Genomic DNA, 69854 nt, shown 5'->3' with positions numbered 1-69854 from the left:
GAGGAGATGACATTTGGGTGGATCCCCGTTCGGTTTGATTTAAGGGCTTTTGGCTCCTTTCTCTGACTTCACAGTGTGCAGCTGTCATCCTAGCCGTGAGGATTTTCTGTCTGATCCTGAGCAGATTATTCCAGAAGGTAGAAATCATTCTGAACGGAGAGGGAAGGGAGGGCAATGAGGGTTTCTTGTTTTCCAGGGCCAGCTGGATCCTCCAAACTCTGTCTGTCTCCCCACCATGGCTCCAGCCCCCCAGGCTCTTCTACAAGCACCGTTCTCTACAGCTCAGAGCAAAGTTTAGGCTTTGAGGCACCTGCCCATGAACCTCTTCATCCCTCAGCTCAGAGGTCTCTGGATCTCAGCACTTTAGGGCCGAGGAAATGGGGAAATGAGAAGGAATGGGTTTTATAAATGATTGGGCAGATGTAGAGGATTGACAGCAGGCTCTTGTGATAGAGTCTGACTCCATTTTTTTGTGACTTCTACAATATTATTATTATTATTATTATTATTATTATTATTTTGCCATAGCCTGATATCCATAGGGTTTTTTTTCTCCTTTTTATTTATATTCAAGTTAGTTAACATACTGTGCAGTCTTGCCCTCAGGAATAGAACCCAGTGATTCATCTCGTCCCCAAAAGTGCCCTCCTTAAAGCTCCTCGTGCATGTAGCCCATCCCCCCGCCCACTCCCGCCTCCAGCAACCCTGATGTTTGGCTGCTGGTGGCCGTTAAGCCTCACCCCGCCCTCGCCCTTCTGCCCCCTTCCGGGCGAGTTGATGAAAAAGCCCATTGGTTTGCCTGGGAACCCTCACCCAGCTCACCCACCAACCACCGTCAAAACCCCAAGCCCAGCCTTCAGTCTTGCTTTCTCAAGCCACTTCTGGACCATCCTGGGAGCCTGCCCCGCTCGCCCCAGAAAGTCTCATTGTGTGAGTGGTAACCTTTCTATGCCCCCTGTGTGTACGTGTCGTGTCATCATTCAACGTCCATACCAAATTTTAGTTGGGGGAGGTCGAATTAAAGTAGGGGCCGAACCGTGTGTCCCCCACCCCGTCACATGTTGAAGGCCCACCTCCCCCTCCAGTGCCCAGAATGTAACTTTTTGAGACAGGGTCTTAAAAGAGCTAATTAAGTTAATATGAGGTCATTAGGGCGGGCCCTAATCCAATGCGAGTGGTGTCCCTATAAGAAGAGGAGATCAGAACACAGACGCGCTCAGGGGGAGAACGCCGTGTGAACATACAGCAAGAAGACGGCCATCTACAAGCCAAGGGGAGGGATCTTGAGTAACCATGTTCCTCACGGCCCTCAGAAAGAACCGACACCGTTGACCCCGGGGCTTGGACTTTCAGCCCACAGAGCAGTGAGACAATGAATACCTGTTGTTTAAGCCCCCAGATCTGTGGTGCTATGTGACGGCAGCCGAAGCTGGCTAGGACAGAGTCTATCCCTCCTCTGGTTCTCAACAACCCCCTTCTCTAGGGTTTTCCCCCAACACACGGGAAGGTCCTCGGTGCCTCTGCCTCTCAGGCTGAGACCGATGACGCAACTGGGCGAAAGGCAACAAGTCCCTCCTGTGGTCTGGTTGTTCCACATGATGTTGGAGTCCATGAGGTTCTCTGACAGCCTTGCAATCCTTTGTTTATGAAACCCGAAGTGTCCTAAGTCCCTTGGCAACCAACAGGGGTGTAACTAGCACAGTTATCAACACACTTGACAAATAAAGAGATGATATTCTCTTAAGTTGGGCTAACATTCTCTGTCAATTTTGTCCTTAGCGTAAGTGTGTTCGATAAGCCCATCCTTTATTGCTTAGCCATCATCTGGCTCGTGCGCCGTGTGAATAATCACACTCGTCAAGGTAGTAGCCTAGGGTGGGGCGCTACCCCATGTGCCTGGGGCATAACAATCTGGGTTCTTCAAGCAGGGCCTGCGACGGGACCAGTCCCTGTGGTGAATTCAATATGGCGTCAAAGTCTTTCCTGGTCCTCCCATCCGGAAGTGGAGGCTGCCTCTCCTGAGTCAGGGATTCCCTTGTGACTTATCTTAACATGGAGGCAAAAGTGGTGTTTTGTAAACTCCCGAGGGCCAGCCTTGACACTGGCAGCTTCTGCTTTCACATGCTAGAACGTTCCTTCTTGGAAACCAGCTACCATGTGAGACTCCCTGCGACCACCATGTTGTCAGGAAGCCCAAACCAACCAGTGGAGACAGAGGTCCTAGGACGGAGGCTCCAGACATGCAGATGACCCTTCCGGCCCAGCCCAGACAGGGTCTGAGGGCATCCGAGTGAATGACCCCGGCCAGCACCACATAGAGCAGAAGACCCGCGCTGGCTGACCGCTGCCTGAACTCCCAGCCCACTGAACCCGGCGCAGATCAAGTGATCGTCGTTTTCAGCCACTGAGGTTTGGGGTCGTTGGTGACGTGGACAGTGGATGTTCCAAACAGTCCCAGACTTAAGAGTTTTCTTTTATTATTTATTATTTATTAAGTGTATGTATTTATTTTGAGAGAGAGACAGAGCCAGCAGGGGAGCAGCAGAGAGGGAGAGGGAGAGAGAGAATCCCACACAGGCTCCACACTGTCAGCCCGACAGAGCCCGACGCGGAGCTCGAACTCAAGAACCGTGAGATCATGACCCGAGCCGAAGCCAAGAGTCAGATGCCTAACCGACCGAGCCACCCAGGCGCCCTATGAGCTGTAGGATTTTTAGCCGCAACCCGGTCTCTACGCACTAGGTGCCAGTAGCTCGTCAGGTGTGACCACCCAAAATGTCTCCAGACATGGCCACATGTCCCCAGGGAGGCAGAATTGTCCCCGTTTGGGACATGCTGGCGTAGAGGAGCCTGCAGTTTTTCCCCTCAGGACCCTTCTCGCCTTGGTTTCTGGCCTAACTTGTGCATCTTCTACGAAGCACACACGCAAGTCTCAACCTTCTCTCTTGTCCAGCCGTTTCCCCAGGCGGAGCCTCTGGGCACCCATCTTCCAGATGTGTTTGCATCGCTGATGGGAGGGTTGCCAGCAGATGGCACAGAAACGCATCCGAGCCCTTCAAGGACCTGGAGTCGTTCCGTGTGTCCTGCCTAAACTCTGAGAACCAGATAATGTTGGGGCCGAGAGGCGCTTCAGTGCCCTGGTTCTTGATCTGGGGTGAGCGCGCCCCCTAGGGGACATCGGGCAGTGTCTTTGAGACGCACGGGGTGGTCACAGATGGGGGGATTGGGCGCCACGGGCTTGTAGTGGGTAGAGACCGGAGAGAGACCTTGCCGTGCACAGGAAAGAGCCCATCACGAAGAACGTCGGTCGTGCCATGGCGGAGAAACCCTGGTTTATGATGGGTCAACGAGGGGTAGCGTGACTGTAGGCCGACGTGCCACCACGGTTATGAGATGGGATGAGAGGTCTCTATGATGAAGCTCTGCGAGTCCAGCAGGAATGTTCTGGAAGAGTTGGCTGAACTGGGCTGAATCGGTCCCTTCACGCCTAAAGATGGGCTATCGGTGCATCTTGGCACTGGCTTCCGACCAGCTCCTAGTGGCTGCTTGGAGCTCTGGTCTGAGCTGATCTTAGGATAGATATTAGAATACAGGTTGGGAAGCAACAGATTCCCTTGGAGAGAATTTTTCTTGTAATTCCTAAGTCCTCTGGATTGAATGGTGGCAAACGGACCAGCACAGGGATGCACGCAGTATGTTACGTTGTTGCAGGATGGAGACCACGTTGCTCACCAGAATGACTCTTCTGGGGAATTTTGTCCTTGAGGAGGCCCTGGGCAAGCATCTCTGGGCTCTGGCTCCAGGCTGGCCAGTCCAATTGTGCCGTCTCTGTGCACCCCCCCTTTTTCCTTGCTCACCCCTCCATCTGTGGTGCCTTTGAAGCCAGCGTCCCAGTATATTCTGACTTCAGCCTTCACCTCTGCTCCACTTGGCCAAGTGCTGTCACCAGTGTGTGCTTCGACCTGCTCATCTGCAAAATGGGAGTGATGGGGCGCCTGGGTGGCTCAGTCGGTTAAGCGTCCGACTTCAGCTCAGGTCACGGTCTCGCGGTCTGTGAGTTCGAGCCCCGCGTCGGGCTCTGGGCTGATGGCTCGAAGCCTGGAGCCTGCTTCCGATTCTGTGTCTCCCTCTCTCTCTGCGTCTCCCCCGTTCATGCTCTGTCTCTCTCTGTCTCAAAAATAAATAAACGTTAAAAAAAATTTTTTAAAAAAAATGGGAGTGATGATACTCCCCTCGCAGCTCCGATGGACGTATTTCTTTATGTTTTTAATGTTTATTTTATTTTTGACAGAGACATAGTGTGAGCAGGGGAGGGGCAGAGAGAGAGGGAGACACAGAATCCGAAGCAGGCTCCGGGCTCCGAGCTGTCCACCCAGAGCCCGATGTGGGGCTCCAACCCACGGACCGTGAGATCATGACCTGAACCGAAGTCGGACGCTTAACCAACAGAGCCACCCGGGCGCCCCTGTTGGACGTATCTCTTGAGATAACGGGTGGGAAGGTGTTTCCTAAATTTTGAAGAGCTGAACACCTGCCAGGAGTCGATTGTGAACCGAACAGCAAATTAGATGATGTTGTCACGCTGTCCCGGTGACAAGCATGATGGTGAGGCTTTTGTTGCTTGTTTGTTTTTGTTCCCTCATCCCCCCAAGGCCCCGAGGCTGATAAACCTTTGGAACTTTTAGCCTCAGCCCCCTGCTGCCCTCCCTTGATTGTGTCTGTTACATTTTTACCAGACAAAGGCGGCCTTGGCTGGATGAACTTTTCTGGGGAAAGCGATTGCAACAGCGGTTGACCTAGGTTTCCCCAGCTTCCCGGCTTCATTCCTTCACTCCTTCTGCACGTCTTCACTCCCGTCTGATCCGCACCCTTGGCTCCTGCCCCCCCCCCCCCTGCAGCATCCGTGGGTCTGACCCCCTGAGCCGGGAGGGGTGCCCATGGCAGCTCCCTTATGCCCACCGGGGGGTTCTTGGCACCGTGCCTTGATCCAGAGACAGGACCCTTAGCTGGCACCTCGTTCCCGAAGGCATGCTAAGCCCCACATGGGGACTGGCTGACTGATTCCAACCCTCTGGGGAAACTGAGGCACAGAGAGGTTGGTGAGGATTCACGAGCCAGGCCGGATTAGAGCCCGTTCCCTCATTCTTTCTCTCTGTCTCTCTCTCTGTCTCTCTCTGTCTCTCTCTCTCTCTCTCTCTCTCTCTGCCAAGGGTTTCTGGGGCCACATTGCTTTCCTTTGCCAGGGTGGGGCCGAGATAACAGAGTTGGGGAAGGAAGCAGGGACAGGAGGTGAAGGGGGCATTTGGGAGGCTCATCAAAGAACCAGAGAATGGGTGACTGCCCGGCAGAAACAGAGCCAGGGAGACTGTCAGGGGCACAGTGCAGGCCCCTCTGGGGAGCAGGCGTGGGAACAGCCAGTATCTGGAACCAGCCCAGGCTTCTGGAAGAGGTGCGTTCTTCAGAGCCTACAGAACTCAGCTCTATTGCCAAACAACTGGTGACAGTTTAAATGTCTCGGCTGCCTGAGCTCCAGAGTCCTCATGTATAAGTGGGGACGCCTCCCCCACGAGGCTATTAGGAGTAGCTTCAATCATGTACATAACCCGCCGGCACATAGTAGGTGCTCAATTAATGTCACTCTCCTCGTGTCACACCCCGGGGTTGCTTTAAAAGAAGAATAGAATCTAGAATAAGGGAGATGAAGCCCCCCATTTTCTGCCCGTTTCCAGCCTGGCCTGGAGCCAAGGTTCCCGTAGAGCGTGCCCCCTCCTGCAGGTGTGGACAAGGGGACCACGGCCTGAGAATACAGACAGGGGTGACGAGCGTTCTTGGGATTGTGTCTTGAAGCCTGGGTAAGGAGAAGGTGCCACTGACGTCGGACAAGAGGTGATACAGGCACGTGCTGAGGTGCAACCTGAGATGCCTGAAGGCCAGTCAGCCGTGCGCTCAGCCAATACTTACCCAGTGCATCTATGTGCCAGCAGCATGCAGAGATCTGGGGACACAAGGCCAGGCACGGCCCTCTTTCCCAAGGAGCTTGAAGACTTCCCAGTGTTTGGGAAGGGGTAGGCTTTGCCACTCCCATGTCCGATGACGTCTCATTTCACGTGAGATGATACCCAGAGTCCTAACGTTGACCCAGGGGACACACAACGACCAGGCTCCCCCCTACTTTGCGGCTTCACCTCCTACTGCCGCCTTCCCTTCGCTTGTGTCCCTCCAGCCTCACTATTCTTCTTTCCGTTCCTCCAGAATGCTAAGCTTAGTCATGCCTCAGGGCCTTTGCACATCCGTCCTATTCCCCCTGCCAGGAGAACACTTCCAAGGTAGATCCTTCTTGTCATGCAGGTCTCTGCTCAAATACAATGTCCTCAAGGGAGGGCCTCGGTGACACTCCATAGAAAGCTTTCTCCACCTTCTGCCCGTGGTCACTGCAAATCACATGGCACCATGAAGTCCCCTGAGGCAATGATGCCTACCTGAAATCATTGCACCCATTTTTCTGTTTGCTGTCCATCTTGCCCCGCTGGAATGTAGCTTTCATGAGAGCTGGTCCCCCCCACCCCCCATACAGTACGAGGGTGTTCAAGCAAAGTGTGCAAGATGATCCACTGGCGGGGGCGGGGGAAGAAGAAAAACTAGAACTTTGTTTAGTTTTTATACAGAATATATTACCCAGGGGTTAACCGGTAAGGAACACTAGCAAATGGGTAACCCACCTAAAGAGAGTCCTGCGAGAAGCTGTGGATTCTGCAAAGAGAACTGTCCCATCAGAAAATGGCAGAACCGACATGTCTTGCACTAGAGGCGGCCATATATAGTTGTGCAGGTTGTGCACTGCACAGAGGCACCCAAGCAGGAGGCGAGTGGGGCCTGAAATCCCACCTATACCCCTCTGGCCAGTTCTTCCTGCCACACGTGGGGCTGTGTCCGCCTGGATGGAACACCTTCCCCGCACTCGCACAAAGGCTGCTGTGGTCTCCCCGTGGCCTGCACATCCTCCTGGTACTGGCTGCCATCAGCCCCGCTGCAAGGGACTTTGGCGGCCAAGCCACATCCCATAAGGAACAAGCCAAAGTGCTCAAGAGGCCACAGAGACCGTCTGAAGCACAGGTTGACAACCACAGTCGGTAACTAACTACGCCAGGCCTGTCCTGGAGACTCCGCCCGCCCACTGCCTCTCCTCTTGTAGGAATACCCACGTGCCCAGCAAAAAAGCTCCATTTCCGCCTCTCCGTACTACTGAGGATGAGCACTGGGGCAGAAATGTAGCTAAAGAGAAACAGTGAGACCTCTTTTAAGGATTTTTGGAGAACTCTCTTTTTCTCACATAGGCAGTACCCCTCCCCCTTATGGCTTCCTCCTCCTTCTGGAATGCAGATGTGCCGACCAGTGATGTGGCCGCTGTATCGTCATCGTGAGAGAAAGGGCAAGACGGTGGTGGAGACTCGTCCTGACATCTTTGAGCTGCTGAGACAGTGCCAGGAACTGTCATCTTTCTGTTAGGTGAGAAAAAGCAACCCTCTAATCTGTTCAAGCAGGGGTGTGTTGGGGGTCAGGTTTTGTGTTACTTGTAGCTGAACGCAGTTCTGGCAAATTCACCCCTCAGTGGGTATCATGCCTTGAAATGTTAGCTTTAAGAGTACGGAATGATCCCAGTTAGTTTAAGAACTAAGACCCATCTGTAAATTTCTGCAGCGGTGTCCAAGATCATGTGTCGCTCAGTCTGGAACATTACAAAATGGTATTCATTTCGACAGCACATTTGAGAAATCTCCTTAAACACTTTGCATTGAGGTGTGACACACATATAGAAACAAGCAAATACGACGAACGCATGGCTCATTAATTACTCACAAAATGAACACATCCGAATGGGCAGGACCCAGATCAGGAAAAAGAATATGACCATCTTTATGGGGGAAGCCTCTTTCTATCTTTCTTTCTTAATAGCGAAAACAAAAAGACGCATATTGTTGGTCATAGTAAAAATGATTCAAATAATATAGCGAAACCCACAGGATAGCAGTGAACTCATCTGTCAGCAAACGCTGTTTAGTGAACGAGGTAAAACGTTGCTGAAGATCCAAAACGGAGATTGACTAGAAGAAACTCCTCACGTGGGTGGTTTGCTTATGGTTGGATGACGACATTGAGTCTAATATGTCTCAAATTAGCAGGTTTGCTACATTCTTAGATCCTGTGGCAGCAACAAAGTGTATCTTAAAAAATGATTGGTTTTTACACATCGGACAAAGGGCTAGTATCCAAAATCTATAAAGAGCTCATCAAACTCCACACCCGAAAAACAAATAACCCAGTGAAGAAATGGGCAGAAAACATGAATAGACACTTCTCTAAAGAAGACATCCGGATGGCCAACAGGCACATGAAAAGATGTTCAACGTCGCTCCTTATCAGGGAAATACAAATCAAAACCACACTCAGATACCACCTCACGCCAGTCAGAGTGGCCAAAATGAACAAATCAGGAGACTGTAGATGCTGGAGAGGATGTGGAGAAACAGGAACCCTCTTGCACTGTTGGTGGGAATGCAAATTGGTGCAGCCGCTCTGGAAAGCAGTGTGGAGGTTCCTCAGAAAATTAAAAATAGACCTACCCTATGACCCAGCAATAGCACTGCTAGGAATTTATCCAAGGGATACAGGAGTACTGATGCATAGGGGCACCTGTACCCCAATGTTTATAGCAGCACTCTCAACAATAGCCAAATTATGGAAAGAGCCGAAATGTCCATCAACTGATGAATGGATAAAGAAATTGTGGTTTATATACACAATGGAATACTACGTGGCAATGAGAAAAAATGAAATATGGCCTTTTGTAGCAACATGGATGGAACTGGAGAGTGTGATGCTAAGTGAAATAAGCCATACAGAGAAAGACAGATACCATATGGTTTCACTCTTATGTGGATCCTGAGAAACGTAACAGAAACCCATGGGGGAGGGGAAGGAAAAAAAAAAAAAAAAGAGGTTAGAGTGGGAGAGAGCCAAAGCATAAGAGACTGTTAAAAACTGAGAACAAACTGAGGGTTGATGGGGGGTGGGAGGGAGGGCAGGGTGGGAGGGAGGGCAGGGTGGGTGATGGGTATTGAGGAGGGCACCTTTTGGGATGAGCACTGGGTGTTGTATGGAAACCAATTTGACAGTAAATTTCATATATTAAAAAATTAAAAAAATAAAAAAAATAAAAAAAATAAATAAAATTAAAAAAAAAAATGATTGGTTTTTGGTGAAATTCTAAGGGAAAAATGTACCGAAGAATATGTATTTTTCAACACTTCATTATTAAGTCACAACAGTATTTTTATGGGAAAAGAGTGTAGGCACGGGCACATATCCATTTGGACTAGAATATGCAAAGGATTCTAAGGTATGTTTATAAAAGCAGCATCATATATGAAACTCTTCCCTTATATTCTTGGGCAAGCAAGCTATATTACTGATGTGTTGAATTTTACAAAAAAAAAAAACTCTGTAATTTTTTACATTAAGATACAGAGTCATTCCAAGTGTCTTGATTTGAAAGATACTGTCAATATAATGAGTTTTGTAAAAAGAGCATCTCACATTGTATCTTTACAAGATGAAGAATTATGTTGAAAGCCCTTAAAAGTGCTGCTATAAACATTGAGGTCCAAGTGCCCCTATGCATCAGCACTCCCGGATCCCTCGGGTAAATTCCTAGCAGAGCTATGGCCGGGCAATGAGAAAGAAGGAAATCTGGCCTTTTGTAGCAACGTGGATGGAACTGGAGAGTGTGATGCTAAGTGAAATAAGTCAGACGGAGAAAGACAGACACCATATGTGTTCACTCTGGTTCTTAAAGATACGTTGCATATTTTGTTGCGTTTACTAGTATAGGTGTTTTCAAATTTGTTGACTTTATTTTGTTTTTGCAACAAGAAATGGATCTCCTTTCCAAGTGGATTTATTTCTAAAAAAAAGGTTTCTTCTATATAAAAGGAATTTTAATTATAAGTGAGACAGTAACTGTTTTCAAAAGACCAAACAAACAAAAACCAGGCTCACTCTTTGAATATTCTTTTTTTAAACTGGTATACGGAAAGAGTTCTATTGTTAATTAATGTTGGAAGCCCTGTAAACCTGTCACTTATAAAAATTCTCATATATCTGTAAACTTGAAAAAGCTTGGCAATAGATTTTTTAATCTGTTTAAAAATATTTTCTAAATAAAGAGTTCCAGGGATTTGGGGTTTTTTTTTTTAATTTTTTTTAATGTTTATTTATTTTTGAGAGAAGGAGAGTACACGAGCAGGGGAGGGGCAGAGAGAGAGGGAGACACAGAATCTGAAGCAGGCTCCAGGCTCTGAGTGGTCAGCACAGAGCCCGACGCGGGGCTCGAACTCACAGACCGTGAGATCATGACCTGAGCCGAAGTCGGACACTCAACCGACTGAGCCACCCAGGCGCCCCAGAGTTCGGGAGTTTGAAGTGAAGGTGGGCTGTTAGGTCTGCCGCCCCCCTCCCGGAAAGATGCTGTGTTGACCCTGAACACTCAAATGTGTGCAGAAGTGATGTGTGTCCCTTATGGGAATGGGCTCACTGTGCTTCCTTTCCCCACCGCCACTGTGACCAGCAGCGCCTGGGAAGGGGTCTGGGTCCCAGAGAGAGGATGTTGGACAGCAGCCTAGCAGCTGCTGCTAGTGACTGACATGGGGTGTGGATCCTGGCCAGTGAGGCAGGGAATGGGTAGTGATCTGGTGTGACTGAGCCACTGGGTACAAATGGCAGAAAATGGAGAGATGAGATTCAAACAGCAGGCTGGGGGGGCACCTGGGTGGCTCAGTCGGTGAAGCATCTGACTTCTGCTCAGATCGTGATCTCCAGGTCTCGGGTTGGAGCCCCGTGTTGGGCTCTGTGCTGACAGCTCAGAGCCCACTTGGGATTCTCTTTCTCCCTCTCTCTCTGACCCTCCCCTACTCACTCACTCTCTCTCAAAATAAGTAAATAAATAAACTTAAAAAAAAGTTTAAAGAGGCGCCTGGGTGGCTCAGTTGGTTAAGCGTCCGACTTCAGCTCAGGTCATGATCTCATGGTTTGTGGGTTTGAGCCCCGCGTCAGGCTCTGTACTGACAGCTCAGAGCCTGGAGCCTGCTTTGGATTCTGTGTCTCCCTCTCTCTCTGCCCCTCCCCTGTTTGTGCTCTGTCTCTCTCTGTCTCTCAAAAATAAATAAACATTAAAAAAGAAAGAAGAAAGAAAGAAAGAAAGAAAGAAAGAAAGAAAGAAAGAAAAGAAAGAAAAGAAAAGAAAGAAAAGAAAAGAAAAGAAAGAAAAGAAAAGAAAAGAAAGAAAAGAAAAGAAAAGAAAGAAAAGAAACAAAGAAAGAAAGAAAGAAAAGAAAAGAAAAGAAAAGAAAAGAAAAGAAAGAAAAGAAAGCTGCGTCATCCTGTGGGAACCCAGCCTGGGCTGGGGGGAGGCCGGCGGCTTCCAGACGTGCGACTGAGCCCAGAACAAATCGAGTCACCAGTCACCTGGCTGGCTCCATAGTCATGAACCGTGGGCACTGGTCCTACACCTCGGAAGCCTTCAGGCTGTTTGTTACACGGCGCTCTCATGGCAGTGGGTAACAGATACGAGCGTCGCGGCCAAGGCTCGAGCCGGGAGTGGACGTCAGGTATCTGACTTCATGCCACGTTAGCGCTAACGTGTCGCGTGCTGGCGTGGGCGCCCCTTGGGCGCGCGAATTTCCAGGAAACGGCAGCGATGACCTCCTTCCCCGTCAGAGCCCTTGTTTCCCTCGTGTCCCTTCTCCCTTTTCCCTCTGCCTCACCTGCTCTTAAACAGCACCCACGCTTCTGTTTGGAACCGTGTATTTTTTTTTCCTGAGCTATTGGTATTTCAAATGTGCCCAGGCTAAAAGAAGAGTTCTGTTTCATTTTTCTCCCAAATGCCCTTATGCCCTTTTGCTTGCATCACATCTGCATTTGGATATAAAATGTGGTTGGCGGGTGTCCAATGCTTGATTTTGTCTTGGGTCATGATCCCAGGGTTGTGGGATCGAGCCCCGCGGTGGGTTCTGCAGTGAGCAGGAAGTCTGCTTAAGAATCTCTCCCCCTCTGCCCTCCTCCCATGCATGTGCACGGACACGCCCTCTTTCTCAAGAATGAATGAATGAATGAATGAATGAATGAATAAAATGGGGTTTGGGATTTTCTGGTCTCCTGCTTCCTCCTCACCGTACCCCAAACCACGGCAGCACCGCCAGGAAGCGGCACTAGAGGTCACTTAGGCTGACTCGTGACAGTCACCTTCCGGTTGTCCCCCTGGTGTCCCTGTCCTTTCCCCAGCAAGCAAGAGCCGGAGAGAATTTTCCAAGCCGATCTTGTTTCTTCTCTCCTAAACCCCAGGCACTGCACCCACAGAAAGTCCAAACTCCCTTGATGGACTTCCAAGGTCTGTCGGGACTGTCCCCACCCCACCCCAGACCTTGTCGCTGTCTCCACCCTCACTCCACTAACCAGTCACACTAAGTAGCTTACAGCTTCTGGAACTAAACGTGCCAGCCTGTCTCCCTTCTCTGAGTCTCCGCACTCACTCACTCTTCTGCTTCCTCTTACCCCTTTTTCCTCTGACGTCCCCCTTCTGAGCCCAGCGAAGTCCTTGAAGACCCACCCTAAGTGTCACCTCCCCAAGACAGTTTTCCTGCCTATTCCCCGTGTCAGGCTGAGTTAGGAGCCCTTCTCTGGTCTCCCACCATTTGGGCTTCTCACTTCCTGCCTTGTCCTGTTGTCCGTCCCTCCTACTGGCCTGGGAGACCGTGGAGGGCATAGAGGTGCCCAGAGGTGCCATGCCGGGACGGCACAAGCAGTGACTCAATTAAATGGTGCGTGAATGAGTACGTGTGGCGTTTACTCCATCTGGGACCAACTGCCTCCATTCTTCATAACTCAGTTCACTTTTACTGGACTTGGCAGAGCGTTTGTACTAGGAAGGGGTGGGGGACGCGGGTGTGGACAGGCAGGGTCGGGGGATAGGGCTGGGGGCTGGTGTTAACATTTATTATTGTGGCTGAGTGATCTTTGATGCAATGTCTAACCTCTCTTATGCTTCCCACCTGTAAGAAGGGTGACTGTCCACTCACAAGGTCACTGAGGAGACTGAAGTTATGCGACCCAAGAGCTTTGCGATTCGCCATATGAATGTTAGGATTTCACCGTCTCCCAAGCCCTGTTGAGAGCGTGCCCTGGTGCTTTCTTTGAATTAGTCTCTTTTGTTGACACTGGTCTGTTCTGTAGCCTCTGGGAAGAAGATCAGGACCTCGGATAGGAGGTTGCATCGTGAATTAAGTACGTGAAGAAAACACATATTTCCCCCTAAGTTTCTATTTAGTTAAGTGATATCACTGAACATTGTACACACACTTCTTTGTCCCTACAGTTTCCCTGCAAAGCCCCCAGTCTCTTCCCTTTCCTGGAAGTGGAACTATTGAATGCTCTGGGGAATACATGCTGTTCTCTTTGGTGACCAATAACATCGCCACCCCAGCTTGCTGCTCAGAGGGTCCTCCCTCTCCATTCAGGAGGCTTTACCATTTCGAGTTCCCTCCAGGGCACCAGGTAGTCCTTTCCAGAAGCTGGGTCATGGGGTAAGGATGGGATGCCTGTGGTTTAAAATTCTGCGCCTGAAGCTGTTTTTCACTCTAACGTAGAAGACGATTTAATCTCAAAATGCAGCAGAAATGAAATCCTTTACAAACTGGATGTGCAGGGGCGCCTGGGTGGCTCAGTCGGTTAAGCGTCTGACGTTGGCTCCGGTCACGATCGCACGGTTCATGAGTTCAAGCCCCACGTTGGGTCTTCTGCTGTCGGCACAGAGCCTGCTTCGGATCCTCTGTCCCTCTCTCTCCCTGTCCCTCCCCCACTTGTGCTCTCCCAAAAATAAATAATTTTTTTTTAAAAAAACTGGATGTGCAAATAGGCAACTCTATGGAAAACAGCAGAGGGCACAGGAGAATTCAGTGATGGGGTCTGAAAAGACTGAGCTGGGTCCTGGTTTTCTGTTTCATCAGCTGCACAACGTTGAGCCTCAGTGTCCTTCTCAGTCACATGGGTAAAATTACCCACCTCATGGTGGGGGCAAGAATTAAATAAGGTAACACACACACACACACACACACACGCAATGGCCAGCACTTAGAAGTGGCCCTGCTCTCTGCAGCTAGGGAAGATAATGGCCACCTTATATCGGAATCCTTATAAATTCTCATGGTTTGACTTCTTTCTCAAATAGTTTATTTTGAACCACAAGGTTCTGCATGGGGGTGACACCTTAGCCTGCAAACGACACCATCTGTGTTCGTTAGGGATGCCTGGGTGGTCATGGGAGAGAACCACAAAAAAAGGAGACCAAAGGGTTACACAGATTTGGTGCTAATTTTTCACCGATCTGTCCTCATAACTGCAACCTTCCCAGAGGAGCCACCATTGAGAAGAGAAGGCACAGGACCCGTCTAGAGGTGGCAGAGACCCTTCCGGAAAGGGAGATGGAGTGGGTGTTGTGCTCAAAGTCTGGGGCTCTGTCACGACCAGGCAGACTGAAACCGTATTTCCCTGGAGAATTTATGTGTCAGCTGGGAGCAGGGCACTGAGGCTGAAAGGGTGGGACAGGAGCAAGGGGCTTTGGCTAGGTCCCTCCCAGTGGGCCACAGGGGCTTGGAGAGAGAGTGTCTGGGTAAGGAAATTTTGCCCAGAGAACCTCAAAGCTCTCTTCCTTGCAGCCCTTAGATGGAAATCTACAAGGATCGCAAGAAACAGGGGATAATTGGGGGTGAAGGAAGAAAGCCGCCAAAAGACGCTTTGTGGTGCACACGATCCTGTCCATCAATGTCACACTTAATCACATGCATTAATTTGTTTGATGCTTTCCTAAGCCAGTTGCTATGGATGCAAGGGGCCAGCTCCGGGTGTCTCCTGAAGCCTGTGGATGGTAACCCATCCAGACCCCGGTCTCCGGCAGGTGCAGAAAATCCCCTGCGTCCAAGCCTTCCCTCCACCTGGCCCTTCTCCCCCTTCTTCTAATTTCCCACCGTCTTTCCTGCTTCTGATGCTTGATTTTTCTCTCTTCCCAACAAGCAGCTTATTCCCCCTTCGTCCATGTGGCAGACCCAAGCCGCCAAGTTCTCCAGGCCTACGTCTCCTCTATCGCCGAGGGCAGCCTGGCGAAGCAGGCATGAGTTTGGCGTCCAGATCCCAGAGGAAGGGGGCTGACAGGCCCAGCTGGCGTCTGGAGCTCCCCTGGGACCAGCCAATCACGTGTTGAGTTTGGAGACACGCTGTACCGTGTGGCAGGTGCCAGGGTGATGGTAAACATCCAGAGATGGGGAACGGGAAGGTTCTGAATAAGGAGATTCTCAGCAAACAGAAACCATACGTGTCAGCTACAGCTATTTAATTATTTTTTTTTAATTTTTTAAAATGTTTTATTATTTATTTTTGAGAGAGAGAGAGAGAGAGAGAGAGAGGGAGATAAATAGAGTGTGAGGGGGGAGGGGCAGAGAGAGAGGGAGACAGAGAATCCAAAGCAGGCTCCAGGCTCTGAGCTGTCAGCACAGAGCCCGACGCGGGGCTCGAACCCACGAACTGCGAGATCCTGACCTGAGCCAAAGTCAGATGCTTAACCGACTGAGCCACCCAGGTGCCCCCAATTATTTTAAAGTTAATGAAGCTGCAGCATTTAATTAAATAACAACTTTTAATATGTAGGCATCAGGTGTCCACTTACATACGTTATTTCATTTCTTAGCGTTAACACCTACATTTTCCCACAAAACAAAACAGAAAGATGTTACCTACAAAAACCTACCTGTTCGTATTTGTCTCACAAGCCAGACCCCTGATTTTCTCTTTTCCACACACTAATATGTGTAACAAACTATTATGCCAGTAACAAGAATGTTCTTTCTTCTGGTATCATTCAGGGGAAGGCCTCTCGTGATAGTGACCCGTGGTGTCTCCCCCGCCTCCACGAATCCGCTGGAATTCACATTGGAATGTCACGTATTCCACGAATACACATTGACTTGTGCACGCTAAAGGCCAGAGTTGTATAGAATGTGAACTCTTTCTCAATAAAGCTGTGAAAAGAAAAAGTCCATCCATCCATCCAACAAATATTCGGTGACCATCTACCAGCTACCAGCATCGTTCCAGGCCCTGGGGGAACAGCAAGGAGGTGGCTGTCCTTGCGGGCAGTGAGGGGTGGGGGGAGAGAGATGGAAAACACACAAATATAGTAGCCAGTGCCAGAGAGGAAAGTAAAACAGGAAGAGGGTGGAAATGAGGCCTTAAGATCTGTTGCTGGATCACCAGGGGAGAGGTCTCTGAAGCTGATATTTGGACAGAAGCTCGAGGCAGGAGGGCACAGACCTGGGGTCCTAGGGTTCCAGTTGACCAAGGCCCAGGCTCCTGGCCACGGGTCTTGTTGTCCAGCTGGTGTCTCTCCACCATGGTCCGTGGCACCCCAGACTCCCTCAGAGGCCAGCCAGTGAGGGTGCCCTGGCAGGGGCTGTCACCTCCAATTTTCACCACCTTCCTGTTTAATCAGAGAGCACCTCCATTTTGGGTTTGTTATGTCAGGGTAGCATATAAAATTATATGTTAAAAATAAGCATGCTTCAAAATCAAAGAAGGTTGAAGACCACTGATCCAGGCATCGGAATGGGAAAGGGCAGGGGAGTGGCCCCAGTGGAAGCCAAGGTGTGAGTAAGAGTAAGGTAGAGTCATGGCAGCTACCATGGGTTGAAAGAGATTCATTGAAGTCTTAACCCCATTATATCCGGATATGATCTTACTTAGAAATAAGATCTTTACGGAGGTAATCAACTTGAAATGACATCATTAGAGTGAACCTGGATCCAATGTAACTGTGTTCCTTCCAGAAGAGGGAAAACTGGGACACAGAGACAGACGTGCACAGAGAGATGATGTGCAGAGATGTAGGGAGAGCATCACGTGACGACAGAGGCAGAGGCTGGGCTGACGCAGCCACAAGCCAAGGGACCCCAAGGACTGCCTGGGGCCCCCAGGAACTGGAAAAGGGCACGAAACAGCTCTCTCCAGAGTCTCAGAGGGAGCGCGTCCCCGCTGACACCTTGATCTCAGACCTCTGGCCTCCAGAACCGTGAGGGAACTCGTGTCTGCTGTTTCACCGCCCAGGCTGTGGTTCTTTGTCACAGCAGCCTGAGCACACTAGTATACCAGGTGATGTGTGACCCCGAAGTTGGTGGGTGGCTCATTCATGGGGCAGGCGAGGGTGGGGTCGGGCAGAGGGCTTGCATAGGCAGGCACACCGGATCTGGATCTCCAGAGCGAGGTGGATGCTTCCAGTTGGAGAAGGGCGATCTGTTGGGCGAGTATTGCAACAACTGATGGCAGGTGCCGAGGGCCAGAATGTGGCACAGCAGTCCAGTCGGCTTGGGGGTGTGGTCAGCCCAGAAGATTGGTGCATCGGGACCTGGTGATTCGGGAGAGGGAGGGGGCGGAGTGACTGATGGACAAGGGTGGGGTTCCCCGGGATCGTGGACACAGGCAGACGAGGGTAGTAAGCACTGGGGACAGTTGAAGCCTCCTAAGCCACTTGGGGCCCGGGAACATTTGGTGAGACGTCCAGGAGGCCGTTGAGCAAAAAGAACGAGATAGATGCATGCTTCCCATGGCCGGCGACTGCCACACCCTCAACACTCTCTAGAACGTCTCCTCCCCAGACAAGCTTTCCCACAGCACCCCTCTCTCTGCCTGCGGTGGTTACCCCCCCAAGTTACTCCCCTGACTCCTTCCCTGTCCGTTCTCACGACATCCCACATCGTCTTGTCCATGCATGTGCTTCTTTCTGTTCTGCGTCCCCACGTTGTTTGCTGCCCGATTCCAATTGCCCGGAACAGTGTCTGCACACAGTCAGGGCTCCACGCAGACCTGCCGAATGAAAGGACGAGGAAGCCCAGGAGGAGAAGGCCTGGTGTTGCTGGCTGGGCTCTCCGAAGCAGACGCTGAGATGGGGTTTGGGGTACAAGATGCCTGGTGGGGGGGGACCAGCACCCGTGAACGGAAACGGGAGGAAGCAAGGTGGGCAGATGGGAACGTGGACTCCAATGCTCGCCGACAGGGCTTTGGTCGGTTCCCGCGAGAGGGGGCACCATTCAGTGGGCTGAAACGGCCGGGCCTTCTCATCCCATGAAGCTCAATCTCAGGACACAGCCTCCCCGGGGAACGGTAGACCCAAAAGGAGCCAAGCGCTGGATGCTGTCTGCTGGCCACATTCTTCACATCCACCAGACCCGGGCCGGACACACACGTTCATAGGCTACTGGTGGTGCTGAAACCTCAGGAAATGATGAGCACCAAACAGCCCGTGATCGGTGCCCTGGAAACACGCAGGTTGAGCCTGGCGGGGAAGAGGCGGGAGCGGCCTCTTCTAATCAAGGAATCGGGGAGGCTCTCCGGAGGCTCTGGAACTTCACTTGAAGGGCTTATTGTGCAGAAGCTGGAGTAGAGGGGCTTTCAAGAGAAAGGGCAGTCCCGAAGGGGGGAGTGCGAACGTTCCTGCAGAAGGATGTGCGGTGTAGACACGTGGTTAGCTGGGATGCTTCTAGAGAGGTGGGTGGAGGCCACTGACGGGGCCATGGATGGCGGGCCAGGTGCTGAGAGGCAAGCACTTACCCCGCAGTGGAAGCTGCCTTTGTTTCTTCAAGCAGGGGACCGGTCTCCCGTAGGGCTGCTTGGGGAACGGGACCAGGTCAGCGAGCAGGTGGCCGGCGCGCCCCAGCAGAATGTGACATTATGCAACCGCTCCAGAATCCAAGTCCCATTGGAAGGAACGAGCAGCTCAAGGCAATGCTGGCATAGGGCGTTGCTTTAGAAACCCCTAGGGAGGACAGCATAGAAACAGGATCAATGGAAGTGGCCCCAAAAGTGACAGAAAAATCCGCTTTCTGCCACAATTCCCCAGAAGCAGATTGGAGCTTTCATCTTCTTAAGAAGCCCCAGTGGCTGTCGTTATCACCTGCCGGGGGAGGAGATGAGAGTCGTTGACACATTTCATCCCTTCTATTAGAGAGACCTAGTGGCCGTGCTTAACGCCTCCTGTCCCCACAGCTCCTGCCCGTGCTGGGCAGTGGGACTCATGCCAGGTGGCACTGCGGGGCCCAGAGGGGCTTCTGCCCTCTTGGATGCCTGGCTACACCGGCCTGCTCCCCCGCTCACCTCGTCTTGGGCCCGAGTCTGAAGTTTCCCCGGACAGGTGCCTCAGTTCCCTCTCCAGACTCCAGCCTGTACTCCTTTTCCTTCTGTTAAATTTCTGGAGTGGGGACTTAATTTTCTCCCTCAGCGGACTGGCTCAGGGGAACTACAGAGGAATTACAGACATGTCTCTGTCTCAAGTCCGGACTAAAGTGCCATTGCACTTTCCCTAGGGGAAACCGGACCTGCGGCAGCCTGAGGGAATTCTTGAGCCCTGTCTCCCCAAGCCTGACACGGTGCCAGGCACAGAGACGCAGTCAGTAAAAACTTACAAGTGGATGAGTGAATGAATGAATGAATGACTGATGAATGAATGAAAGGTAGTGGAGGGCAGCCCAAGGGAGGCAATTCCACCTTGAGCACAAAGACCGCCATTTTTGCCCCTGTTCTTCTGCTATTTTTCCCTCCCGTCTTTGCAGTCCACCTGACTACCTCCAGAACCTTATTCCCACTCAGGGATAGATGGCCAAGGACAGGGCAAGCTGAGGGCTGAGGATCTCAATGTATCTCAACGTTAAGATGAAGAAAAGGAAGGCAGCTATGTTAACCACTATACGACGAACGCTAAATGCCCATCCACTGACGAATGGATAAGGAAGATGTGGTTTATATGTACCACGGAACGCTACTTGGCCATGAGAAAGAAATGAAATCCTGCCATTTGCCACACCATGGATGGAACTGGAGGGTATTATGCTGAGTGACATAAGTCAGCCAGAGGAAGACAGATGTCATATGTTTTCACTCGTATGTGGAATTTGAGAAACTTAACAGAAGACCATGGGGGAGGGGAAGGGGAAAACATAGTTTCAAACAGGGAGGAGGCAAACCATAAGAGACTCTTTTTTTTTTTTTTTTTTTTTTTTTTTTTTTTAATTTTTTTTCAACGTTTTTTATTTATTTTTGGGACAGAGAGAGACAGAGCATGAACGGGGGAGGGGCAGAGAGAGAGGGAGACACAGAATCGGAAACAGTCTCCAGGCTCCGAGCCATCGGCCCAGAGCCCGACGCGGGGCTCGAACTCACGGACCGCGAGATCGTGACCTGGCTGAAGTCGGACGCTTAACCGACTGCGCCACCCAGGCGCCCCCATAAGAGACTCTTAAATAGAGAGAACAAACTGAGGGTTGATGGGCGTCGGGGGGAGGGGCAAATGGGTGAGGGGCACTGGAGAGGGCGCCTGTTGGGACGAGCCCCGAGTATTGTATGTAAGCAATGAATCATGGGAACCTACTCCTGAAGCCGAGAATACCCTGTACACACTCTATGTTAGCCCATTCGACAATAGATTATATTACAAAAATAAAAAAATAATGAACGTTAAAAAGACGAAGAAAAGGAAAAGAGTCAGTGCTTCTTTTCAGTCACATGACAATTGTAATTAACCAATTATCGGGATAAGGGTTTGTTTACTGTCACCACCACCCCCACCACTGCCGCAAGCATCTGACACGTAGAGAAAAGAAAACGACGGACCCAACGCACAAGACGGTGGGCGTCCAAACATGCAGACATACCTGGACAGCGGTCATCGTGTCTCTCTCCCTAACTCCGGCGTCAGGTGCACAAGGGCGTGGCTCGCGTCAGCCTCACCCGCTGCCGTGTCCCGGGGCTCAGCCTGCGGTCGGTGCCAGATACACGTCTGTGACTGGATGGAGTGAGTGGAGGCTGACGAAGGGTTTCACACGAAGGTGGGTGATGCCCTCCTGGAGGAAAGAGACCGGTGAAGGCCGTTCTACTGAGACACGCGCCTCCCAAACGCACCCTGAAATCCTCTGCTGTGCTTCCTGCCACGACAGGTGCACCTGTGCCGCCAAACGTATTAGACACGGTCCCCCTGCTCCGATGCCCACGGCACGGCCAGGGGGCGAGCCCCACACGTGCATTCACACCGAGACCTGCAGAGCTACCGATAGCCACGTGGCCTTCCTCGCCGGGTCCTTGGCCCCAGGACCCAGGCGGCTGCGCGGCATACTCCAGAGGGCAAGTTCATTGACGCTTAAGGCCGGCCTGCCGGCTGCCCTCCTCTTAATGCTATGTCTTCCTCCACATGGTCCTATTGTATTAACATAACCTGCATGTACATATGTGTGTGCACGCGTGCGTGTGTGTGCGTGTGCGTGTGTGTGCGATAACTGAAGTGCCTTCCCGTCCTTCTTATGGACACGACCCCTCCCCAGGGGCCTGCACGAGCTGTCATCTTATCACCTGTCCTGCCCTGACCCCTCATCCAAAGGTGTTTGGCCCAGAGCAAGACACCTGAACCAGGGAGGGACAAACTGGGCCCTGGGATTAGCCGGTGGGACCCGGGAGAGCTAAGGCAGAAGGTAAGACATAAGCCTTGGGAGATGCTGAGAGTGATGGCTGCAGCCAGGTGTGTCCCCTCGGCAAGGAAGGCACCACGAGGCAATGAAGGAGCAGAGAGCCACGGGACAGAGTCTGAACACGGAGGAGTGACGGTCTCTGTGGCAGGAGAAGGGCTAGGGGGTGGCATGCTGGGGGCCCAGCACAGTCCTCGAGGTCCTGATTCGTTGTTTCCTCTCCCTGTCCTGACACCCAGCCTCACTCTTGTCCCCCTGCTCACTCCCTACGCCCAGGGGTCACCGAAGCCCTGCCTCAAATGACTCTGGACTCAAAGTTCCACCACTTGCCTGTCTCCAGTCACCAGCCACCACCACCTCAGAAGCCCTGCACCTCCCAGAACCCTCCCCTGCCCCCCCGCCAGATACCGGCACTGGCCCAGATCAAGTCCTCGGGACCGGACCCACTGGCCCAGAGAAAATCTGGGCCCACCCGCAATCCCCCTGCCTGGTGGCTCGCATGGACCCAGTCACACGACCAGGGCCTTTAGGGCCACTTCCGAGGATGCAACCCAACCCCCAACCCCGCCCGCCCCAGTCCTGCCCGGCTGCCCCCACCTCGGACGGAGTTCTGAACATTGTTCTCCCACCTCCACCACCGGCTGTAACTGAGGGATGACTCCCAGCTGCACAGGGACCAGCGGAGAGGTCTGCCTGGTGGTGCCTCTGACAGCCAGCACCCCCCGCGTGCCTCTGGCACACGCCTCCCGCCCGGCCCGGCCTGCCCAAGGCCGCCGGAGCATGCCAGGTGGGAGGCAGCTGTGATGGAAGGTGGGGTGGGTGTGGCGAGGTGATGCGGACACCCCCGTGGAAATGCTCCGCCCTCCGTGGCTCACCTCCATTACCAGTGTCATCATGAAGCAATCGCAATTAGGCATAACAATGATCACGATAATAGCAGGACCATAAAAGCAGCTCCTGGGCAGTGCCTCTGCCCGCCAGACACAGTTTCGGGGGCTTTGCTTGTGGAGGGGTGAGGATGATCATACCCATTTTGCAGGTGAGCAAGTCGAGGGGCAGGGGCCTGAGATTTCGAGGTGACGCCGGGAGCCTGGCACGTCTCATGCCCAGCCCCCTGCTCGGCCCACGAGTCCTCTGAGGGGCCCCCAGAACAGCCTGGCTGCTCAGTTAAGGAGGCAAATCGCTTCCGGCCTCGTGAGGAGACACAGAGGTGCTGACAAAGCCCCCACAGGTCGGGTTATGCGGGTGTCTAAACGCCCGACTTTATGACGTTGGCGGCTGCGAGGGGTTGATGTTTTAATCCTTCCCCCACACAGATCTGGAGGCCAGCACACAGAACTTTTTCAAATACACACCCGAAGGGAGGACTACAAGGGCTGCTGGTCCAGCCATCGGGGACCCCCTGCAAAATTCCCAAGTCCTGGAAGAGCCGGGCCCGGGGTGGGGGGGGGGGGCGGCAATGGTTGACACAGCACCTCTGACAGTCGTGTTTCATCAGTCCTCCCAGCGGATTTCTCAAGCATTCCCTGATTTTATGGGTGAGGAAATGAAGATCTTCCAAGAATGAAGCAACTTGAAGAGGGTTGTGTCACCGGGGAGCGGCAGATGGGGAACCCGGGCCCACATTCGCTGACTTCAGCTACAGTCCTCCGGTCCCCACCCTCCATCTCCTTGTTCTGTCGTCTTTCCCCACTCTGCAGTCTTTTCCTCCGTTTCAGATCCCTAGGCCGCTACTGTTTCTTTCCTTGCCCCCGCTGAAGCCATCTGATATTAGTCACTCACACCTCAGTATGAAGTTTCAGTCACTGTATTCTCTCTCCCAAAGTAGTTGTCCTTCATTTTGTCTTGGATTGTAGAGACCGGTCCTCCTTAAAGTCTGGCTGGTATCAGATCACAGCTCAGAATACACCCTTGCAAATCAAGGAGATCTCCTTACCAGCCCCCACACAATTTTTTACCAGCTTGCTTTCGCTCACTCAGGGAGGGGTGCTAGAAACGTGGATGAAGGAGAGGAACCTCCCCTTCCACATTTCTGATGGGCCTTTCGCCCCCGTCCACCTGCAGGGTGAGCCCCGTGAGAACGGCTTTCGGAGTCGTTCCTGCCTTGTGCCACGCTGCCGGTCCTGGATTGGGATTCGGGGGATGGCGTGGACCGAACGGAAGCACAGGCTCTCGAGTATCTCCTCACCGCTTCTCCACCCACTCGGCTCAGCGTCCCCAGTCCCCTGGCTTGGGGGTCTTTAGTAGACAGCCTTTCCGTCACCCCAAATCTCTCAAAACTCAGAAGTGAGCTTTTTTCGCACTTCACTGCACTGTGGCACATAAAACGGCTAGTAGGTACCCAAACAGAGACATCTTTTCCTGTCTCTACGCCGGTCAATAACAGAATTATTTACAGACCCCCGCCTTCCTTGAAATTCTACTCTCGCCGCCTGATCCATTATTTATAACACATATTCCGTCTGACGGGAAGGATTGCCCACCACTGGGCCTCTGCTAATCCCACTGAACAGAGGGAAGCCGTGAGGCACAGACAGAAGAAATGGCCCAGGTGAGGTGGCCCAGCTAACGCATGATGGATGCAGGTCTTGAACCCAGGCCTCTCTGATTTCGGGACCTGGGCTCCACCTCAACATCGGGCTTCTATAAAGCACTCATGAAAGAAACTGCTCCTGGATTGAAAGAACGAATACTACCAAAAGCAATCTACACATTTAGCGTGAATCCCTATCAAAGCACCCCCAGCGCGACGGGAGAGGCTGCAAGAATGTGGGAGAGGGGTACGGGCAGGTCAGGGGGCATCACTCGGCTTCTCCCTCCTGCCGACTAAAGGATTAAGCCAGCGGCTGATGCTTGGAAGGCTCCACCTCGCTCCTGGCCCCGGTTCCCAAGCAGGTGGGAGATGAATAATGCATTTTGCAGCAAAACCCACTGAGGCCCTGTGAGGAGAAGTAGATAGAAATCAGCCGTCTGTGTGTGTGTGTGTGTGTGTGTGTGTGTGCGCACAGATGCGGAAATCCTACCTGGGCTTGCTCTGGCGGGAGGGGGGCGGGGGCTTAGGGCGGGAGGACTTCCAGAGGCCCAAGGCCGACCTTCACCTATGCATGTTCCATAGCTTCCTGTGGCTTTGTTAGGGCCACACTTCGTCCAGCTGCAACCACGCTGGGGTTGCTGGAGTGAAACCTCAGACTTCACCTAAAAATTTTTTTTGAGAGAGCTCGTGCACACCCACGTGTGCAAGTGGGGGGAGGGGAGGAAGAGGGAGGGAAAGAATCTTAAGGAGGCTCTGTGCTCAGCACGGAGCCCAACATGGGGCTCGATCCCACGACCATGAGATCATGACCTGGGCAGAAGTCAAGAGTTGGATGCTTCACCAACTGAGCCACCCAGGTGCCCCAGACCTCACTTTAGAAAGACATCACTGACTCCAGAAAGCCTTCCGTGCTCTCCTGGCTGGCTAAGACGCAGCCCTTGACCAGGAATTCACAAGGGCTCGCTCAGGCCTGGGTCGCGGAACTCGCTCCCGGGGCCGACTTGGGTTCTTTCTTGCTGCTCAGTGCGCGTTGTAGACATCTGGTCCGTGTTTCCACCCAAGCTCTGCCAGCCAGTAACAGAGAGGAGGCCACGTTGGAGGAGAGCAGGCCTCAGAAATGGAGAACAGAGGGCAACGAGGTCTCCTGTGGCCACCGGGCCACGTGGAAGCCGGTGAGCCATCGCAACAAATTCTGCAAACCATTAAAGCAACGACTCTACGTGCAGCTACGGACCGTCCCCATGTTTCCTCAGTCTCGCCCCGATGTCACCACTAATCGCATCCCCATTAATGTTTTCTTCTTTCACATTAAGATATTCTTACAAGGATGTCCATCCACTTAATAACCACGTCTTATTCAACATTTGATTCGCAATTTCTAACCTCAGGTTTTTAATCTCTATAGTGGGAATCGCAATAGTGTTTCCTTCATAGACTGCTAAGAATTAAATGTGTGTGTGTGTGTGTGTGTGTGCGTGTTTACACGTACACACACTGCTGACATCAAATCGGTGAACTTATCCCAAAGTGTAGTAAAGCATTAAATTAGGGACTTATGTTTTAGTGTGTGATTTGTGGTTGCTTTTCCGTAAAGATTCTTCTGAAACATTTCCCCCCCCCCCGATGCCTTTGCTGTTCTGCAGTTAGACCGGACTCTAGTCCCAGCTAGAACATCATTCAACACAGACTTCAGGTCTGTTTATTTTAAGGGCGATTGATTCACGGCAGCACTTCCAAGAGATTGGCCTCCTCGGGCAACCATAGATCTAATATCTCCCCCCCCCCCCCACCGCCCCCACGGCTGAACAGGTGGGTAAACTGAGATCGAGGGCAAGATATGGCTTCATCAGTCACCTGTGTGTTACAGGCGACCTAAGTCAGCAGCCCAGAGCACAGGCCCGGGCCTGTGGGTTCTAGACCTCCCAGAGCTAGGGGCAGGGCAGGGCACGATGCCTGCTTCCAGCCTACGCCTGGGAAGCGGGGCAGGGACTGTGCTGTGTGGTTGGTGTCCTACAGCAGTGTCAGGCCACCTCTGTCACTCCCCTCCTGCCCCAGGGAAGGAATCTGGGGTGGCTGATTCTACGCGGAGACATTACAGACATCAAGGCCGTGGAACCAAGGACTGGTATGCAGCGTGGCCTCACCTTTGTCTCTGAGCTTTCCCGGGTGCCGAACGCTCAGATCCCATGAGCTCGGCCTCCATCAGTGGATCCACAGAGCTCCCACGGTATCCGCAAAGCGCCAGGTGCCGTGTCGGGTGGGGGCGAGGAAAGCAGGTGCGGGCCTCTCCAGGCAGGAAGAGAGCTCCAGGCAGGCTGCCGTCTGGGGAGGGACCCTAGCAGGGTCGACTGGCCAGGCTGAGCCGGGGGGAGGGAGGAGGTGATAGAAGCGGGCTTGGCGGGTCCTGGGCAGAAGCCCACCCCGTTTGCCTGCCGAAGGGGCTTGTGGGGCTGGGGAGCCTGGAGGGAGCCTGCTCCAAAACTGGAGCCTGCAGGACTGAGACATACAGAGGCCCAGTAACCGGGAGAGGGAGACCTAGGGAAGCCCAAGAAAGACTCACAAAGGGGAAAGGAGGGGACGGGGAGGCCAATCCAAGAACTGTGTGTGTGTGTGTGTGTGTGTGTGTGTGTGTGTGTGTGTCTTAGGGGAGAGAACCAAGGGCTGAGGTGACCATTCAAATAGCAGACATTCTCTCTCTCTCTCTCTCTCTCTCTCTTTCTCTCTCTCTCAAAATAAACAAATGAACTAAAAAACATTTTTTTAAACATCGAAAAAAAGGGGGACGCCTGGGTAGCTCAGTAGGTTAAGCATCTGACTTCAGCTCAGGTTATGATCTCATGGTTCATGGGCTCGAGCCCCACATCGGGCCCTGTGCTGACAGTGCAGAGCCTGCCTGGGATTCTCCCCCTCCCTCTGCCCTTCCTCCCCCACTGGCACACACACTCTCTCGTTCACTCTCTCTCAAAATAAATAAATAAACTAAATTTTTTTAAAACAAAACCATCAAAGAGACAGACACTCTGTCTCCTTTTCCATGTCTGGCTGCATGGAGCGCCAGTGTGGACAAGGACTCGAGGCCAGTGCTGGCTGTCCAAGTGCCGTGGTCCCCGATTTCATCCATGGTCTTCCGGAGCCGTTGCTAGAACAAGGGATTAGGAGCCAGAAGGTCTGATTTTCAGTCTCGGGTCTGCTAATCATCTGGCTAGAGGAACCTCAGTTTCCTCTTACGTAAAATGGGTCTCGCAGCACCTAACTTACAAAGTTGATGTGAAAAATGCAATATATCCATCAGCAAGTACCTTTTAATAATGCACAGTAATAAGCCTTTACCGAGTGTGGCTTCATCTCTGTGCCCTCCCGTGTTCCAAGCAGACCTGTGCTCCTGGACGCGGGGACTGGCATGGTCACTAACATGTTCCTAGATCTAGGATAGAGACCTCTTCCAGGCCCAGCATCTCGGACAACCAAAGAGCAAGGGTACAGCCCGAAACCCCCTGTTCCCCCCTCACCTCGACACGTGGCTGCACCATAAAAACATATTCAGGCCATGCCCCTGTCACAGGCTACTGCCTCCGGTCTGTCAGCTCACTGCGGTGTCCCCAGACTAGACAATCATCTTCACCTTCCTAACCCTCTACGGACACCAGGCCCAAATCCATGGGACCACCTACAGGTGGTCAGGGCAGCCCCAAGTCCAGGCCGCGGCCCCTCGATGGGTGCTGGGAAGGGGCTGGTCGTCCCACCGCCACTGCTGTCCACCGGCTCCCACTTCTGCAAGGCCACCTTGGCCCATCAGAACCCCAAGGGTTCCTCCCCGGCAGGGGTGGGCAGCCGTTTGCGGAGATTTAAGGCCTGGCCTCCCTGCGTGGCTGGCCTCCGCCGTGGCCTACTGGCCCCTGGGCGTTGTCTGAGCTCAGGCACCCCCGGTGCAGCCCAGTACTGCTCAGCAAACATCCCCACCTGGCCGCAGCGCTGTCCCTTTCCGGCCTCTCCCGCGTGTCTCCCGTGGGAGTTTGCCCAGAAGCAGAGTATGTCTGCAGCAGCCAGCAGGTGTGGTCCAAAGACTCACACAGGTCCCACCCTGTCATTAGCAAGCAGGGTTCTCCCCTCCCAAACCAGGGCACAGACCCAGATTCTGGGTCAGCATCTGCCCGGCTGGATCTCAGGACCAACGCCCTCACCTTAGCCCATCGCGTTGCCGTGGCCGCGTGTCCATCCACACCCCTCAGTGAGTGGAGCCCCGCAGCGAGGCCTCCCACCTCCTCCACTCGGTGTATGCGGCCCAGATGCACCCCAGCGGGCAGGCCCGCCCCCCAGGGTGAGGGAAGGTGGCCGCTCACGGCCTCCTGCAGCGGCTCCTCCTGATTCTCGCAGCTCGAGCCCCACATCCCCACGGCCTGGTTGGTCTGGTCTCTGAGTGTATCAGGATGTGGCTGACCCAGGCCTGGGAAAGAGCCAGGGTCCCCTCTTTTCTAGAAGGCTTCGCTGGGTCGTCTGCTCCATACAGCTCTGAGGATGCGAGTCCCATCTCTGCGTAAAGTAGCATCCCAGAGGGAGGAAACACTTCTCTCTCTGCCCATCCCCTGCTCGTGCTCTCGCTCTCTCTCTCTCTCTCTCTCTCTCTCAATCTCTCGCAAAAATAAGTAAACATTAAAAGGAAAAAGAATGAAGGCAGAAATCTCCAGAGCAAATGTAGGGATGAGATGATGTCCTTGTGTTCTACCCTCTTCATTTCCCAGGAAGCAGAACGAAGTCTCCTGCAACAGTCATCAGATTTGGTTCCCGGGTCATCTCTCGCGTCCAGCAGGGGAAGGAGGGTATGTCTCACCACTACTTCGTTCTAAACTTGCTTCAAAAAACAATAAACTCTTGGTCCTGTGGTCACATAAGACCTATTATGAAACGTCACTAAGCGCGGGGGGCGGGGGGGGGGGAATATTTGAATGATTTTTCTGCTCATGAGAATTAGTGAGAGAAGGCAGAACTGAAAACAGGCGCCTTGCGTTCCTCATTCTTCCATCCTGGGGTCAGCGGGTTTGAAAGATAAGAGAAGAATTTCATTTTATTTCCAATCTCTTCAAAATTACTTCTTAGGTAACACCTGTTCCTTAAAGACAACTCAGAAAGTGCAGAAAAGTAAGGGGAGTCAAACCCCGCATAGTCTCACTACTCCCGCGCAACCCGCGGCCGGAAGGCAGCTTGTGATTTTCTTGAATGAGCACGAACTTTGATGGGAGTGTTTGATTCCCGTCATCCCTAAGAGGAACCATCTATGTAATGATTTCTCTTCCCCTAAAGGACTCCATGCGAGCTCACGCAATGGAACTGATAATTGTAGAGTACTCGAAAAATCGCAAAAGCAAGAAACGGGGGGATGAGGGGAATGACCCCAAGAAACCCAGCTATCTGCCTCTTCCCATTGGTGACAGCGGTGATGTTTGGGCTGAGTATTTAATGTCAGGACTGCGGGTTGGTGCACCTGTAGAATACTCCAAGCCCCAGATCCACAGCGATTGGGAAATACGGTGGTTGCAAAAGATATAAATGGACTTCATTAGAGAAGCCACAACCCAGCAGGTGTGGTCTAAATATCATGCTGCTGCCTCCGGGGATGAGGAGAAGCCCCCGAGAAGTGGCGTGGCCACTGCTCCCAGAGTCTCCATCACCTGCCCACTCAAGCCAGCTAATTTTATTGGCCTTCGGTCTACATTACCAAGAGGCCATGGAAGTATAAATAATAAAGCAAGAAAACCAGATCCATTTGGCTGGCTCAGTGGATTTCTCCTGAATGCGCTGTGAGTATGATATCTTCTCTTTGGAAAAGCCCAGTGTGGTTTGTTTGTTTGCTGTCTATTCCAAACAAAGTTTGCTTCAGACCGTGGGAAAATGCGGCGCCGTCCCAGGGTGGGTGTCTTGAAGAAATTCCGGAGGAGTTCCAAATCTGGGAAACCCCTCTCTTGAAGAGCCTGACTGAGCAGGGATTTCCACTCTGATCCGGCAAAATGCATGTCGTGACCTTAGACAGCTCCTTTGTCCTCTGTGCCTCTGTTTCCCCTTTATGGCACAAGTGGCCCCGAAATCGATGGTCGCTCAGCCTTCCCAACGTACATATTCCCTCATCCTGGAATGAGGTCACTGAAGGCAGGAGAAACGGGCCAAATAGCTGGAAAGTGCTTGAGGATTTGGAGAAGTCTGTGGGGCTGGCTGTGGTCATCGCCTCTCAGGAGACACAGCTCCATGTTTAGGCTCCAAGGAAGGTCACAGGGGGCGTTGCACCCCTGCCCCTGTGCCTGGCACAGAGGGAAGGCTCAAAATATCTCTTAAAAGAATGAAGGCACGGGGCACCTGGGTGGCTTAGTCGGTTGAGCCTCTGACTTCGATTCAGGTCATATCTTGCGGTTGGTGAGCTCGAGCCCCGCGTCGGGCTCTCTGCTGTTAGTGCAGAGCCTGCTTCAGATGCTCTCTCCCCCCGTCTCTCTGCCCATCCCCTGCTCGTTCTCTCTCTCTCTCTCAATCTCTCGCAAAGATAAACAAACATTAAAAAGGAAAAGAGTGAAGGCAGAAATCTCCAGGGCAAATTTGGGGATGAGACGATGTCTTTGTGTTCTACCCTCTTTGTTTCCCAGGAAGGAGAACGAAGTCTCCTACAATAGTCATCAGATTTGGTTCCCGGGTCAGCTCTCACGTCCAGCAGGGGAAGGAGGGTATGTCTCACCACTACTTCGTTCTAAACTTGCTTCAAAAAATAATACTGTCTACTCTGTCTAAAGCGATCTCTTCTTAAAACGGTATTAACCCCTGGGGCGCCTGGGTGGCTCAGTCGGTTAGGTGACTGACTACGGTTCGGGTCATGATCTCACAGTTCATGAGTTCGAGCCCCGCGTCGGGCTCTGTGCTGACAGCTTAGAGCCTGGAGCCTGCTTCGGATTCTGTGTCTCCGTCTCTCTCTGTCCCTCCCCTGCTCGTTCTCTGTTTCTCAAAAGTCAGTAAATGTTTAAAAAAATTGTTTAAAAAATGGTATTAACCCCTTAAAGTAGGTAGACCGCAGAGCGTGCCTGGGACATCTCCTCAAGCCCAGGGTTTGGCGCCGGTCTTCCGGGATGCCAAGGCACATCTTTAGGAAGGGTCCCTCAGGTCCCGCAGTCCAAGGGAAGGCATTAAGTTTATGCAAGTGCTGTGCCCTCCATGGAGAACTCTGGAAGGGACTGGAAGAAAGCTGGGGTCTCAGAGGGCCCATGGTTACACAGGGCATGGCAGGACGCCTCTGTCCAGCCTGTGCAGGAAGAGGCCCCTCATGGAGAAAAGAGCACCGTAGCTGGCTGGCAGTCACTCATCAGGGCTCCGGCCACTGGGGAGGGGAGCTCATCTAAAGCGCCCTGAACTTTTCAGTCTCATTGGCGTGAAGACAGACACTACATGAGCTTTTTCTTGCCAGGTGGCTCCAAAGAGCCTCCAACCGCTGTGGCCGCTGTATTGTTTTTCCCAAACTACTGGTAAGAGTAAGAATGAAAGGACTTTCAGCATTCTTGTTGAAAGTGATAGCATGTCCCACTCTGCCCACCCCTTAGTCCCTTTGATGGGCAGATCCCAGTTACTGAGCTCATCAGTAGGGTGTGGGAGGGGAGACCAGAGCTCGCTGCGGCAGCCCTGCTGGCCTCTCCCTGAGGCACCCCTGCCTGGGCTCTCCCCGCAGCCCCCCTGCCTGGCCTCTCCCCACAGCGGCCCTCCACATGCAGACTGAGGGTACCTGAGCTGCTCATCCAGAGGGCTCCTCACCTGGCTTGGACCTGTCTCCAAGAGGAATGACTCCTGAGTCAGGGCCATACTATTTATTCCTAACTGGAGGGAATTGTTTCCTGAAATTAATAGGAAGTGTGGGACCAGGATGGTCAGAGAAGAGTTGAAAGATTGATTCCCCCGACGTGGCTCCAACCAGGTTCAGATCTTTTCTTCTTATTTTGTTTATTATTTTATTCGTGAAACAACAAAACACACACACACACACACATACACACACGCTCACTCCAAACTAAAAACCAACAAAGAATTGCTCAACACGGGCAGTCTATCAATTTATTGGGAAACAACCAGTTGTTCAGCTATTTTAATGAATGAAATAAAAGTTAGCCTACTCAGGCATCTGGGACCAGAGCCCATCTGACAAGTCTGAGTCAGTTTAGAGCCCGTGATGATAGATGGAGAGGCCCAGAAATGGGGCTACTGTGGGCCATTTGGGGGGAAGAGAGGCCAGGCTGTTGGGACTCAGTGAGGTGGGGCAGGAGGCCGGTGAGGAGGTGGTGCAGGAGGCCAGTGAGGAGGTGGGGGATACAGGCTCATGGAGGTGGGGGAAGCTGAGACCCGGCCGGGGTGTGGTCCGCGTCTGCAGGGCCAGGGGCAGTGAGATGAGTAGCCGCAACTGGTAGGGAGGAAGTCAAAATGTCACTCCCTTCCCCATTTAATAGATGAAGAAACTGAGGCTCTGAAGGGTTAATAGGCTTATTCCATGCCACCTAACAGACCCACAAGCAGGAGAGGACCGATATCTACACTTGAAATTCCATAATCAGTTCTTGTTCCAAGAGCTTGGAGAAGTAGAAAACACTTGTAGGGACCACTAACCAAACATCGCTTTAAAAATGTGGTGTGTGTGTGTGTGTGTGTGTGTGTGTGTGTGTGTGGTCTATGCCAGAAGCTTCCAGCAGCTTCCCTTCTCTGCTCCAAGGTCTGGCCCCCTGCCCAGACCCATACTCCACTCCCGGTAAGTTGCCCAAAGGCTTTGCACCTCACCTGGCTGGTGAACCTACTGCCGAGAATGTAGGTTCTTTCAGCTCCTTGACTGAGGTGGATAAGTTCTCCACTCCTGGGTATCGAGAACTAGCATCCATACAGGCGATTATCTATTCTGAATACAAGAAGCTTCTATTTTTAAACCACACAAATTTTATAAATAGTCTAACCCACTAGCCCGAGAGATCGACTCCTTTCTAGTTTCTGTGTTCTTTCCTTTATCTGAAACATCCTCAGGGATTTTATGAATCTTCCTTTTTATTACCTATTTTCAGACAGCTCCTAGAGCCCTTGTGCATCACCACCAATTTTTAATTTTTACTAAAATGTACATCATGAGGAGTATAAGATGCTGAGAGCTCACATAAGCTGAGAGAGGGGGATGACCTTTCTGAGTGTCACACAGCCAAGAGATCTGAGATCAGAGCCCAGAGTCCTTACTGCTTGGTCGTTCAGGCATTTTTTAATATACATTTGTATTTTTTAGGATGCTTTTGGCCTTGAGTAGCTGACTACATGACTCACATCAGCACCACTGGGAGTCTGGAGGCAGGGCGGGCTCTGAGTTCACCTAATCTGTGGCCCAGCTCTGGTTTCTCTGCAAAACCCTGCATGTCCCTTCTCTGTGTTGGCTTTGCCCCAGAGTCACTTCCCCCATGGGGCAAATGGTAGTCCCTGGCATCCACACCTTCCTGCCCAGGACATCCAGAGAAAGAGAGAGTGCAGCACCCCCATATGCCAACAAAGAGCCCCAAAATTCATTCATTGGATCACATAAGTCATGTGCCCCTCCCTGAACAGCCATCAGGGCAGAACCTCACCGCATCCTGCTTGGATTGGGCCCAGCTCCTGAACCACCACAGTCAGGGCCCCCTTGGAGCTGGAGATAGGGCCCTGCCCCTGAGGCACATGGGCTGTCTGTCTAAGCAGCGAGAGATACCTAGAAATATAAAGTCCTGTTAGGAAAATGGAAGAAATGGGTAGGATTCACTAGAATTTTCAAACACTGGGTCAGAGCCTCTTTGAAGACCCTGTCCACGGTGCTGAAGGCTGTGTCCAAAGGACCTGGCATCGAGGGTTTGAGGACATGAAGAACTTGGGGATTCAGGGCACCCCTAGGTGTAGATCCTGTTCAGGTATTTAGTTACCTTCTTAGTCACTCAACTGGAAAGAGCCCACTAGGTGGGCTCAGTTCCCCTAGGCTGGGGATCCTGAGGTTGGTTGCTAATAGCTCACAACTCCCCTCCCCATTCTGGAAAATTGCCTTCGGTGGGTAGGAGCTAACTGACCTGGGAAGTTCTACCCCAGGCCCTGCATCTTGGGGGGCAGACTGACCATAGCCACTGACAGTTGTCCAAAAGCCAGCCCCCTTTGTCTCACAGGGTCAGTGCTGCCATATGGTTGATGCTCCAGAGCCCTCTCCTGTGGATCAGGCCAAGTCTCCATATTACATGGGGCCACATCCGTGCTCAGTTCTTTCCCTCTCTGTCCTGCTTGCCTCGCTTCCCGAGGGACTCCACCTACACAGGCAATGAATTCCTGAATTCTCACTGCGGGCTCTGCTTGTTGGGAACCCACTCTAAGACAACCATGAACAGTCTTGACTGTTGAGGAGCACATTATTTCCCATGGATTGCAGATAAATAGAGATATAAGTTACAGGAAAATACACAGTAAAAACAAAGGATGGAGCAAAGAAATATAAATCGGTGTAAAAATCATTGACAGTAGCATGTCCAGCCAGAGAAGTCAACACACTTTCTAGAATATTATGCTTTTGGCATCTGTATGTAGCCTTAAGACTAGACATTGGGGAAAAGCAGAAAATGAAACTTTTGTCCCCCAAAAGCTCAGGCTTATTGGGAGATGCCGTGCTGAGAAGTGGCAAAAAGGAGCAGGAGTCCTGGGGCCAGGCAGATTTGGCTTTTCTTCTCTATAACACTGCCTCTCTTTCCTGGAAAAGGGATATGGAAAGAGGTTTATTAGAGACCTGGGCTCTCCTGGGCTGGGTATCCACCACTTATAGACCATGTGATATTAGACAAAGGGATTTATTTCTGCAAATTAGTCAGGATTTTTGTTTGGTTTTAAGGAAAAAAATCCAACTCAAACCAGCCAACCCATAAAGGGAAATTTACTGGCTCTTATAACTTGGAGAAACAGAAGTGAGTGAGCTTCGGGTGAAGCTTGATCCAGGGACTCCAAAGATGTCACCAAGTATGTCTCCTCTTTCTTTCCATCCTTCTCTCTCTTCTTTCCTTCTATATATGGAACCCATGGCCACACTGAGTTCCAGGACTGTACAATGAAGCCAGACACCCCAAAGTTAAGAGTATTGTGCATTCTCAGGGAAAGACAACGACTTTTCTGATGCTGGTCATTCTCATCCCTTAACCAATCAGTGTGGCAGTGGATGGAGTATTCTGATGGCCTAGCCCCAGTCACATGCCCACAGTGTGGGGTAGTCTTATTATGATCCAATGTAGTGGAGGGAGTTTCTCAAAGGAATTGAGATACCATGATTATAGGATGGGGAGAGGAGTACAAAACCAAGAGATTTCTTCTACACTCGGTCCTCTCACTTAAGAAATAAGGACAAGTGTTTCTAGTCCCCAGAGTGATTGTAAAGCGTAAAGACTAAAATGGATGTCAAAGAATTTATAAACCTCACTGTGCTGCTTCTTTCATCTGGCCTTTATGAATAATATAAGGGCAGTAGGATTTTTTTGTTCTTTTTTCTACTAACCTCAGGTCTACTACTCAACAGGACAATCGCCAAAGAAAATGAACCCCATCTTGGGCCTGGGCCTACTTTTGGCTGGCCTTCCTACTGTGGAAAGTCTTCAGCAGCCCAACCTCCCTCTGAAGAATCATGTACCAGTGAGCCAGATCGAATCATGGAAGGGAAGGAGGGCAGCCCAGGAGCTCACAAAGCGGAACACAGAATTCGGCTTCAAGCTTTTCAGGAAGCTGGCGTCCAATAGCCCGGACAAAAACATCTTCTTTTCCCCCTTGAGCATCTCTTCAGCCTTTGCTATGCTATCTCTGGGTGCCCAGGATTCCACCCTGGATGAGATCAAGGAAGGTTTCAACTTCAGGGATATTCCAGAGAAAGACCTTCATGAAGCCTTTCATTACCTCATCCACAGGATAAACCAGGAGGGCCAGAACCTGAAGCTGAACCTCACAAACACCTTGTTCATCGACAAGAAGCTGAAGCCACAGAAGAAGTTTCTGACAAATGTCAAGAACCAGTACAATGCAGACACCGTCCCCATCAACTTCCAGAACTTGGAAGATACTCGGAGGCAGATCAATGACTATATCAATGAGAAAACCCAGGGGAAAATCAACAACCTGATCAAGAATATAGATCCCGGCACTGTGATGCTTCTTACAAATTGTATTTTCTTTCTAGGTAAGGCTTGGGGCATGTTGGCATGGAAAGGATAGGATGACCAGTAGACTTAGATTAAAAACCTGGGTTGGCCACTTGCTTGCTCTGTGACCTTAATTCATATGTAATGAAATTATCAGAACTCCACTTTCCCTATCTGCAAAATGAGTACCTTTATTCACAACTCATAGGGCATTTATTGGGATCCAAAGTAAAAGTGTATGAGAAACTAATTTGGGGAAGTCTAAATTATTCTCCATATGTGCATTTTCATTATTACTGATTATCCTAATACAACATTGGTTGTAGAGATTGGAGTGACATTCTTTTCCCTGTTTCTTAGATGAGGGATGTGTAGCTTGGAAAGAGATTGATTTAGGGTTACAAAGCCAGTCAAAGCAGGACTAGCCAGGACTGGATTCTAGTCAGGACTAGAATCTACTTCTCTTGACCCACAGGCTGTGCATTTATAGCACTCCAAGTAGACACCCAGGATGGTAATTGTGTTGATGATGGCAATGAAGTTCACTTTGGTGGGTGTCCTGGTCTCCTTGTCACATTTTGTAGATGTGACAAGTCTACAAGGTGAGAGACTGAATCTGAGGGTGAGAGACTGAAAAAGAAGATGAAAGAATATTCCCAAATCTAAGTTTCATTTACCACCCACCCAGCCAATCACCACCACACACAGCCACTCACATGCCACATGCACACTCAAAGGTTGGCCAACATAGGCAAGAATCAGAGGCCAACAGCCCTCAGATCAGGCAAGATCATGGCGGGGCTATCAGAAACATGGTCCTGAATATGGAAGTTGAGCTCTTCCCAAATCCACAGTGAGACTGATGGCATAGAGGAAAAGAGCAGAGGGAGAGAGGAGAATCTGGAATTTCCCAAAGTTTCTACATCCCCTAGATTTTAAAAGCAATGGCAACAATGATGCTGATGATGACTAGCATGCACTCAATACTCAGTGTACAAGGTCATAGATCTGTGCTGCCTTTCCCACTCAGTCACACAGCAGCCCTCTAAGGTACTCATCAATCTCTTCATTCTTCAGACAAGGACACTGAAGCCGAATGCAATTGAGACACTTGTTCAAGGTCATCCTTCTGGAACAATGAAGTCAGAAGTTGAATTCAGGGACTTGGCCCTCAGGGTGCCATACTGGGGGCTCTGAGATTAGTGGGTGTGAAAAGACCCAGGTCTCACTTTATGCTAAGTGGTATCAAAGAGTAGTCAGGATCAAAATGGAGGGGTCCAAACACCCAGCTTTGAGTGTTCTCTTCTCTTCGGTAGGCTCCCCAAAGCAGCCTGCTCCATCAGTTTTCTCAGTCCTACCTGAGGGCAGCTATTCCAGGACTGACTTAGAACAGAGCTGAGTATTTTCACTCACATAAGACCAAATAGTTCCTACTAAGTATAGCCCAGGCCTCTCTACTGGGACACAATCCAAGGGCTGTCTCTGCCTCAGCAGCACCTGGGCTTCAGGCAGTCCACAGGTTCCCTCTCAGCCCCGCAGCCCTGATCATGGCTTCTTTGGGAACTGACAGTCAGACCCATGCCACCTTACCAGGAGATTTCAGGGTATGGCACATGGGCAAGGATTCCTGGAGACGTGTCCTGATATCCCAGACTATCCAAACCCCGTCCTTGAATCCACCTGGATAGAGATCATCGGTTAGCTGGGTCCAGTCACCTCTTCCCTTTCAGGAAACTCATGTGACTTTGTCCTTCTTCAATCCTAAGCCAGGTGGAAACAAGAATTCGATCCAAAAGCAACTAAAGAGGAAGACTTCATCCTGGATGGAAACAAGTCAGTGAAGGTGCCCATGATGTTCCGCGGGGGCATATATGAAGCCGGCTATGATGAACAGCTCTCCTGCACTGTCCTGGAAATGCCCTACCAGGGCACCATCACTGCCATCTTCATTCTTCCTGATAAGGGCAAAATGAAGAATGTGGAGGAGGCCATAAAGACGGACACTTTGGCCAGATGGAAAAAACTAACAACACGAAAGTAAGAGGGTGCCTGCCATACTCAGCAACTCCCTTCTTCCTCTTTACTTCTTCTAGTTCAGATCTATTGAGCTCTAACCCCATGACCAAGTCCTATTTTTGGGCTCCGTGATGAACTTGTATTTTGGTAGGAAGTAGACCAGAAAACGAGTCCTAGGAATATAGCAAAACACTTGTTCTTAGAGGGAGATGGTTATATCATAAGAGTGGAGTGGACAGAGAAAAATCATGGTGGGCAGTGGTGGGGGGCGGTGCTCTATGGAGCAGGTGGCATTGGGGTTAAGTCTTCAAGGCTGAACAGTGGTGTGTGCGGATGAGAAAGAAGTGATGGAATCCTAGGCAGAGAGAAACTGCAGGGACAAACATGAGGTGTCAAAGGGAGTTGTCTGTTGTACACAGAATCATGGTTTTAACTGTAATGTTATCATAAAACGGGTGAAGTGCAGCCCAAATAAGTTATACTAATAACAGTTGACGGACTAAAGTGAGTAACTAATTTTTTTAAACATAAAATTAGAACAGATTTAAGATGAGCCTACAGAATTCTTCTCAGGCACTGGCTTAATAGTAGATTTTCTTGGGAAGAGTAAGGGCTGGGGACTCGGCATCAGTGTCGACTTGGTGTCAGTGTAGATGTGCATGGTGCCTGGGGAGCTTCAGGGCCAGGACAAGCATATGGCAGCTGGAAGTGCACAGGAGCGTATCCCCGGAGCAATTGTTGAACACATGTTGGATCTCTAAATTGAGCGGAAAGCTCATGAAAGAGAAATTCCAGTTCTGAAGGCCTCAGATAAAGTCACTGTATCAGAATGGGGAGGAACAGTAGGCTAGATGGTAGGTTTTCCCAAGAGGGCTGCTATGTCTTGGGATCTGCACAGCAACCCCCCGATCCTCCCTGCTGAAAACCAGGGCCTGCGGTGGGTAATGGCATCTGGCCCCTGAAACGGGAGGAAGTGTCTGGGTTCCAACCTTAGCTGAGACCCAGTTTTCTCTTCTGTGGCATGGTCCACTAACGCCGACCTCAAAGGACTCTTGAGGGGATCAAATGTGCCGTAGCAAATCATGACCCCATGGAAGGCACAGACCTTTGCCTTCCAAAGGGGTTGAAGAGGCAGGGTTCCAAAGTTCTTAAGAGAAGAGCATCTGAACTTCAGGTTTATTGAAAGACTGGCGTCTTGTAGGTCTGGTCCCCTTACCTACGTGGTGAACCTCCGGGATGGCAGCCCATCGGTTGAAGATGAAGGCACATCTCTCTTAACCTGGGGATGCCACCAAGGAGGCTGGCAGTTTCCAGCCTGTGCCCTCCAATTTCTGAGTTCACAGAGGTGCCTTGGGGAATGAAGGGTACGGAAGGGTGTGAAAAGTGGGCTGCACACCCTCCACCCACACTTTATCCAGAAGTCCTGGCTTCATGAGACATGACCTCCATAAGGTCACATTTCTCTTAGTATTCAAATTATGATGACCAGAGACCCTGCAGCTGGGCTGGAGGGACTCAACATCCCCATCTCTAGGCTATTCCTACCAGTTTTCCATGGGGCGCAGCTCTGGTCCCAGCAACTGGTGCTGCATGTGGCCTGTGCCCAAGCCCCTCTGCAGCCCTTGGAGCTGAGACTGCCATCAGGACACCGGTTCCTGGAAAATTGTGGCCATCTCTCTGGTTTCGGGAGAGGGGCCCACACTCCACCCTTTGTGAGATAGGCCCTTTGAGATTTCCTGCAGGCCAACAAAGGCCTTCCTGGAGGTTTGGGCTTAACACAACCAGAGATCTTCGCAGAGGCCCGGGGATACTCATAGCGCATAGAAGCGGCTTCTTGTGAAGTCCAAGCACAGGTTGCTCGTAGGGGTTCCTCCACAGTGCATCCTAGCTGGCTCCTGTTCCTGACCCTCCCACATCACAGTAGGACTGCAACCGCTTCCCAGGGGACTCCTGGCACCAACTCCTGTGACCCCCGCCCCACACCAGGAGCATATCCTTCACGAAGTGGACAAAATGACCGTTTTCAGCCCTAAGCAAGAGCGTGTCGAGCCTCCCTGGTCAGCACCCTATTGTGGCTCCCCATTTCACTCAGAAAAAAATGACCCAGCTTGCCTGATTCCTTTGTCTCCTTCAAAGTTTCTCCAATCTTCCCTGTGTCTCAGCATCCCTAATTCCCCCAAGTTGATCTGGATTTTTTCCCATCGCATGCATTACCTCCTTATACACAGGCTCCCCGTCTATGCATCGATGCTTATGGGATGCTTTTCATCATTTGGGTTTTCTTGTCTGTCTTCCCTGCTAGAGCACACACTCAAGGTCACGAGCTTTGCCTCTTTCATTCACACATGCATCCAAGCACCTCGAACACCACCCCCTGTATACAAGAGGCACTTAATTTGTTGAGTGAATGAATGAGTGGGAAGGTAAGTCTTGGAGCCACAGGCCTGTGGCTGGTATTTAAAGCCCTGACACTGAATGAGATCCTTCTGGAGGGAGGAAAGATAGAAAATAAGAGGACCGAAGGGGTGGGGCTTGGAACATCACAGACAGTACAGATGGGCAATGAGGTGATGCTGGCAAAGGGGGAGAGAAGGAGTGGCCGGTGAAGGAGAGAGAGCTGGACTCAGGTTGGAATGCTTCCACATGGAGAAAGGGGACCCACTGTCTGGGAGCTGTCTCCTGGGTCAAGCAAGCAGAGGTCAACGGTGGCCCTGGACAGTGGGATGTTGATGGCAAAGGTCTAGGTGGAGTGGGCCGAGAAATAGTGGGAGAAGTAGAGATCTCTGGCAGAGATGATTAATTTCTGCTATGAAAAGGAGGAAAAGAAATGGGCTGGGAGCTGAGAGGTGACTCGGGGCCAGGGGAGATGAGTTTGCTTCTGTTCTATAGGATAGAGGTCATCAGAGAACATGACCTGTTCCTGGGGGGTGATCGGGCAGATACCATTTATGATGGGGGCTGCAGAAGAAGAGAAGAAACGTGGGTAGGAATGAGGTTGCGAATAGGCAACAAGAAATAGAGCTTAGAGCCAGGCTGACAGGAACCCAGGGCCCACGGGTACCCCAGGGCCCCTGGCCCCAAGCCCCAGGTGGGGAGGCCGATCTGGATTCCACCTGCAGAGGATGCGAAGCCACCAACTCATGGGTGAAACGAGAAACACTTGCTGGTTGGTCACCAGCTGCTCAGTGCCTACATGCATTTGCTTTAGCATGCTTCCTGCCTCAGGCTTGCTGTGATTGGCATCATCATTTCACCCAAGTGGCTTAAGGACGTGAGATCATTTGTTCCAAGAGTCAGAATGGATTTGAACTCAGTTCTGCCCGGCTTCAGATCCCAGGACCTTGCTGCCTCTGGCATCTGGCTCGCTGGGTCAGGACTGGTTCAGGGCTTGGGCGAGGCTGAGACCGCGGTGGGGACGCCTCAACGTCTGTGGCCCACAGGGCCCTGAAACAGTGAAAACTTGAGAACATTTCTGTGGATGAGGGCTCTGGGACAGGTTTGATAGGGAGAAGGGACATAGTTGAGAGGTGTTTTGAAGCCAGGGTCCCAAGGTCAGAGTCCCTCCTCACTCTGGGGACAGAGAGAAGGTCTGAGACCCTCAGTGCTGAGAGGGCCAATGTCCCACTCATCCCTGCCCTGCGCCTGCCCAGGGAAGCAGGGACACCCTGCTGCTCACCTGTCTCTCCCATCTCCCCCAGGGTCGTGGACATATCTTTGCCCAGATTCTCCATCACCGGGACCTATGACCTGAAGAGGACACTGTCCTACCTGGGTATCACCAAAATCTTTGAGGAGCATGGTGATCTCACCCGGATCTCCCCTCATCGAAGCCTAAAAGTGGGTGAGGTAAGCGGGCCTGGCCTGGATGCCACCCCCTCCCACGGGGAGCCTTCGCACAGCCCTGGGCCAAAGCCATTGTCACAGCATCTGTATGAGCCAGGTCTCATCCCTCCAGTCAGGCCGGGTGCCAGTCCAGCTCTGTCCTTAACCAGCCATGTCATCCTGGGGGGACCACATAACTTCCCCATGCCTCATGTTTCTGGTCTTTGGAGTTGGAAATACCAAGCTCCTGATGCTATTTTGGAAGTCGATTCTGTGCAACGAACGACTGCTCAGGGCCTGGAACATTAATCAAGGCCTAGGACTGGTCTAGCTCGGACCCAGGGTCTGTCCCAAAGGCCTCACGGGCTTGTTGGGAGTAAGCCGCAAACATGTTCTACGTGAGCAGGCCAAGGGCCCAGTGATTTCCAACGAGGCTGAACGCCTGTGTGCTGGGGGCAGAGAGAACCGCATGGGGTGGTGTCCTGGGATATAGCAGATCTCAGACAGGACCTTCAGTTAAATCCCAATTTCAGATACATGACAAATAGTTTCTTTAGTCCAGAATATGGGATATACTTACACTAGAAGAAAGTCATCATTTCCCCGAAATTCAACTTGAATTGTACATGCTATATTTTATCTGGCAACTCTACTTTTAAGGTAAAAGGGCGTTGGGGGTGGGGAGATTTCAACAAGCAGGGATAGGCGTAGGGAGGATCTTCCATTAAAGGGAACGGCTTGGCCAAAGCCTTGTAGGCTGGAGAGCACGGCGTCCCGAGTGGTGGAGACTGGCTGGTGCTACATGGGAAGTTCAAGCCGATCTGGGAGAGATCTTGGTTGCCAAGCCCAGCTGACAGCAGGCACTGATTCGGATTTATTTCCCACTTTGCCAGAGGAAGAAAGACAGTTAATAGAATTTTCTTGCTTTTAAGTTCTTCCTCCCGTAAAGAGTCAATGCCAGCTACCCCTTTCCGGCAGGCTTTTATTCGGTTCAGTGGCTCATTTCTTTTCCACAGTTAGACGTGCTGATGGCTGTGATTCTATGTGTCAACAACGGCTACCCGCCCACTAGTGAAATTGGTAGAATTCCGTAGAGTGGAATGCAATGCGTCAGTATTCCGGGAAGCCCATCCATCCCTCCCAGGGCAGGTCACCTGGTCACACATGTCGGTGTCCTGGGGTAGATCTGGAGTCTCAGTCATCTCCAACGGCTCCCCCAGAATCTGGCTCCTTCCTCGCTGTCCTCCAGGCAGATGAGAGGACTATGGACAGGACTTGGTGGGGATACGATCCCCTCCCTTCCACCTAGCTGAGGTTCAATAGACTCCTGCCCTTACACCCCTCGACACTTCCCTGTAATTCACGGAAGGTTAGCAAACCACCCCACCCTCCCCGCTGCAGCTGGCACTCCCCTCGCCTCACTCTTTCTATGCTGTTTGCGCATATCCTTCTGCAATGACGGCAGAAGAACGAGGAGCCCCGGGGCAGCTGGCACCAGCCAGGTTACTGCCGTGCTGGGCAGCCTTGGCCGCGACCTCTCCCTCTCCGGAGCTCCGAGGAGCTTGGTGACACTGACCCCACCCCTGATTTCTGCAGGCGGTGCACAAGGCAGTGCTGAAGATGGATGAGAAGGGGACGGAGGGCGCAGCGGGCTCCGGAGCACAGACGCTGCCCATGGAGAAGCCGCTCTCCATCACTCTAAACAGATCCTTTTTGGTGCTTATTGAGGATAGCGTCCTGTCTACTATAATCTTCATGGGAAAGATTACTAATCCTACTGGGGCGTAACGGGGACTTCCAGCGATGGCTCGGGGCTGAGAACGTTTTGTCTGCCTGAGATCGGGATTGAGGACCTTCTAATCCAATCCTACACCATCAAGAGCTCCCAAGACCACCGTCCACACAGGCAGCACGGCTGGCTTTGGGGGCTCCTGTGCCTCAGCCCTCTCCCTGCCCTTTCTAGTGTAGGACTCGGACCCCCACCACCACCCACTTGGCTGGCTGTGATCTTCTCTCCCCGGAGAGGCAGAGGGGCTTCGTGATTTAATAAACACCCCCTCAGTTCTGCTGTCTGTTGGTGGATAATTTGGGGAAAGCAATGAGATGACATGAGCATCCAGACTTTGGAGGGAGAGACACTTGGGTTCACATCTTAGGAACAGAGTGTCTCTGGGAAAGCCACATACCTCCTCTGAGCCTCTATTTCTGTGTTCCTGAAACGAGGGCAGTGACAAGTCCCTTCTGGGGCTCTGAGGAAACTAGCAGCCTTCGTTAGAAAAGTTAGTTCCCCTTGGTGAGCCCTTAGCCTTGGATCTTTGGTATGCGATCTACAAAGTTATGTCGCCCACGGTGTCCCCATGGGAACTCCAGGATCAGCCAGGCATCTAGTTGGAGGGTAAAGTAGGGGTGGGGCTGGCCCGGCGCTGGGGGGGTGGAGCCTGGAATAGCAGGGATGAGGGCTCAGTGCCAGGTGTATCTGATTCCAGAGCCCACAGAGAAGAGCCTGGGGTTTGAACCTGTTATCGAGCTCAGCTCAAGAGTGAATGGGGTGGGGGGAGGGGGTTCCCTGCACCTGCCTAGAAAATGTGGCCCCGCAAGATCTGTCCCACATGCCCAAGGAGCTATCTAGATCAGAAGCATGGGGGCCCTCGTTTCCAGCAGCTGATTCCTTTGCCTCCTGCAGTAAATGCCCACTGCCCACATGTTTTGGGGGGAGGGGGTCCTGAGTGGCGTGGCCACGAAGAAGCCTGAGCTGGCATCAGCTGGCATCCCCTGGGGGTGCCTCGCAGCTCACCACTTACTGTGCCTTTTGTGTTCTGGTCACAGCTGCCCCGTGGGGTGGCCAGAATGGACAGACGTGGAAACTGAGGCAGAGCCATAAAGTGACTTTCCTACGGCCTTGTGGTTTGCCATGGGCCACAAGCACTTGTCTTCTGGGCCAGGGCAGGGAGGGGTTCCACGTGGACTTGGGGGCCTGGCTAGCCACTCCTGAGCTCCTCTCCCAGCTAAGAGAGCTGCCCAGTCCACTTCAGCATGGGTGTATCCAATAGGCACCCTCTCTTCTGTCCTGGGCACCCCCAGGGCCCTGGAGACGCAGCCCACACGTGGGCTGGCGGGGGAGGTCGTCTGGAGAGGGATTGGGCTACTTTACAGTGTGGTAAGGGCTAAGATGGGGGGGCACCGGAGTAAACACCCCTCTTTGAGAGGGTGGGAGACAGAGAAGGCTGAGACCCTGTGCCAGTGACACAGACGTGGGACAAAAAGCAGGGAATCCCTGCAGAGCACATTGTTGACGGTCACCATTTCCCCTGCACCAGCCTGAGGGAGTTGGGGGGGGGTGGGTGGGAAGACACCAGATACACACGGGAACCCTCAGTGGTCGGCTCGGGTCTGCGACATTATCCACTGGGGACAAGGGACAGTCAGACAAGCCACATAGTAGCTGGGTGGCTTGGACATGTCACTTAACCCCCCTGAACCTCATTTACTTTACTAAAACACGTGCAATAATACCTAGGTCCTGGGGCTGAGGAGCTCTGAGGGTTACAAGGCGTGACATGCAATCCATGCCCGGCACATGGCAGGCATTCAGCAGTGGCCCCTGTTATGCTCTCCTCCCACCGTCCCCCAAGAGTCTGAGATGACGAGCTCTTTTCCAAAACTCAGTGCTCCGGGCCCTTGCCTTGGCATTCCCCTCTACTGGGAATGCCCTCATCCTGCCTAACGAGCTCCTGCTCGTCCTCCAGCACCCAGTCCATTAGGATATCTCTATGAGACCGTCGCTACCTTTCCGGCATCTTCCAAGCAGCCCCTCAATAAAGCACTCACCTCCGTGGCTCCTGGGTCTGAATTTCCCCTCCACCCCCACGCGGGCTGCAATCAATCCTGCATTAAGCAGCGATTTATGGGGCGACAGCCTGTGCACCGGTGGCCGTTACAAACAGACCTGGCCCCTGCCTCCGTGACATTACTATCCAGCGGGAGAAACAGCCGTGAGTTGCAGACACACACACGTGCATTTCTGATCACGAGCTCCGGTGAGCATGAAAAAAAAAGACAACCCTGGAGGCCTTCCAAGGTAGGTAACGGGGGTCTGACCCGGTCTGGGGGCTCCGAGAAGGCTGAGAGAGCTCCAAATGCTGGGAGCTTATCTGTTCTTGAATCACCACAGTTAAACCCGCACACAGGTATGACTGCCTCAGTGTGGTTAGCGATCTAGAAAATGCTGGCTGGGCTTCCAGATAGAAGTTGAGCACAAGTTCCAATGCTCACTGGTCTTCCCTCTGACCAACTTTATTGTCAAAGTGATTGTTGCACATCTTAAATACTTTTCAGACGATGTCCCACCTTCACAGACATACTTTTGCTCTGCACGACAGAAATAAATCCTATCGTGGGGGAAAGAAAGAGGAAGAACTTGGAGTGGGAACACAAACAGACTCCGCCAAGCAGGGGAAACAGCAGGTGCAGAGGACCTGGGGCAGGCAAGCGGCAGGGATGAGGAACTGAAACGAGATTAATTTGGCCAGAACAACAAAATAAAGCAGGAGGAGGTGGGCAGTGAGTGAGCCTGGGGCCTCGGGGGCTACAGGGAGAACGCTGATCTTTAGCCCAAGAACCACGGTGAGCTGTCACCGGTGCTGAGCTGGAGGGTGTCTTGGGCAAACACATGTGTTTGTAAGTGTCCCTCTGGCTGCAGACTGGGGCGTCCCTTGGCCCCATTGCCTGGGCCATGTCTGTGTTTGCTGCAATGAAAGACTGGCACAGCAGTCCCCTTGCTCTGGACACGGCCAGCCCCCCTCCAGAGCCCCCCACTCCTCTGGGATGGAAGGCCACCCCCCGGGGGGACTGGCCATGCCTGCTTCTCCCCCTGGGGATTGCCACCTCCCTGCACCTGCTCGCTCCACCCCACCCTGCTCTTGCTCCCCATTCTCTGCTACGCCCACCAGCTCCTTTCAGCGTGTTACTCCTGCTTCCAGAAAGATCCACGCCTACTTCTGCTAGAACACCTTCACAGGCCACCTGTTTGTGGATGGACTGACCCCACGGATGAATAAATGAGTAAATTCGCCTTTGAAGCAACCAACACTGACTACCTGCCTCCCACGGGACTGGCATCGTGTCGGTTTTTCCACCAAGAAACCGACCTGCCAACCCTTCAAGCTGGGCGACGGTTCCATTCTACGGATGAGAAAACCGAGGCTCAGGAAGACCGTTTAACTTGCCCAAGTTCCCACAGCTGGAAAGCCACAGATCTGGGACTAAATGCAAGTCCCCTGAGCATTTCAGTTTTTCTTCGTCCACCCCCTCCCCCCCATCCAGCAAATATTTTCTGAGTGTCCGTCCTGTGCAGGGACCGTTCTAGGGGCTTGAAACGCATCAGTGGACAAAACATACAAAGCTCCTTGCCCCCCCCCCCCCAAGGGTTCCAAGCTAGCAGACAGAGGCATATGATAAACAATAGGGTTAATAAATGAAGAAGACAGGTGAGGGTGGTCGAGGTGCCGGTGGGGCTGGCGGGGGACAGTTCGGCCTCCCTGAGAAGAGGACGCCTACTGCTCAGACAGTAGATTCTGTGATTCTGCTCTCCACAGCTTCTGTGGCACGATCAGCTTCCGGAGACTTCTGGCCCCAGGGATGCCCGCCAGGAGCGTACTTGACGATAGGAGCAGGGTTACAGCCCCAGCCAAGAAGGGAAGTGCCCCCATCAGTGTCCCACCTTTGCGATGATGGGGTGGCCCCGGATGATCTCCAAAAGCCCTCCTGTCTCCAACAACACTTTGGCATTCGTCTTGGAAACGATAGAGCCTGCTCCAAAGTTTCACTGCCATGCGTTCATTTAGCCAGCAAATACTTAAACATTAAGTGTGCCAAGCATGGTCCCAGGCGTGGAGAAGCCGGATGAGAGCTTAGGGACCCGTGGCCCTGCTGCCTCCCATTCAGGCCCAGCTGGGTCACATCGGTGCTCAGGGGCGACAGTAGGAGTGTGAGGCCGGGACTCCCTTCTCTTCGGGAAACATGCTGTCTATTTCCACTCAATTTCCTCCTTTACTTTCAGTCCCAAGCCGCTCTTGATATTGCGGCTGAATCCACATCTCTTTTGTGCTACTCTTTACTCAAGATGGATCTTTAAATCAGTGTACGTTAAAAAGAAAGCAATCGGTTCGAACAGAAAAACTAATATCTGGTTTTCTATAGATGATAGGCATCATCTATAGAAACGTATATACATCATCTATACATCCCAGGACGCCATGATGCCTGGTGCGGCCGTCTTCCATTTCAGGGACTTTGTCAGGGGCTTCAAGCGGCTGGAGGTGGGCGGGAGGTCCCGGAGTCGGACAGGCTGAAGTTCGAATCCCAGCTCTGCCGTGTATTTGGTTCGTGACATTAGGCAAGGCACTTAATTGTGCCCAATCCTTGGTTTTTCCTCTCTGTGAAGCGGGGATCATCATATTCATCTCAGAGGATATTTGGGCGGGGGAGGGGGTTACATAATGTAATGCATATGAACCTGCTTTGCACACAGTAGGCACCCATCTGCATTAGAGACGCCTGGTAAAGGCATCCAGAGCCAGGGAGGAAGGCTACTGGGTGGGTGTCTCTCAAGGTAACCTTCCAGCACAGGTAACCTTTCGATTGGTTTCTCTTGGTGGGATGCCAATGAAGGAATCCCAGATTCCAAGACTGGGCTGGGAAAGAGTCCCGGCAGGGTGAAGATCCTTCCTGGAACAGGAAGCCTGTGTCTCTTGGAATGTTGAAATAGTGACCTCTTTGCCAAAACCAACAGAAAACAAAGGAACAATTAGACAAAACTCCTCAGGGCCTGAGGGTCCGTCTGGATCTACCCCCTTCCCCACCCTCAGCCCCGCTCACGCGGCCACTCTGGGCGGGCTAAGGGATGAGCAGGGTTGCAGCAAGAGAGCGCAGGGGGCTCTGGGGAGCACCCCCACCACGGTACAGGTGCTCACGTCCACACTGGGTATTGTTGGGTCCCGACAACATTGTGGGGTCGCCCTCTTGGCAAGCTTCTGAACAGCAGCTTCTGGTTGACGTGACATGGCAAATTCCAGCCTCCAGGTGTCCCATGTGCCCCACGGTCCCAGCAGGAATAGGCGACGTTAAAAATATATATGCAGGGCGCCCAGGTGGTTCAGTCAGTGAAGCAGCCGATTCTTGGTTTCGGCTCAGGTCATGATCTTGTGGTTTCCTGAGTTCGAGCCCCGCATGGGGCTCTGTGCTGCCAGTGCAGAGCCTGCTTGGGATTCTGTCTCTCTCTCTCTGCCCCTCCCCTACTTGCGCCATCTCTCTCTCTCTCAAAATAAATAAATAAACTTTAAAAAATATATGAAAAAAGTACCAAGATATAGCCAGATTTAAAAAGTGATGGGAAGATCCACATAAACCAGAAATGGGGCAGAATCATAAAGATGTGTGAGGTAGGCAGGAGATCTGACAGCCAGGAACAGAAGAGTCTAGAGCAGCCTGGGCACGGCAGGAGAGGCCCCGAGGAGGTGGACAGACTTGGGATAAGGCTCCATCTAGATGGGACCTGGGATGGGCCCATGGGATCTGCGTCCAAGGCGTCATTTCTCCAGCAGCAGGATTGGTCTTGTGAATTTGGGGAGAACCAGGGGTTTGCTTTTCCCAGGACCTGAGGTGTTCAGAGCCAGAGATAAGAATATCTCTGAGAGCTTCAGAGAAACCCCAGAGAGATTCTCTGTGCGACCTGAGCGGAAGTCGTGCGGGAAGGAAGCACCCAGCGCCCCTCACTCCTAAGTTGGCTCATCTTTCCCTGGAAAGTCTGACTCAGTAGTTCTAGGCGGGGCCTGGGAATGTGCATTTTAATGAGAACACAGGTTCTCCTGACAATTAACCCAGCCTGGGAAACTCCATCCTTCAGGATGCCAACCTGTCTCGCCAACTGTAGGCCTTTACAAAAGTCCCTGGGTGTGGGCCAGTCAGCAGAGCCTGGCCCTTCGGGTTCCCTGCATTCCTCCCACTGCCCTCCCACCTCCTCCCCCATCTTTATACTCCCTTTATTGTTCTCCCTCTCTCCCCGTCACTCACCGATTATGGTCCCTGCCCTGGAGGAAGCCACACAAGATCCAGACCGTGCACTCGGGGAGACAGAGACCTGAGGAGGTAAATTGCAATGGTTTGCTCCAGGTGTGGGTGAAGGGAGGGGCTGACTTTCCGTGGGATCTGGAAGACTCTGCGGGGTGGGAAGTTTGGAGCTGGAGCCGGCAGGATGCAAAGCAGCTTGTCAGAAGGGGAGGGAGGGGAGAGCAGCCTAGACAGACTGAGAGTCAAGTGCAACCATACAGCTCAGGGGGAAGAAATGACAGGGCCGTATTCATTCTACTGTAGTTAGTCTTTTTTTTACTTCGTTTACGCAGAGTAAGGGGCACACATATTTCTGCCTGTTATTTCTTCCAGGCTTTTTCTCTCCCATCCCCTCCTTGCCTAGGACTCCAGCTGCCCATCTGTTCGACCGCTTGCTTTCATTTCACAGATCACTGGGGCTCTGTTATTTTCCTCCCCCCGCCTGCTCTCTTTTAAGTTTGGACAGCTCCTGTTGATGTGTTTTCAAGCTCACTGAGCTTTTCTTTCAACCATTTAGATTTTCTCTTATAATCTTTGTGGTCTGGAGTTTGTTGTCTCTCTTTACAACGTGTTGACACTTGTTTTGGAACAGCCAACACAAGTACACGCAGGACTTTTTTTTTTGTTTGTTTAATCCTGTCCAAGATCTTATCATGGTTTATCATCTTCTCATGATAAAATGTTGCATTGCAGATCAAGTGTGTTAAGGTGTCTACAGCAGCTTTAAACTAAAGTTAGTTGACCCCTAACGTCAAGATGTGACACTTCTAGGGTCTCTGCTGAATGCCTTAGATGCTCATTGACATCCAACAGCTGTGTCCAGTCGGAACCTCCCTCCCTCCCCGTGCTATGAGAACTCTGGAAATTGTTCTGTTTAGATCTTCACGGCAGTTTTGGGGTTTTGCTTTTGCTTTCAGACCGTCCTGGTGGAATTTCACTTTACACACGCAGCGCTGAGTGCTTAGCTTCGGACCGAAGCTAATGCACACTTTTGCTGCACAAACCATAGCTGCTTCCACTTTCCTAAACTCTGAGACCGTCAGCAAGCCTCTGCTTGAGTTTCCCTCCTTGTATCCGGAAAGTGTCTTTAGACAGAATATTGGGACAATCACAGGGCTTCCCTGATTTGTTTGCCTTCTCTGCCTGTTGTCCAATGTCTGAATTGTCTCACATATTTTTTAGGGTCTCGATTATTTCATGTATTTTACCTAATTTTCTATGGTTTTAAATTTTGTAATGTTTATTTATTTTTGAGGGGCGTGGGAGGGGCAGAGAGAGAGGGAGACAGAATCCAAAGCAGGCTCCAGGCTCAGCTGTAGGCACAGAGCCTGACATGGGGCTCGAACCTATGAATCGCGAGTTCATGACAGGAGCCGAAGTTGGACACTCAACAGACTGAGCCACACAGGCGCCCCCAGTTTTCTTTTTTTTTTTAAGTTTATTTATTTACTTCTTTTTGAGAGAGAGAGAGAGAGAGAGCACAAGCAGGAAAAAGGTAGAGAGAGGGGGAGAGAGAGAATCCCAAGCAGGCTCCATGCTATCAGCTCAGAGCCGACGCAGGGCTCGATCTCAGGAAATGGAAGATCACGGCCTGAGCCGAAATCAAGAGTCAGATGCTTAACCGACCGAGCCACCCAGGCGCCCCTTTTGTCCAAGTTCAATGTCAGTTACTTTGTCTTGGCCAAAAATATAAGTCAACTCAAATTTCATAGATGGGGATGCCATGTAAGTATCACCTTAATTAAGACCCTGCAAGGGTCTTTCTCGCTGATTTCCAAGCAGTATCACCTCTCAGAGGTAAATTGCCCACTTAATTTATTTCAATTCATTCCTTCCTCAAACCCTTAACTGAGCCCTTTGCACTGGCCACACCGTGATGTACAGCAGGTACCAGAGGGGCAAGTTCCCTGTGACTCCTTTAATTTTGCATCACACAAAGAAATGTGAAATTGTAGCCATGGTAAGTATCTCACTAAACAATTAACAGTACTGTAAAAACGTTTCGAGGGGGGAATTTTCCTCATCTGAGTGCCAGAGAACTTCTTTAAGGGTATGACATGACATAGGACCTAAACAGTAGAAAGAAATTAATGGGGGGGGGGGGGGCGAGGGCAAGGAAAGTTTGGTGAGGGCAGCAGGGCACAACAAAGATCACCTGTGAGGATCAAAAAAATGGGGAAAAGGGTTGGACGCAGCAGTCCTGAGCAAGGGGCTCTGACATCTGAACTAAAGTTAGAGGGGCCGGTGGATCCCAGGTTGTGCAGGCTGGATGGGACACTGGTACCCGCTCTGGAAAATGGGAGGCTACTGGAACACGTGAAAAGAGGTAAGCGACGTGTCGGCGTGGAGAAAGAGGAAGAAGGACGGAAAAGGTGAGCCCTGGGCTTGAATAACTAGGTGAGCAGGAGCGCCGTGGACGGAGATGTTCAAAGAAAGTCTCAGTCGAAACTTTTACTGGGAGACGGGGTTTGGGAAACCGTGTGAGTTCAGTTAGGGTCTTACTGAGTTTCAGGTTCATTTGTGACATCAGGAGAAAGTATCAAGTAGGTGGTTAGAAATACAGAGTCCGTGGGGCGTCTGAGTGGCTCCGTCGGTGAAGCGTCCGACTGAGGCTCAGGTCACGATCTCGCGGTTTGTGAGTTCGAGCCCCGCGTCGGGCTCTGCTCTAGCAGAGGATTGGGATTCTCTCTCCTCCTCTCTCTGCCCCTTCCCTGCTCGTGTGTGCTCTTTCTCTCTCACTCTCTCTCAAAATAAATAAATGAACATTAAAAGAAACTTTAAGGGCGCCTGGGTAGCTCAGTCGGTTAAGTGTTTGACTCTTGGTTTTGGCTCGGGTCGTGATCTCACAGTGCGCGAGTTCGGGCACCCTGTCTGGCCCTGTGCTGGCAGCATGAAACCTGTTTGGGATTCTCTCTCTGCCCCTCCCCCCGCCTTTCACACACACACACACACACACACACACACACAATAAATAAATAAACTTAAAAAAGAGATACGGAGTTCGGAGGAAAAGTGTGGGCTGGGGATTAAAAATAATACGCAATTTCCTTTTCAGTCATGAAGCCCCGGGACTGATGAGATCAGCGGAGGTGGAGAACAGAGCAGAGGCCGGGCTCGAGACAGAAAGCACAGAGGTGACTCAGGAGGAGGAACAGAGGGAGAGGAGAAACGCAGGGGAACGTGGTGTCACAGAGCCACGGGGAGGGACTGGATAAGAAGAGGGGGGTGGCCTCCAGTGTCAGATGCTACCGGGAAGGCAGCTGAGGTGAACCCAGACGTGTTTGCAGGCTGGTCCCGTCTCTGTGGACCCGGAGGCCAGACTGGAGTGGGCCAAGGGTGAGCGGAAGTAAGACCATGAGGACCGTGAAGGATCCGGGCCGGGATCCGGATCACAGCTCGTGAGGATTCGGGCCAGGATGGGGAGGACGGAGACAGGGCAGCAGCTAGAAGGGAACGTGTTTAAAGGCCGATGGCACGGATGTAGTTGAGGGGGAGCGTTTTAAGTACGGAAGAGAGAGGTGTGAGGGCCCTGGGACGGACATACGGATGCTCTCTGAAGTTTGGAGAGGGGTGGAGGGGAGGAGTGAGATAGGTTCCTTTTCTGAGGGTCCTGCATGGGATGCAGGAGATGAGGCGGTCTGACATGTGTGTGTGTGTGTGTGTGTGTGTGTGTGTGCGCACACACGTGCATTCGTGGACGGCGAGGAATCCGTCGTAAGGAAACGGAAAAGACTGAGCTGCGCCCTCTAGTCCATGGGAGGGTGAGGTGACCGTGCTCTCCTGCCAGGCAAATAAAAATTGGGGACTGGGGATTCACCGCGGACCAAGCTGCCTTGCTGAGCCACGGTCTGTCCAACATTTGGCAAAAAGGAGCAGACGGGTGGGTTCTTCCAGGTCTGGGGCCTCGCCAGGAGTGTGCGTCACAGGGAGGGTAGGGTTTTACAATGGAATGAAGCCCTCAGACAGTCGAGCTAGCTAAGGAGGCCGATGAGGACGGGGCAGGGGGGCGGGGCTGAGGGCCATGCCATCTTTCCCGGGAACTGGAACAGCTTTGTGCTTGAGGATGCGCTGGGGAGGTAAGTCGGAGCCCAACAGAGAAGGACCGCGAACGACAGGTGCTTGGCCTTTCCTCCCAAGGTCAGTGAGGAATCTGAGTAGCTGAGGGACACGTGAGCTTTGTGGCTAGAAAGTTCCCCCCGTCTGCAGTGTGGTTGAGTGACCGCAGCTGGGAGCCAAGTGGGGAATTGAGCAGGGGAGAGAAGGTGAAAAGTGGGGGGGGGGACGGAGGGGGACAGGAGTGGGGGATGGGGAGAGGCCAAGTGTCAAAGGAGGTTGGATGTCAAGAGCCGAATGAACAAGCTTCTGTGAAGCTTTTCCTCAAGAGCATAAGGATCTCCCCCTTGAGACCCATGGCCACAGACCCCTTTGAGGTCACCTCCCTGGGGCTCAGAGAGGAGCAGCCGCTTGCCTAAGGTCAGGGCCATGAGGGGCCGAGACATTTACTAGTGGACTGCCTGGCGGGGCTACCGGTCAGGCCGGTCTCCCCTGCTCAGCCCGGGACTTGGGACACGGAACCAATCTGCTCTGGCAAGGCCATGTCTGCTGATGGGGGTGTGGATCCTCGGCCTTAGCAGGTGCCCCGAGAGCCCCGCCCCCACCCGCACCTGCCTCAAGAGGCCCCTGCCTCTCGTGTGGCGCCTCATCCCTGGGCACGGCTGGCCTTCTCATCCCTCAACCCCCTCCCTTCCCACAGTCAGGAAGATCCAGGGACAAGCCTGCGCTTCACCTTGCTTCCAAGTGAGGAAGGCAAAATCACAACAGCAGCCACCCGGGGTGGGGGTTGGGGGGGGAGCAGCTTTGACCTCATGCCCTCCGCGGGCCAGACACGGCTCTGGGTGCTATACAGACACTCTCACTTCTTCCTCGGAGCTGTCCTTCTTCACAGATGGGGGGTTGGGGAACACCCTGGGAGCGAGGGGGGGCACCCCGGGAGGACACGCGGCATAGCAGGGGTTGTGCAGGCCTCTGGTTCCAGGACAGCCTCCGGCCTGGGGTTTCCACTTTTTTTTTAAGTTCACTTATTTTGAGAAAGAGAGATCGCTTCTCGGCCTTTTGGCTAAGATCAAGTGCAGAAAGAGAGAGAGAGAGAGAGCACAAGTGGGGGAGGGTCAGAGAGAAGTAGAGACAGAATCTCAAGCAGACGCTGCAATATCCCCGCAGAGCCCGATGTGGGACTTGAACTCACGACCGTGAGACCGTGAGACTCATGACCTGAGCTGAGATCAGGAGTTGGACGCTTAACGCACTGGGCCCCCCGGGCCCCCCCGGGGTGTCCACTTTTTGAGGGACATGCCAACAGATGCCTGGGGCAGGGGGTGGGCAGCCATGGAGAGCTGTGATCGTGTCCTCACAAAAGGGACCAAGAATATCTGGAGGGTTCTCTCAGGGGTAAGAGGGCGCGTCTGGCTGCGACGATTGGGACTGTACCATCTGGTCTCACTGTGTTACTTTCCGAACGATAAGCCTGCGAAGCAGAAACAGCAAAGCGCGTGGGATCTGAGATTGTGCCTTTAAGACCCGGCTTTGAATCCCAGACAGAACACGACCCAGCTGCGTGGCCTAAATCACACAACCTCTCTGAGGCCTGTTTCTTTGTTTGTAAGACAAGGACAACAATAATATCTGCATCAGGGGGGTTGCGAGAGGCAGCGAGATTACGCGAGAGCTTTGTTCACCGTCCAGCGTGTCCCAGTTCTATCGCGAGTGGGGACGGGGTGTCGCAAGGTCTCTGATTCCAGGCTGGACGCTCGGCTTACCTTCCCTCGTTGGTCCTTTCCTCTCTTGCAGACTTGTTTCGTCCCAAAATGGCCTCTCCCTTTTATCGACTTTTCCTGGTCGTCAGCGTCTGTGCTCCGGTCTACTGTGTGCCCCCATCCAGTGGCCCCTGCCCTTCCCCCACAAGGAGCACCGCTACCACCTGGGTATCTTCTAGCAACACCAACTTTGCCTTCCGCCTCTACCGGAGGCTGGTTTTGAAGACCCCGGATCAGAACGTCTTCTTCTCCCCGCTGAGTATCTCCGCTTCCCTGGCCACGCTCTCCCTCGGGGCCCGCTCAGCCACCAAGACCCAGATCCTCCAAGGCCTGGGGTTCAACCTCACGCACGAGCCGGAATCCGCCATCCACCGGGCCTTCCGGCTCCTGCTCCACTCGCTCAGTGTCCCCGGCAAAGGCCTAGACTTGAGGATGGGGAGCGTCCTCTTCATCCAAAAGGAGCTGCGCCTACAGACAAATTTCTTGGACGACGCCAAGAGGCTGTATGATTCGAAGGTCTTTTCTACAGATTTCTCCAGCACCTCCACCGCCCGGAAGAGAATCAACAGCTATGTGGAGAAGGAGACCAAAGGGAAGGTTGTAGACTTAATCCAAGACCTTGACCCTCTGACGGCCATGGTCCTGGTGAACCCCGTTTTCTTTAAAGGTAAGGCTCTGGAGAGGCTGATTTTGATTTTAATGTTGTTTCTTTTTACCCCCAGTTGAATAAGCAAACTAGACAAGCCCTAGACAGCACGGTGAAGTAAGGGGAAGCCTGAGTTTGAATCAGCTGTGTCACAAGCTGGCTGCATGAGACCTCCTGTTCCCTCTGCTAGCTTTAGTTTATCAATTACGGTGGCGGGGGGTCATTCAGCTCTGTGTCTGGATAGCCTGATTATGCGTCCTGAGAGGCTGACCCTGGCCTCCGTGGGCAGCCCAGCAAATCCAAAGGTGAGAGCACTTTTATAGGTGGATGTGTAGACAGACCAGCTTAACTGCAATTCACACCCCCTGGGCAAATGTCTCAAGCTTTACAGTTTGCAAAGACACTGTGCTGCCACAGAACGGACAACGGCTTTGAAGTCGGACAGCCCTGGGTTTGGATTCCACCTCTACCCCTTACTTGCTCCATGGTCCCGGGCATGTGCCTAATGTGTGAGTCTGTCTACTAACCGGATGGGTGATGATACAGCCAGCACATGGGCTTTTGCTTCTGCTGGTGTGCTGGACACTCAGGGCTGAGTTATCATGGATGCCATTGTATCATCCCTCCCTGCTTCTCCTCTCTCTCCTTCCCTTCCTTTCTCCCTCCTGCCGTCCCCCCACCCCCCATTTATCTTTCCCTCTATCTACCCGCTCACCTTTCCACCCATTTCTCCATCCATTCTGCAAGGAGGGAGGGGAAGGAAAAAGAATCAATATGCCGTGAGCCCCTATTATGTCCTCTGTGCTTTATCTACGTTGTTCATTTAACTTAATCTTATTTTCTTCTTGAAAAAAAGTCACACAGCACGAAATTCACTATGTTAAATTGTACAGTTCAGTGGGTCTTGTTTTTAGTATACCCACAAGGTTGTGCAAATACGTCCATACGTGACTCCACAACATTCCCATCACCTCTCCGTGAGCACTCACTCTTCATTTATGTTCTTCCCCAGAAACAAGGATACACTTTCCGTTTCTATAGTTTGCCTCTTCTGGACATTTCATATAAACAGAATCCTATAATATGTGCTGGGTTTTGTGGGGACACAGTTTTCAATTCCTTATACCAAGGAGCATGCTTGCAGGATTGTTTGGCAAAAACATGCTTGGTTTGGAAAGAGACCACCAAACTGTCTTCCAAAGTGGCTGTACCATTTTCGCATTCACGCCAGCGATGTATGAGAGTTCCTGTTGCTCCACAGCCTTGCCAGCACTTGGTGTTGTCAGTGTTCCAGATCTGGGCCACGTGAATGGGTGTTTTGTTGACATCTCGTTGCTGTTTCAATTTGCATTTCCCCGGTGACATATGACATGGAGCATCTTTTCATCTTTATCTGTCACCTGCCTCTCTTCCTTGACAAGGTATCCGTCGAGGTGGTTAGCCCACTTTTTTAATCCAGTCATCTGTTTTTCTCATCGCTAAGCTTTAAGAGTTCTTAGTATATTTGGGATAACAGTCTCGTATCAGGTGCATCTGTTACAAATATTTTCTCTTAGTCTGTCGCTTGGCTTTTCATTCTCTTAACATTGTCTTTCACGGAGCAGAAGTTTCAAATTTTAATGAAGTTTGGCTTACCAGGGATTTCTTTCACGGACTGTGCCTCTAGTGTTGTATCTAAACATTTTTTGCCGTACCCAGGGACATCTAGTTTTTTTCCTATATTATCTTCTACGTGTTTTATGTTTAGGTCTGTGGTCCGTTTTGAGTTAATTTTTTTTTTAATGTTTATTTTTGACTGAGAGAGAGGGGCAGAGCGTGAGTGGGGGAAGGGCAGAGAGAGAGGGAGACACAGAATCCGAAACAGGCTCCAGGCTCTGAGCTATCAGCGCAGAGCCTGATGCGGGGCTCGAACTCACGAGTTGTGAGATCATGACCTGAACTGAAGTTGGTCGCCCAACCAACTGAGCCACCCAGGTGGCCCATTTTGAGTTAATTTTTTATGAACGATGTAAAGTACGTGTCCAGATTCTTCTTTTTCTCTTTGCATACAAATGCTAGTGGTCCCAACACCATTTATTGAAAAGACTATTTTTGCTCTATTATGTTGCTTTTGCTCCTTTGTCAAAGATCAGTTGGCTATATTTACATGGGTCTGTTTGTAAGCTCTCTCTTTGTTCCATTGATCTAGTTGTGTATTCTTCACCAATACCACACTGTCTTGCGTACTACAGCCTTATAGTAAGTCTTGAAGTTGGTTAGTGCGAGTGCTGCAACCTTGTTCTTCTTCAATAATGGATTGCCTATTCTGGGTCTTTTGCTTTTGATATAAACTTTAGTATTAGTTTGTTAATATCTGTAATATAACTTGCTAGTATTTTGATTGAGATTGCATTGAATCTATAGATCATGTTGGGAAGAATTGACATCTTAACAATATTGAGACTTTGTATTCATGAACATGGAATATCCTTCTATTCATTTAGTTCTTTGATTTCATTATCTGAGTTTTGTAATTTTATTCATATAGATCTTGCATGTATTTTGTTAGATTTATACCTAAGTATTTTTTTGGATGCAAATGTAAAACATATTATGTTTTTAATTTCAAACTCCACTTATTCATTGCTGGCATATGGAAAAGCAATTGACTTTTGTATATTAACCTTGTATCCTGCAACTTTGCTATACTCCCTCATTAGTTCCACAGATTCTTTTGTTTGTTGACTCTTGGGTTTTCTACATAGATGATCATGTCATCTGCAAACAAAGAAAGTTTTATTTCTTCTTTCCCAACCTGTATACACTCTATTTCTTTTTTCTTATCTTATTGCATTAACTAGAACTTCCAGTAAAATGTTGGACAGGAGTGGCAAGAGGGGACGTCCTTGCATTATACCTGACCTTAGTGGGAAAACTTTGAGTTTCTCACCCTTAAGTATTATATCAGCTGTGGGCTTTTTGTAGCTATTTTTTTTTTATCAAATTGAAGAAGTTATTCCTTTATTCCTAGTTTATTGAGAATTTTTATTATGACTGGTGTTGGATTTTGTCGAATGCTTTTGCTTCATCTATTCATATGATTAATTTTTCTTGCTTAGCTTCTTGATATGATGGATTGTATTAATTTATTTTCAAATGTTGAACCAGCCTTACAAACCTGGAAAAAACCCCATTTGGTTGTGGCATATAATTATTTTTATACATTATCGGATTTGATTTGTTAGTATTTTGTGCAGGATTCTTATATCTGTGTTCATAAAAGATACTGGTCTGTAGTTTTCTTGCAATGTCTTTGTCTGATTTTGGTATTAAAGGAATGCTGGCTTGATAGAACAAATTAGGAAGTATTTTCTCTGCTTCTATCCTCTGAAAGAGATTGTAAAGAATTTGTATAATTTCTTTCTTTTTTTAAATGTTTTTATTTACTTTTGAAGGAGAGAGAGACAGACAGACAGAGCATGAGCAGAGGAGGTGCAGAGAGAGAGAGGGAGACACAGAATTCGAAGAAGCCTCCAGGCTCTGAGCTGTCGGCACAGAGCCCGATGTGGGGCTCGAACTCACGAACTGTGAGATCATGACCTGAGCCGAAGTCAGACACCTAACCGATTGAGCCATCCAGATGCCCCTATAATTTCTTTCTTGAGTGTTTGGTAGAATTCACTAGTGAATCCATCTGGACCTGGTATTTCCTATTTTGGAAGGTTTTAATGATTGCCAATTTCTTTGATAGATATAGACCTATTCACATTGTCTATTTATTCGTATTTAAGGTTTGGAAAATTGGAATATTTCATCTCAGTTATCAAATTTGTGGGCATAGAGTTGTTTGTAGTATTCCTTTATTTTCCTTTAATGTCCATAAGATCTTTTTCAGTGTCCCTTCTTTTATTTCTCATATTAGCAGATTGGCTTTTTCTTGTGCATGGCCCATACTTTCTTTTTATGCCTCATATCTTTTTGTAAAAGCTGGATTTTTAAAATAATGCAATGTTGCAGCTCTGAAAATCAGATTTACCTCATCCCAAGGATTTGTTGTTTTTGCTTGTTGCAGTAGTTGTTTCTTGAGTGACTTTTCCGAACTAATTCTTTAAAGTCTATACTTTGTCATGTGTGGCCACCAAAGTGTCTTCTTGGTTAGTCAAGTGGTTAGTTATGACTGGGCAGAGATTTCTTTTTTTATTGTTTTTTTTTAATGTTTATTTATTTTTGACAGAGAGAGAGAGACAGAGCATGAGCTGGGGAGGGGCAGAGAGAGAGGGAGACACAGAATCTGAAATAGGCTCCAGGCTCTGAGCTGTCAGCACAGAGCCCGACGCGGGGCTCAAACTCACAGACTGCGAGATCATGACCTGAGACGAAGTCGGACGCTCCACCTACGGAGCCACCCAGGTGCCCCCTTGGGCAGAGATTTCTTAAGTGCTTGGACCAAAAAAATCTCCTAGTCTTTGCTGAGGACTCTTGTGTGCATGGTGGGGTTGTCATCAACACCCAGCCAGGCAGTTTATAACTCTGACCCAGTCTTCACTTTCTATTTCTGCAGACCCTCAAGGTCAGCCGTAAGTGAGAACTTACAGCCTTCTCATATTTTTTCTCAAATACGCACACAGCTTTACACATGCATGAAGCCTCTAGATGCCCAGGATATAATGGAGCTTTCCAAAGCTCCAACGGACATCTTACGCCTCAGCTTTTCCTTCTAGAATTTTTTATCACTTTGTTGTTTGCCCCATCTGTTATCCCCACCCAGGCAACCATACAACTAAAACATTTGTCTGTAATTGTTTCTAGCAAAAAACTTCCAGCCCCCTGGGGAGAAGGCTTTAATCACTGACTGTGCACCAATCAACCTTGGAAGTGAGAGCTTCCAGTTAACTATCTGACGGGTCAAGTGATAATAATTCTTCGAAAATGAGTCTTTGAAAGACCTCCAGGTCAATCCCTCTCCCAATGGTAGTGGGAACACAGGCTGCTATTTGTCAAGGCTACTGCTGAGCTAGAGAGTAGAGGACAGGACTGGCACAAGTTAAAATAACCACAAAATTGACTGTTCTTTCTGAAATTCGGCCATTTGTCTTGAATGAACACTCCCTAGGTTGCTATAAGGCTTTGATTAATTTCCAGAGTTCCAAAGAAGTTGATTCTGAATATTTTTGCCAGTTTTCCTTATTGTCTTTAGGGAAGGGTGACAATGCAGAGGTCCTTACTCTTGTCGTTTTTGCAGATGTCACCCCCCACCCCTACCCCCAGCCTGTTCTGTTAACCTTTTTGACTAGTTTATTGTTTGCCTCAAGTGTTATCTACTGCCCCCGGCAGCTGCAAAATGTATCACTGCCTGTGACTGCTTTTGACTAATTTCCTCTGAGGAATAGAGTTTTTTGCATTGGTCGAGCTCCAAATCAGATCAAGTACAGACAGTTCTGCAAATGATGCCTCCCAGGGAAGCACAGGACAGGTCAAATAACAGTGTTTAGGGATTGAGGCTTTGAAAGGGTTCCAGCCCTATTTTTTCCCTCCTGGGGCTGCCAGGTTTCTGGATTTCACTGGAAATGCACACTCTTGTTTTTCAAGTCTCCTGAAGAGTTAGGACATGGGGAATGGAACGAGGGCAAGTTAAAATACCCCAAAGTTCACCTTCTTCCCAAGATTTAGCTGCTTCACTTGAACAAACCATTCCCTAATTTGCTGAAAGAGTTTGGTTAATTTCTAGAGTTCTAAGAAAGCCCATTCTGATCACTGTTGGCAATTTTCCCATTGCTTTTATGGAGGACAGAGTTTTCAGAGATCCTTACTTCATCATTTTTGCTGACAGCACTTTGACACAAAGACCTCTCTTTTCTCTCTGTGCCAGCCAAGTGGGAGAAGCCCTTTCACCCTGGATATACAAGAAAGAGCTCTCCGTTCCTGGTGGGCCAGGGGGCCACTGTGAAGGTCCCAATGATGCACCAGGTGGAACAATTTGCTTTTGGGGTGGATCCGGAGCTGAGCTGCTCTGTACTACAGATGCACTACAGTGGCAACACCGTGGCCTTCTTTGTCCTCCCTGGCCAGGGCAAGATGAGGCAGCCGGAACAGGCCTTGTCAGCCGGGACACTGAGGCGATGGAGCCTCTTACTCCAGAAGAGGTGGGAATCTGTGTCCATTTCCAGACTCCTGGGGCAGGTGATGGTGTACACCCAAGCATGGGGCAACGGATGAGGACGTACATCCGAGGGTGGCAGCTGTTGAGTAATCGCTCCTGCCAACTGAGCGGCAGCTGCACGCTGGATGGTGAACTTGGTGCCGTGCGTGTGTGTTCCCACTTGAACTTCACCGTCACCCGACAGGTGAAGAGCACTGGAGCACCGTCACCCCCACCCACACGTAAGGAAGTCGAGGCTCTGAGAAGGGAGGTGAATTGCCCACAGCCACGTAGCTAATATGTCCTTGCAAAGCTGTTCCGTCATGGCTAGCAGAACTCACCCTATCAGCCAATCCAATATTAAACTCCATGGACTGATTCCATAAAAATAAACAAGCAAAGAAAGCATTGATGCTCACCTATAAAATGAGAATCATGATATTACTGAGCCCATAAGTTGTTGAAAAGATAAAACGAGTTACTATGCATAAAGTACATAGCTGATTAGTTTCTTTCTTTTCCTTTTCCCTTTTAAGTTTTGTATTTTATTTTTTATTTTAAGTTTATTTATTTAGTTTGAGAGAGAGAGAGAGAGAGAGAGAGAGAGAGAGAGAGAGAATGAGCTGGGTAGGGGCAGTGAGAGAGGGAGAGAGAGAAAGCATCGGGCTCCACACTGCCAGGACAGAGCCCAACGCGGCGCTTGAACCCACGGACTGTGGGATCGTGACCTGAGCCGAAATCAAGAGTCGTTTGCTTAGCTGGCTGAGACACCCAGGCATCCCAGATTATTATTAGTTCTGTAACCATTATGGAGAGTATCAAGAGGATGTTAACCATAAGATACAAAGGACTATCAAAGCCTTACATACAATCTCTTAGCAATATTTTCTTGGCATTCTTGGCATCATTCCCAGGTGCCCACAGTCCAAGAGGAGAGAAGACAGGGTCAAGATAACTGTAATTTAAGAAAGACAAAGATCAATGCCCAGGGGGAGGCAGGCAAAGTGCTAAGGAGCTTCAGAGCAAAGAGAGATCACTTTTAGCTGGGACGGAAGAAGGCTTCAAAGAGATGGTACATCGGAGTCAGGAGCATAGATAGGACATAGAGGCTGAGGCAGGGCACTTTGGCAAAGGAAACAGCCCTGGCAAAGAGGTGAAGTTGGGAATTAAGGAACACTGTAGGATCCTTCAGAGGTTTCTACTCTTTTCTGACTGCAACCAGGGCTGGACAGAGGAGGCAGCACGGAGGCTGGGGCAGGGGGCGGTTCATAAAGAGCGGCAGACAGAGCAGGGAGGAGATGGCCAGGCGGGTGCTGGAGAAGCAAGAGGGAAGAGAGAGCTGTCCGTTGTGATGATGCCCGTCAGTGAGGACTTGAGTGTCCATCCAACACTTTTGTGCTTTCATTTTTGTGACTCACCGAGTACATGACCTTGCGCAAAGCACTACAAGTAAGTTTTGACATCTTTAAAATGGAAATGACTAAAATTATCTGGGACGATGCCTGGCGCATAGTAAATGCTCAGTAAATTCAGGCTGTTCATTCTTGGTTCAGGGAAATTATTGCTGAGGAAGAAAAACTTATGTTGACCTGGAGGGATGTGTTATCCCACGCAGTAGCCACTAGCCCCCTGTAGTTATATAAATTTAAGTTAACTAAAATAAGTAAAACAAAAAAAATGTTTTCCTCCCTGGCACTAGCCACATTTAAGCCGTTCGATATAACCACGCGTGGCTAATGGCTAAAATGCGGAACAGCACAAATAGAGACTGTGTCCACGCTTGCAGAAAGTTCTGTTGGACTCTGCTGCTCTCAGGGGTTAGCAGAGTTTGTCTCAGGAGGGGCTGGGGGTGGGGGATGTGCTGGGCCAGGGACGGCAGACACACTTCCATCACTGCCTGGTGTCCCCCATTGGTCTCTGCCATAGGCTCCCTCGCTGGATCCCCGTGTATTCTCTGTACCTTCCTTCATTAGGGCCCTCCCTTTCATCTCATTTATCTCCAGGGCCAGACTTGCCCCTAGATAGGGGGCTTTACCCCCAGAGCAACCTGGGTTGGTTGTCTGCTTCGGCATCAGCCTAGAGGAAGAACAGAGTCTCCCGAAATGCCACCTAGAAGCAGAGATAGAGACCAAGGGGCTCGTGACCTCACTTTTTCCTTTTCTCCATCTCTGCAGGTGGATAGAGGTGTTCATTCCGAAATTTTCCATTTCTGCCTCCTATGACCTGGAAACCATCCTCCCGAAGATGGGCATCTGGGATGCCTTTAATAATAATGCTGATTTTTCTGGAATCACAAAGACAGACTTCCTGCAGCTTTCCAAAGTGAGTTGGTCCACGAGAACATTTGCCTGGGCAGGGAGAGCGGGAAGAGTTTCCAGTACCTGGCTAATCGAGCTCTCACATCTCACTGATAAGGAAACGCAGACCCTGAGAGGCACAGTGACTTCTCTGGGGCAGAAGTTGGGCTGAATTTCATGGCCGCCAGGCCTGTCTGTGGCTTTATGGCCATCATACCTCTGATACACAGGCAACTTTTATCCCTCTTCAAACAAGTGTCCCTAAGGTCCAACCACACAGTTCTGTGAAAATCAGTCCTGTCTTGGGAAAGTAATTCTGCTCCCTCGATACCCATGCAGATAAGCAGATGCCCCCTGGCATTCGACCTTGCCCCTGAAGCTTGGGACTTCCCACTGCAGTCAAATTGGCTGCCCATGGGCCATTACTACCCTGCAGATGGGTTGTGTGTGACCTCTAGTATTAAAAGAAAGAGAGCCAACTTCTATCATGTAGGATATTGTACCTGAAATTATAGACTTCTGACCGTCTTGAAACAAATCTCTGAGTCCAATTCCCGCACGGCAACAGTGAGCCCAATGCCCTACATAGCACCCATCAGCTGGAGCTGAGCTGTGAGTGTCCCTTTTAGTGAAGGTGCGCCCTCCAGGTCCCCTGTGGGCTCCCTGCTCTGACAAGAGGTCTCCCTGTCTAGTCCTTGTCTGCTCATGGGTTTCTGATCCCCAACTTAAAAGTGTATTTTGATAATACATCATAATGGTCAGAAGCGTCCCCGGGTCATGGAAGGGGAGCTTTGTCATTGGCGTCCAGGGAAAGAATACGGAGGTCCCAATGGAATACGCTGGGCGTGATGGTCCTTTTCCCATTACGTGTTTATGGGCACATCTGAACAATAATGACTGTCATTGCTGGGAGTCCTCAGGCCCCCCTGAAGCTTGGGAGAACATGAGCCCCAGGGTAAGTCTCTTTCCTAGGAGACCCAGAAGGGATCCAGCACTTAAAAACACCTCCTTATGTCTCCAGGGCACGCATGCAGCAACACTCCCGCACACATACTTTGTGTGATCTCCTTTAATTCACCCAATGACCTTGTGGGATATACACCATTATGATGACCCTTCCAGAGATTTGGAGAGTGAAGCCTGCAGCATCTAAATATCTTTTGCAACAATAAGTGGCAGAACTGGGAGTCAAACCTGGGTCATTTCTGGTGTGAATTTGTAACCACTCAACTCCACGCTTAAAGACCAGTGGACTGGTACCAATGACAGCCGCAAACCTAACGCCAGGCACCTGGCGTATATAAGCTTGAAGCCCCTCGAGGCGGGGCATCGCCATTCCCAGGCAGAACCCCAAAGCTCAGTTAAGTAAAGGTGCCCCTCCCCCGGGAACCACTGACGTTTGTTTTTCCCCTGGCAGGTTGCCCACAAGGCTGTGCTGGATGTCAGCGAGGAGGGGACCGAGGCCGCAGCAGCCACCGCCACCAAGCTCATAGTCCGGTCAAAGGACACCCCCTCTTACACCGTCATCCGCTTCAATAGGTCCTTCCTGCTGCTGCTGATAAACAAAGCCACAGAGGCCATTCTCTTCCTAGGGAAAGTTGAAAATCCAACTAAATCCTAGGTGGAACTATCCTGCTGGCTGAGTACAGGTTGAAAATGTCCAGGAAATAAACCACGTTGTATGATGCTCCCGGTGTGACTTTAGGACGTATCCCCTCCCGCTCTGAGGGTCCATTTGACCCTGGCAGAGCTGCATTTTCTTCTGGGATGCCGCTTTTAAGGTTCAGCCATCAGATCCGCAGAGATTGGGGTCTCAAACCAAAGCTTGAGACCCAATCAGTGCTCTACAAATCCCACCAGGTAACTAGCTTCATGGATGTTTCTGGTTGGCATATTCCCATTCCTCGGAGCCCCTGGGCATGGCAATATGCAGGTCAGTCACCTTTGTTGAAAAATTAAAGTAATAAACTCAACAAACCTAAAGCGTGAATTCAGCCAAGAACACTGCTCCCGCATGCCCTCAGGGCCCCAATCTGATAATGGTTTATCCGCTAACTCCCAGTGGCCAGGGTGCCACGACGTGATAGCTCAGTGGCTGGGTGGATTCATTCATCCATTTCAACAAAAACTCACTGAGGACCTAATACGCGCTAGGAGTGAATCAGACAGACAAGGTCCCTGCACTCCTGGGCCTAGACGGGGGTGACAGTCCACAACCAAAACATATAACCAAACCTATAAATAAACAAACCATGGAGGCTTCTGGGTGGTTCAGTCGGTTAAGCATCCGACTTTAGCTCAGGTCACGATCTCGCGGTCCGTGGGTTCGAGCCCCGCGTCGGGCCCTGTGCCAACAGCTCGGAGCCTGGAGCCTGCTTCCGATTCTGTGTCTCCCTCTCTGTCTGCCCCTCCTCTGCTCATGCTCTCTCTGTCTCTCTCTCAGAAATAAATAAATATTAAAAAAAATTTTTAATAAAAAAAAGAACGATGGAGGCTGTGAAGGCAGAGAATAGGGTGATTGCAAGAGGGGAGCGGAGCAGAGGAAGTGCTTCTGTGAGCACAAAGCCTGAGTCAACAATGCGTAGGCATGCTGGGACAGAAGGAGGTCCTTGTGACTGGCATGGTAGAACCGAGGTCGGAGAGGTATAGAGACGTCAGCGTTGTTGGCCGAGGATAGCGGTCTGGGTTTCGTGGGGGCGGGTTCCACTAAACCAGTTGAGTGTCTCAGACAAGAAGTTGGAAGGCTAGTGTCTGGGTATGATGACCTCTCTTGAGTGGGTGCCATGGTTCTCCAGCCAGGCTTTGTCAGGGCTGGCTGCCTTCTTGGCTCTAACGCTGTCACACACGCGTGCGCGCACACACACACACACACACAGCCCTCGGGGTGTTCAGCCTCCTCCTTGCTGGCTCCTGGAGACAACGACCAGGCTCTCTTACTCTGAGTCCTGAAAGCCTCATGTGGTGCAGTGGGTCACAGCAGCTCCAGGCCGAAACAACCTTTCCATCCTTCCCTGCTTTCCTCCGGACAGGCCGTTCTGGCTCCTTCTACCTCACCTTTCGTCACCAAGGGTCTCTCCTGCAGCCTCTACGGGAACCCCCATGCCCATCAGATCCAGAGACTTCTTTTTTTTTTTTTTGGTGGGGGGGGGGACTGGTGCCTCACACGACCTCAGCATGCCAGGGCCCTCACACTGGCTTTTCTGAGCCCTTTTACACAGGAAGAGACAAGACAGAAGGGGGTTATGCCGGATAGCCGGAGAGAAGCTCCGGGGGAACCCCCTACCTCCACTCTCCCACAGGAGAACAAACAGAACAGAGAGCGGAATTAACCACAGGGCCTCCCTGGGCTGCACGAGAACCGGGACCAAAGCCCAGTTCTCGTGGTGGAGAATATTCTAAATATCTTCCTACCGGGGACTCCCGCACTGGCTTCCACCATGCTGCCTGTCCCGAACCCTGCCACACGCACAGGGCTCTGCCCACGAAACCACGGTGCTGAGCCACTGATGCTGTCCTCTGAGGAGCACCTGGGGAGGAACCGACTCCGCGCACATGCACGCAGAAAGTGGCAGGCGTGAGGAACCGGGGAAAGACGCATCTGCCCTGCCCAGCTTCTAGCTCTGTGACCGTTCGGAGCCCCCAGTAGTCAGGGCGGCGGAGGGCGGCCAGCCTCCTTCCCCGCAGCCTCGCCCCCAGGTGGCCCACGACAGTGAAAGCCGGCCTTGGCAGCCTTCCTGTGCCCGTTCACACTTGTATTAGCCAGCAGGGGCAAGAACGGTCATAAAACCGATTTTGCCAGCTCTCGGCTCTCTCTGTAGTTTTGGTTTTTTCAGACGCCCACCCCTTGCATTTGTTCTGAAACATGTGCAAGACTCACCCTCATCAAATATGGCAAAATGGCAGCGGCCCCCGGGTGGCCCAGCCGCTTGAGCGTCCCACTTGGGCTCAGGACATGATCTCACGGTTCGTGAGTTCGAGCCCCGCGTCGGGCTCTGTGCGCGGTGCTCGGAGCCTGGAGCCTGCTTGGGATCCTGTCTCCTTCTCTCTCTGCCCCTCCCCACTTGTGCTCTGTCTCTCCGCCTCTCGAAAACAAATAAATGTAAAAAAAAAAAATTCTTTTTTAAAGGTATGGTAACATGGCAGGCGCAGACACGGCCGCCTTTAAGAGAAACTGGATTACCTGCAATTCCCAAGAAGAGAAGGCACGTCCACCACGCAGGGCCACATGCTGGAGCCCCAGGGGTGGTCGGGAGGCAGAAGGAGCAAGGGGAAAGACGGACACGAGCCTTTATCGCTATAGTGCGGAGAAGCGGTTCGGTGGGGACAACACCCCATTGGGCAGGAGGCGAGGCGCAGACGTTGAGGACGCGGCTGGCGGGTTCGTCATCAGATTCTCGTGTGTCGGCGAAAACGCAGCCTCCCCGCGGTGGGGAAGAGCTTCAGGTGTTAGTCCGACCCATGATTTAACGATGCCAAATCAACTTCGGAACATCAGGGAATGATTTTTACAGAATTGCGTGAAGGCTTCCCTCAGGGCAGAAGTAACAATATTCCGAAGGCAGATTCAGAGAACGTGCTCGTCAGAGCCAGGTGACAAAACCCCACGAAAGCATCTAAAGGGGCAAGCAAAAAACAAGCTCAGAATCCTGAGGCCAGGGACAGAGGTACCCATGCAATATTTCTAGCCAACCCACACCTCTGACGGTCCGGCCAGTTCATGATTGGAAAATCACT

General features: G+C 51.2%; 2 protein-coding genes across 6 annotated transcripts; both read left to right on the top strand.

Annotated features, from left to right (window-relative positions):
• Positions 1-35129: 35129 nt before the first annotated feature.
• SERPINA12 (serpin family A member 12) lies at positions 35130-44208 on the top strand. 4 transcript variants are annotated; one of them, XM_060617449.1, is made up of 5 exons: positions 35130-35139; positions 35690-36340; positions 38069-38339; positions 42017-42164; positions 43737-44208. In XM_060617449.1, the coding sequence occupies exons 1-5, from the start codon at positions 35130-35132 to the stop codon at positions 43926-43928; spliced, it is 1272 nt and encodes a 423-aa protein (XP_060473432.1). In that variant the 3' UTR covers positions 43929-44208. The 4 variants fall into 4 exon arrangements, 1 of the variants encoding a protein (XP_060473432.1); XR_009605603.3 differs by lacking the exons at positions 35130-35139; positions 35690-36340; positions 38069-38339; positions 42017-42164 and adding an exon at positions 42776-43509 and having other exon boundaries at positions 43737-43823; XR_009605605.2 differs by lacking the exons at positions 35130-35139; positions 35690-36340; positions 38069-38339; positions 42017-42164 and adding an exon at positions 42776-43418 and having other exon boundaries at positions 43737-43821.
• Positions 44209-53272: 9064 nt separating this feature from the next.
• On the top strand, positions 53273-67576 carry SERPINA9 (serpin family A member 9). Of its 2 annotated transcripts, XM_060620663.3 has the most exons (5): positions 53273-53582; positions 56094-56726; positions 62554-62827; positions 64998-65145; positions 66538-67576. In XM_060620663.3, the coding sequence occupies exons 2-5, from the start codon at positions 56111-56113 to the stop codon at positions 66739-66741; spliced, it is 1242 nt and encodes a 413-aa protein (XP_060476646.3). In that variant the 5' UTR covers positions 53273-53582; positions 56094-56110; the 3' UTR covers positions 66742-67576. The 2 variants fall into 2 exon arrangements, with proteins under 2 accessions (XP_060476646.3, XP_060476645.3); XM_060620662.3 differs by lacking the exon at positions 53273-53582 and having other exon boundaries at positions 55578-56726.
• Positions 67577-69854: the final 2278 nt, after the last annotated feature.

This window comes from Panthera onca, chromosome B3 (genome assembly GCF_046562875.1).
Source record: "Panthera onca isolate mPanOnc1 chromosome B3, mPanOnc1 haplotype 2, whole genome shotgun sequence".
In the NCBI taxonomy this organism is placed as follows: domain Eukaryota; kingdom Metazoa; phylum Chordata; class Mammalia; order Carnivora; family Felidae; genus Panthera; species Panthera onca.
Note: the sequence above shows the minus strand (reverse complement) of the source record. Positions and strands in the feature narration are given on the sequence as shown.

Excerpts from the sequence above, each read along its gene's own strand:
- SERPINA12 (XM_060617449.1), top strand. Across the intron at positions 36,341-38,068 it reads AAATTGTATTTTCTTTCTAG|CCAGGTGGAAACAAGAATTC; the intron begins GTAAGGCTTGGG and ends TTCAATCCTAAG. Across the intron at positions 42,165-43,736 it reads GAAGCCTAAAAGTGGGTGAG|GCGGTGCACAAGGCAGTGCT; the intron begins GTAAGCGGGCCT and ends TGATTTCTGCAG.
- SERPINA9 (XM_060620663.3), top strand. The coding sequence starts at position 56,111 with ATGGCCTCTCCCTTTTATCGACTTTTCCTGGTCGTCAGCGTCTGTGCT. Across the intron at positions 56,727-62,553 it reads GAACCCCGTTTTCTTTAAAG|CCAAGTGGGAGAAGCCCTTT; the intron begins GTAAGGCTCTGG and ends TCTCTGTGCCAG. Across the intron at positions 65,146-66,537 it reads ACTTCCTGCAGCTTTCCAAA|GTTGCCCACAAGGCTGTGCT; the intron begins GTGAGTTGGTCC and ends TTCCCCTGGCAG.